The sequence below is a fragment of the Ptychodera flava genome, chromosome 12 (assembly GCF_041260155.1).
Source record: "Ptychodera flava strain L36383 chromosome 12, AS_Pfla_20210202, whole genome shotgun sequence".
NCBI lineage: Eukaryota > Metazoa > Hemichordata > Enteropneusta > Ptychoderidae > Ptychodera > Ptychodera flava.
In genome coordinates, this window is record NC_091939.1 from 30,490,199 (window position 1) to 30,562,287 (window position 72,089).

Below are 72,089 nucleotides of genomic sequence, written 5' to 3' on the forward strand. Positions count from 1 at the left end.
ACCTGGTCGGAGGGTAGTTTTGAGGACAATTTGAAGACGGCAAACAAGGAATTTTAAGAAAGGCGCCAATAGGCTCAATAACACAACACAAAGTTGCAGTTTTTCATTATTGCCACTTAGCCATAACCAAGAATGTATATAAGTCTTGTTGGAAATTTGAGTGCCAAAATATTATATTCCTTCCTTGTAACCTTGCTTATCACCCAAGGCCAGCTTTGACTGGAAAAGTTTTCAAACCTGGTGCAAATTTCACTACAGGAATGAACAAGTTGCTATGCTGAATGTGATAGTCTAGAAACTGAATGTTGTGTTTCGCTTTGTTATTATTTATTTTGGTTCCACTGTACAGCATGGGTGTTAATGCTCTCTCGGCTTTTATGTGTGGACAAACCATTGAAGTATTCATAATTCTCTACATAAATACAGGTCTTTACGTGCTCACAGAACATTCTTTCCTGTTTGCTTGAGTGGTTATCTATAATGTACCATTCAAACTTGTATATGTGTTTCCATCTTCAAAAATAAAGATACATAAAGAATACTGCAGGCTACATCACGTTGGACAAGTGAGACTATCAGAGAATAAAAACACTGTAGATATGCAAGCTGTGACAAAGTCAAATTCACAATAGTTGGTCCAAACAAACTTCAGTATTCAATCAAAGGCCTGCAGACATATTTCTGCACATCAGTGTCTTTTTATGTTATCAAAACATCAAGGGTTTATTTAAGCAATAAACCATATACCCAGTGACGGTATACTACAAGCTTTTGACCAGTTTGCAACATATATGCACGAGTGATTTCGAGTGCATATATGATCCGAACAGGTCAAGATCGGGCGGTATACCATTGCTGGGTGGTTCATTGCTATTACATCATAACAGTAATTATTGAAATTCTGGCATGGAATGTCAAAAAAGGAATTTTGCTCTAGCCAAGAGCTCATGCGTGCTGCCAGTTATGCTATATCGCAACTATTATAGGGCACTGCAGTTCTTTTCCTGTCTCGACCAATCAGATTGCTGTATTTGCGCTATCATTATACTGGTATGATATATTGTACATCAATTAACAGAAGAAATCATTGCACATACCAGTTATATTTTCCAATTGTCTGTTCTTTATTGACCAACAACACACAGAACACACATGAATATACAGAGTAAATGGTTTTACCATTATATAAAATATATCATCAATAACAATTCTTTACCATGCATGTTTTCAAAGTATGCAATATCAGAACCACCCAACCATCATAAACTGAGATGAAAACAAACAGGATGTACATACCTTTACTGTACTGGTATTATTGTTATATCAAACCAAAATATTCAAACCATATCAGTAAAATTCCCATGCCTTTATTTTACGGTTATGTTGATATCAGAATACCATGAACTTGCCAAATAGTTCACTGTAGGATATAGTCTGTGTTTTGCTTCTCACTTCTAAGACCACTTCACCCTTTACCACAATGGTTTGATCCAAAAATGTTGCAATCACTTGAGAGTGTGGACCTTTTTACAGGAAAATGGGGATGAACGGATGGATTTAAGACTATTCTAACTGATACTCGGATTTTCTGAGTTCACGTATTGTACACAAAAATTGAACAGCTGCATAGCTGTAAGGTTCAAAATTTACAATCATGTGAACAAATTTGACAGAAAGTGAGAGAGAGAGAGAGAGTGTGCAGCTGTTTTTGCTGGCCTGTAACGTATCTCACACTCTTCAAGGTGCACCATCTAGTACAGCAAATACTCAACAGCAAATATACATATTCTTTGTGTGTTTGGGATCAGATTTACATACAGGTATGAATTTTTTACCATCAGAACAATCTATCCAATGTTTTGTCCTACAGTAAACTGGAAATGACACTGCAACTATACGTGCTACTGGATCTACCATCAATGTTTATAGTGTACAGCCCCCAGCATTAAAATGCATCCATAACCTGTGAGGTTGTTGCCATGACACGTTTTGCGAACTCAGTGATGCATCTGTGTGACCTTTGACCCTAACATTCTTTCATGCATGTCAAATCAGCAAGGCAGGGCTCATACTTATAGAAAGAGCGTGGGCGCATACAAGCATGAATTTGCTGATCAGTACAGTCAATTGAGCATGGGCTTTACCGTGCAAACACGGATGAAGAAACTCATTACAGTAACAAACAAATTCAGCAGCTGAATCGACAAAAATTTCAGACTCGTCAAAAGAAAATGAAAATACAATGGTAACTTGTGGATAAATATAGAAGATGCTAACTCTATTCATTTAACAAAGCTCAGCCTCTCAGGGTAACAAACAATTCTACATTGCTATAACTATAACATTAACGATTAAGATGTTCAAACTTTTAAGGTCTTCAAACAATCAATCAATTCTTCAATATTTTACAAGTGGTATACATACACATATATATGTAATACACAGTATACCGGTAGTTATGTAATTTTGTTTTTCAACAAACACATCAATAGCTGCCTGTTGTGACTGAAGAATTTCAATACACGTGATGATATGATAGTGAATGAAATGGCTCTCCATGGATACTGTACTTGCATTTTCTTGATTCCAGTATTACATGGATGGTGATGGAAGCTAGATTTCACAGGTATACAATCACGTTGGACCATGGTGTGATGTACATAGAATGCAAATTTTTTACATTCAACATTTAGCATATCCCTATTGAATGATATGATATACATTTCACCTTCAGCTAAGGTTAGATGCATGGGTATCATGAAAATTCCAAGCACCCAGGCCTTGGCAGACTTACATTGAATTTTGTATTGCATTGATTCATCGCAACTCCATATTAATTTGCATTGATCCGATTATAAAAGAAATAAATTGGCAAGAAGAAACATTCCTTTCCATGACTAAGTATGTGCATATCAGCTGCATCCGGACTACTCTGACTACTTAAGAAAAAGTTGAACTTGTCATAACTTGGAGTGCTAAAGTTTGCCGCCATTTCTACTAACTGTTTTTACATTAGCCTCAAATTCTCTGTCCTCTTAAATGTTCTTCAAGAAACCTACCACAGACTTGACGTTACGTCATTCATACATTATGCTGTATTTTGCCCACTGTGCTATACTACACTGCACAAAGAAATTGATGATTAAAATGCAAGCAATTGTCTAACAAATGTTCACTTTGAACCTTGAGGATTAACCCTTTGAGTGCTAAAGTCAATTTTTATTGCCTTTTATAAAAAAAGAATTGCTGAAAATTTTTCAGTTGCAGACAATATTTTTTTCCAGATTTCCCCAAAATTTTGATCGAAAACTGTTGCCAATGAAAAGATACAACCATTTGGTCAAAAATTATAAAAATAATCGCCGAAAAATTCATAAAATTTGGTAAACTGTTGCACAAAAATTTTGGCGGGAAAAAATTGCAGCACTCAAAGGGTTAACACAGTCTGTTCTCTGTGTGGCATCAATGGGTTTAACAGTACTTATTCTATTGAAGTTCAGTTATAAAACTGACAACGTTAACTGAAATGAGCTCATAAACAAATGTAACAACTACAGCGCTATAACGTATCGCTATTAAGTTGAAATTTAACAGTCAATCTGTGTAACAGATTTACACTAACCTGTACACATGCACTTTGGCCATAATTGGATCAAAATAAGCACAAACCAGATCCGTTTGAATAATTACCAAATATTACATATCTGAACTAAACTAAACTAAATGTATATATGTTTTGTAAACATCAATCCCAGACAATATATTCCCTTTATAGCCATTTTTTGCTTATTTGTACCTGAATGTAAAAAAATATAGAAGTTTACAATGCCACTGGATCCAAAGCACTACAGGCACTGATCATGTAGACTCTGAAAAAGACATCAACTCAAAACATAATGCTGAAAAAATAATAGAATAAGTTCACAATCTCAAGGTTTTTCAACATTATTTAAAGCATAATGATATTGCTACATGATTTGTTACACAAACATTCTTTTGTTTATTGTACAAATATTGGACTTTAAGAATTGTTCATCTATCGTTTATGCATTCTCCATTACAGCCACTGAAAACTGTCAGTGTTCCTGTATCCGTCATTAATCTAATCCTCCACTAACTTCACATCACGGGTCACAAGATTTCCTCTGGCGTCCTGATCTAACTCTATGGCTTCAAAAAGGGACTTGAAATTACCGGCTCCAAACCCCTGTAAAGATATCAAATATGAAGTGACAATTATTACACATGAAAATAAGCCACTGGTGTGGGTGAATGTCCCGGGGAATGTACCAACTTCATTGTTACAGCTACATAGGTTAGACAGAACAGCCTGTTGACGTGAGCCACCCTTGTCTAAGTTTCAACAATGTGGCTTCTTTTGTTTTTATTCATTCATCTGTAGGTGGCGCTGTACTTCCTCCAAAATTGACATTTGTTTCCATTCACAAGTTTAGCAATACTGTGTAATTTTTTATAAATAAAATAGAGTATATTGAGAAGAATCGTCTCAATATTAAGTCTACTTCTGCCTGTTCTATAACAACTACACTTTATTCCCATCCACCGACTCTTTGCGGCTTGCTCATCTTGTGTGTTTTGTACAGGAAACTGCTACTACACATAACGACAGATTTGCACAAAACTATCTGAAGGAATGTTGACGAGAGCCTGATTCAAAGTAGAAAATTCATCTTACCTGGTGGTTATGCCTCTGGATCACTTCTAAAAATAGGGTTGGTCTATCTTGTGCTGGTTTGGTGAAGATTTGAAGTAAATAGCCCTTGTCGTCAAAATCAATCAAAATCTTCAATTTCTGCAACTGTGGAGAAATGGATTTGTTGAAATTTACAACAGATGAATAACAGTACAGATACTTTGATACACACACACACACACACACACACACACACACACACACACACACACACACACTGTGACGTGCAACAATAGTCCTTGTATCCATCTCAATTTCTCACAAAGTTAAACTGTTAATTGCTTTTGGTTTCATTTTATGAGTCTCAGAAAACTGTCTATCAACTTCACATCATTCTCACGACATCAGCTTTAGTCCTGGATACTACAAAATACATAGTTACATTATAATTAAAGTTTTTCCTGATGGTACTTACAGTATCCATGTCTTCTTCAACTTTAATAGGAGAATTTTTGAGCCGTTCTTTGAGATTGTCGTAATAGCTGTCGGGAATTACCAAGAACTGCATTCCGCGATCTCTCAGATTACTAACTGTTTCAATGATGTTACTTGTGTTCAGCGCAATATGCTGAACTCCAGCTCCGCCGTAATACTCAACATATTCCTATAAAAGTAAATACACATAGTCAGATGATGGTTCTACTCTTGAAAAGAAATGATGAGCGCTGTGATTCAGACTCGAGATCAACACCGAAGAGATCACATGATAGGGGTACAAACACACCCACTTGTACAAATGTGTATGGCAATATACCTGTATGTCTGTGGACGTTTGTGCAGGTGGTTTTGTTTGCACCATGGTCCATTCAAATTTTGGGTTGAACCCATGGATCTCTGAATTTGGTACAATGTCCAATTTATTATGATAAAGGTATATGTACCTATATGTAAAGCCAGCCTTAACGTTCCTTCATTTGAACAAAATAAACTCAACAACAAGCTTGCATGTTTGGATAAACACAAACCACAAATAAAAACAATTCTGGAATGAAAAAGATGTTCTTGAATATACATAATTATTAAAAATGTGTATACACGGTTAATAAATATGGTTACTGAATTTACAGCAAAGTTTAAGTGAATTGAAATTACATCTTTCAATTATAATGACACATTCTTATAGTCCAGCTGATGTTAACCCTTTGCACCCTGACCCCCAGGTACTCTATGACGTCATCGGACATTTATGTCTGAGCCGGGTTCAAAGGGTTAATATCATGTGACTTTAATAGCCATGCTAGTATATGATGTACCTGGATCTGACTCTTTCGTTTTCCAGGTGCTGGCTCATTGATGGGCATTTTGATGGTTTCCTCATAGTTTGTGACCACAATTGATCGAAGTGAACTGTATTCTGTGTGTATCATTGAATCATCAATGGACCAGAACCTGTGAAACATCAAGTTCTTCTCATACCTGGAAAGAAATGGGAGTCATTATAAGTCATTAAATAATGTCCGCTTGATGGGTCTTGTACGTGATGGCCCATATTGAGGAAATTGATAGTACAAATGTATTGACTGTCCATAAGGGTAAACAGCAAATGTTTGCTGGCCAATGGCCTGAGAGTCACTGCAGAACAGTCTGTTTGACTGATAGAAACCGACTGTTTTGGGGTTCCTCTCAGGCCTCAGGGAAAGCATACATTCAGGGAAAAATAAACCGACACAATACTTTAAAGTTAAGTGTAATAAAGTTAAACCCTTTGAGGGCAGTAAATATTTTAATATTTTATTTTTTATATTTTAGAGCAACATTTTACCAATTTTTATGATTTTTCTCTGTAATTTTTTCTGGCAATTTTGGACCAAATGGTCATAACTTTTCATTGGCTACAGTTTTTGATCAAAATTTTGGGGAACATCTGAAAAAATTGGCTTGGTTATAATATTTTATAAAGGCAACAAAAATCGACTTGGGCACTCAGATGGCTCATATAATCCATGCAAAAAAGTGAATAAAACATACCAATCAGCAACGTTTTCCATGGAGTCATCTGGCTGGTTGCCAACAACATGGTCTATGAACTTCAGATTGGTTTGTGGACTACATGTGTACATGTGAAAACAAAAACGAAATCAGAAAAGACGTTTAGAGACTGTCAGAATAGAAAAAAGCTGTCATTTACAGCTTGTTGGAATTGTTGCATCTGCAATAACAGCTAGTTTACACTGTACCGGGCCAATTAAATTTTGTCAAACTGTATTTTGAAAGCCAGGTAGAAGTGAACATTTCTGAGCTTAAGAAAGGATGTCAAGTGTAAGTAGACAATACTTCAAAATGACACTTGCGATGGTTTTTCATTTAGTTTACTCTGATTTGCAAAATTTCTGCAGACAGCATTTCTAGTCTTTTTTTTTTTTGAGGTGCAACTGTCATGTTAAATTCAATAAAACTGGAAAAATGTGTAAAACATAACCTAAAAATTCGAAAACAGATTAAATATGTGCTGCTCAGCCACACCACCTGGTCGGGTTGTATAAAAGATACGTTAGTTTGTATTTGGTTGGAATCTAGACATTGTTTGTTAACAGGTGAAAGAAAGTCATTTGATTTTGGGAAAAACGTTTTGAAGAGCAGAATCACGCAAACTGTGAATTGGAGTAGGATAGGCCACCCTGGATGGAGAGTGCTGATCCCCAACAATTCAATAAAAGCGGACTATTAAATCTACAGAGAAAAGCACACCATTATCACACTTTGTTGAAAACAAAATCCTGCAACAGAAAACTTACAGTATAGAAAGCAGAGGATCATGGCCAACGGATGGTTTGTAACCAGGCAAGAATATTCCTTTGTACTTGGAACGTTCCACAAACAAATGCGTAGTATCACCATACTGATTATTTGGGAGGAAAATATAATCCATGTGTTGTTAGAATATCACACTAGCATACAACTCTAGCTGTATAGATATTTACTGGCATCCAAGACAGTTACTGAATAAATGACTACCGCGCCATCATGTACAGAAACGAGTTCTGATACTGTATAAGCACATCAGTGTGGTACATTACGTTGTGATAACATCAACGTTTCCAAATACAATCACAAATGTGTAAAACTTGGCAATCAAGATAAGGAACACTGAATTTTTGCGTTGGAAAAAAGTTGAAGAGGAGTTACATACGATACGTTCTCGGCACATTTTGCTGTGTATAATTTTCAGCATGCACTTACTGTGGCAACCACTGCAAACTTCACTGTACCATTCTCATCAGATTCCTCCCACACATCCTTGACAACTCTAGCTTTTCTTTCCTTTGCCCTCTGTGTATAGACACATACATTATGCATAAATTGTCACCACCTGTTTTGATTTTGCTGCAAATACTCATTTTCACACTCCTAACTTTGGATTAATCCTTCCACACTGCATGCTACGTATACTGATGTTTGTGATATTTGACTGTCTTCAAGTTGCTTAAAGAAACTCCAACAATTCTGATATGAACATGTATATCTAGTCTAGAACTTAGATCCTGCAAAAAAATGCTCAAAACAGTTACCGTCCATTATGCAAAACATATCCTCCAGCACAAATACATATCAAAGTTCAAAGTTCACCTTTTTATAAAGAGCAACTATTATATTTGTCATTTGAAGAATGCAACTGAAATACAACTTCCAGAAATAAATCATTGAAAATCATTAAGTGCACCTAGCAAATTGGTTTGATCAGTCAAAGTCAGATTTCACAGTTACAACAAATAAAGATTTGAAGAGACTTGCCTCTACCAAAGCACCACAGTCTTCAACAGAAAATGCTACATCCTTGACACCATCGCCATGTATCACCAAGTGGTCACCCATTTCTAGAAAGAGGGTGATTTCAAAAACACTGTCAGAACAATATACCCAAAGTGTACCAGCATGTTGTAGTGAGTCACTCTTTACTGTGTTGCTTGTTGAAAGTTATTCTGACATAACGAATATCTACACTGCACAGTACGATAAATTACCTACAATTCAGTTTGATTTGTACATACGACACTAGAATATTACTTTTTCAGTTCTACCTGAAAGAAATAATATAAAATCTCTAGATAATTGATTAATCATATCTATTAAAAGAACATTTAGATATTTCAGTATGAATTTCAAAGAAACCGTTAAATTACCATAAAAGTAACATTCTGCAGGTACTACAAATGCCATACTTTTGGGTATCAAGGTATGACAAACTGAAGTGGTCATTCTCTGTGGAAAGTCAGCATGTAAATTTCTTTTTTCTATCTGTTTGGAAAAAAATCAGTATCTTTTTGTTTTATAAAACAGGCGAAACTAGTCTCTCTACTTTCTATCACATTATTCTGTATGGCTGAAGATACAACCAGTTGAAAATTTTACAAAAATGCTATCTTCTCTCTCAATCAAGCATACTTTTCTAAAACATTTAAAATGGGAATTGAGAAGAATGGTGCATTAAAAGTACGTTTTCAGAATTTAAAAAACTAGTCTGTGAATTTGTCTACACATGGGACATGTGGTAGACTTCACTGAGGAGTCTCTGTGTGTATAAATCATGGTGAATTATGGAAAATCTCCAGTACTGTGCACTGCACGACAAATACACTCATTGGAGAAGTTAAACTGGACTTAGTATGTTGATAGATCCCACCAATAATTTTATTTTTTGACCTCGTCTGTAAATTATAAAGTTCTTTCACTAGTTTGTTTTATTGAGATATTTGACTTTCTTTACCAGTTATATGCAAATTAGGTACCAGTATCTTTATGTCATATTATTAATACAAAGTTTCTTGGTGTCCACTTTTTATTTACCCCAAGTTTAGGTTATCATATAAATATGTATGGTAATATTGTATGGTTGTATTATTTTTCTGTATGATTTGCAATCTGTATGAATATCTTTGTTTCAGGTAATATACTTACCTCTGTTGTGTGGTGTCAGTGCAGACTGGAACACAAAAATGATCTGCAAAGAATATTTATAAACTTTGTAAAACACTTCAAAAAATGCCTGTACTTTCACTTACATGTCAGTTATTAACTTTTGATTATGCCCATAAATTTACTGTCTAGTCTCTGACGGCAACTGGAGAGGATTCAGATAAAGCTAGAGCCTTTTGCATTATTACCAGACATATACAAAAGATGCAACTTCATATACTTGATCCATGCTATCATCATTTTGTCTACTCTGTCAACTCTTAGTCACGGAGTCAGTGCATACTTTAGTAAAACAATTTCTGTTAGTGTAAATAATATTAAAGCAAGCTTCAGAAAAACTCAATAGCAAGCTTGCCACACAAATTTGTATTGAGATTAACTTAAATATTCGATAAAAATAACAGCCTTATTGAAAGATAATTTTGATTCAACGGTTTCATAGTTTTGATGTACGTACTATTCGATATCTGTTCTAATTTGTAAGTTGTAAAATTTGCATAAATCACTCAAATATTGACCATTTAAAGAATTCAAACTGACTGATTTATCATATGATACAGTCATAAGGATACATGACTGTGCTGACAAACTAAGATGTGTCATGCTTACATCTCCTTGTTTCACAGCATGTGACACCACTTTTCTGCTGCCAGTTTCCAGGCCTCTGTATGCAAATGGTTCAAAGCCCATCCTAGTACAGTAGAAGGATGCAGCCTGAAAGATACACATCAGGTAAGAATGTGAGAATTTGAAAAAGGCAAGATTTCAAAAGTTTGCAAAGTAAATATGCAATACTAAAATAATATAAGTCTTGATTTCTCAGCACATTTTCAACTTATGATTGTAGCTCCCCTGATTGGCATTATTGGCATAAAGTCTCTGATATGCTCTGTTTTGTGAAACTTCTCTGGTATATTCATGTATACTTCTCTTGTAATACATGCATTCACTGCTCTTGTACGTGTGCAATTCTATGGTACATAAATATAAACCACGTATTTTCATAGTTTAATTTGTAAACCTTATTAAAAGAGAGAGAAAAATATTTTGTTGCTGTCAAGAAGTATTGCCATATAATATTGCATATAGAGTGTTTCAAGTCTGCAAAAATTGATAAACATGCTCTTTTTTGAAATTTCATTAACAGTCAAATTGGCTTATTAGGTGAAATAAGAATGTGTAGCACTTAGTTTGTGCAACAAAATATCATGGGCTGTTATAGCCTACCAGTGCCCTCAGCCTAAAAAGATATTTTTTTTCACCTCTTATGATAATGAGTCAAAGCCATTCAGATAGCTAATTGGTCCTGTATGTTTGCTCACTGACATTTATATTGGTGCAGCTACGTCAATATGTTTCCTGAATGTAACGCTTTACAGACCCGCCCACCTCTGGCGTCATCTTGCATGAATAAATATGTGACGTAGTAATCCCTATGAATGATGTGAATGTAGTATATGTACTATGTATTGTATAGAGAGACACGGAGGCCATTGTTCACTAGTCTCAAGCATGAGGAGAGTAATACTTTATTCTGCACATGCGCACTACAATAATACGTCACTACATGAATATATTAGCATATATTACACTGCTTCCCCTTTTAAAGAAAAGTGTTACATGCCTGATTTCTACAAATAAACTACATTGCAAAATCTACAGATCTAATTTCACTACTGGTTTTCTAACTCTATTTGATCTTCTAACTGGTTCAGTAATTACACTTGGTTTACTGATGTCTCCTGACTTGGTGTACTTTGTCAGATTTACTGGTACCATTAACTATAACTGCAGTATTTCTTTAGGTTTTACTACATTGGTATTCAGTCGGATTTGCTCTAGGCATTTCTTTTACTGGCTGTGGACTGAAATCCCTTCAGTACACCTTTGATTCACTGGCCACTGGTACACTCATTTGTTTGAACTCTGGTTCACTTTCCTCATAGGTTTTCACCATATGATCTGCATGAACCATTTTAGTCATGGACCTAATTTTGACCATGTAATTTCTAGGTTCTTTGACTTCAATTACAGAGCCTAATAACCAATTATCCAGTTTTGACTCGGCTCTAGGATTTTTCACTCTTACAATATCACCAATTTCAAAATATCTCTCGTTTTCTATGATGATCAAACTGTTCTTTTTGTGCTTTTTGTTTCTTTTCTACTCGCTTTGTAAGACTGGGTTTTACCAATTGCAATCTAGTAGGAAACTGACGTTTGCACATTAACTCAGCTGGATTTACACCTGTTGTACTGTGAGGTGTAGTTCTCTATCTAAACAGAAATCTACCAATTCTACATTTCAGAGACAAAGACGCATCTCCTGCTAAGACCACAGGGGGTTGTCTACATGTCCGTCCCCAGGGGTGGGTAGGTGTTTCGTTGTATCGCTAATAAAGATATATTCTACCAACCTTTGGTGTTTCGGTCTTAACTTAGCACTGCCCTTGACAATCTTGCAAATACGTTTTATCAACATGCTGCGTCTATTATCTGATGAGTTTGGGTGCCTAATTAGCCAAAGTAATCAAGGGTAAATTACTAATCTGTGGACGCTCTCACCAGATTATCACCGGATTAAATTTGACAAAGTCAACAACGAACGCACCAGCAAGGTATAACTGAAGAAAGGGCTGAAACTCTCAAAAGCCGTGTCCAGAGGTGGTCCGTAAAACTAGTGGACACTTTATATTCATGTATTCAGAAACAAACAGAAGGCGAAACAAACTTGAATATTCATTTGTAAACGAACAGGTCGGAAAGGAGGACCTCCCAGGAATGCGTGGTATGTGTTGAACACACCTTGGTAACGTATCGGAGATGTGTTTATACTCTTCCTGCTGGCCCGGCAAAAACCACGTTGGTCGACTTGCCTAACACCGCATCGAACTGAATCAGACTTCACGGGTATATTGAAAAATTCCGTGTTAGTCGAGAACAAGAACAGAAAAGACTTTATTAACTCGACGTTCGAGCTCGCCTTCAACTTGTCCAGTTTATCAACTGCGTTCTTGCAATACGTACACTTTTGTATAGTCTTCTTTTTCAAATGACAAAAGACATGCTTTACATACGACCGATTGTGTGCTCTGCAGTACAAGTAGGTTGGTGACTACGTGCCTGCAGATTTTATACACCGCGGTATTTTGCTTTGAATTTTTCAATCGACCCCATGTGCTAAGTTAAAACACAAACAAGAAGGTTGAGTGTTCTCTCTGCAAATCAAGAAGCATTTCGAACACGAACGATTCCGATTCTTTACCTCAACATTACTAGCAACGAAGATCGAAAGTTATGCTCGGAAACATGCAGGACGGGAACATTAGTCAAAGCCGGATTTTGCACCGAAAACATGCAATGTACTGCATACTGCTTATGCTCCCTTGTGTCTGAGACTCCCGCCCTCTCGGCCATAAACGTCATTGAGCTGCCAAGAATATGATAGTGCAGTCGCGTGAATCTGTGTATATTTTGATACATTATTTTATCAATCCTTATACTCAACTACCTAACGCATCAAACAAGGGTCATGTCAGGTTCTTAGGACGTTCTCCAAAAGCCATATAAGCGATTAGTGTCGCGGAATGATTTTCACCAGGTTTGAGAACTAATAAATAACTGGTCGTCAGTGTGTCTTCGCATATATCAAATCGACAAGTGTATTAGTAACTTCACTGTAAACACGTTTTATAAGAAAGCTGACGTGCAGAGAGTGAAAAGACAGAAACAGCAACTGAGTCCGACGGAGGCGCAAAAAACAGTGCATTCGCATTTGTGTCCGATGTACAAATCTCTGTTATTCCATTCTATCAGTCGACGAAGCCTACGTCAAATTGTAGTGAACTCCGAGCAAAGTCCCACATAACATGTAAGGCGAGCCAGTGGCCATATCATGATGGATTGCATAAACTTCGAAGTCTAACATCCTTAACTGTAAAGCTGGGGTTTTTCATACAAAAAACACATTTTTGGTAAAGCGAATGTGCGAGGGAAAGACGGGGAAAGACACAGCGATCGCGCGACTGAGTCCGACAGCGGCGCAAGAAGTGTTTCCCCGACAGTCAGACATGTACACAGTGTGTACAGTATGCTATATCATGCATTTCTAAAGCGTGTCCAAACGTTGACATAAAAAGATATGTCCAAAAGGTTTTGATTAGGCCTATATATAGTTATTACATTGTTACGCAGGGTTTCACGCGGGTTAAAAACTGACATGGTGTCTAAAAAAATTCGTTTTATTCAGCAGACTGATTTATCGTCTTTGCTATATGGCCTAAACATCCCCGTTTTCGTTCGACAAGACCGTGACATCAATATCTCCCAAACGTATGGATCAACCTGGTTGAGTATTACTATGCTTCCAATGTGTCTTCGCAGCTTTCATCTCGTCTCGAAACGAATAAGCATATGAAAATACTTTGCCGACTAGTCAGTTTTATGTAACAAGCGGCGAGTTTCCCCCAAACGATGACCGGCTGCAGTCAAAAACACATAGATTGTCTTGTCCGTGTTTATAAACACCGATGAGCTTGACCCTCGATCCTAAAGCATGTTGGCTAATTTGTTTACCTCTATCGATCATGTGGGCTTAACTAAACATTTTTTAAGTCAAAGGTTTCTAGTTCCGGCTTCCGGTCTGACGGACCACATCGAGACACTGACTCCACCACTTCGATTAGTGTTCTATCGTTCAAAGAAGCAACCGACGAAGGCATAAATTGGCCTGTTCCCGTTTAAAACATGTCAGAAAACTGTTGACGTTCGAAAAATTAGGAAATGTTTATTGTAAAGTAGATTTCTGTGGACACGGCTTTGAGAGTTTCAGCCCTTTCTTCAGTTATACCTTGCTGGTGCGTACGTTGTTGACTCTGTCAAAGTTAATCCGGTGATAATCTGGTGACTGCGTCCACAGATTAGTAATTTACCTCGTTTACTTTGGCAAATTAGGCACTCAAACTCATCAGATAATAGACTAAATTACTACCCTTGCTTGCCTTGGCGAATTACACAATCAAACTGGTAAGATAATAGACGCAACACAGTGACGAAACTTCGCTAAAGATTGTCAAAGGACAAATACGAAAAAAGAAATCGCTACAAAACCAGCGCTAACATAAGGCAAAGACACCAAAGCTGCAAAGAAAGGTTGGTAATATAACTCTTTATTGGCAATACATATCATAGTAAAACATATTAAAATAAAATAAACCATAGCAAGAAGAACCCTGTCCTTAGACAAGACACCCCTACCCCTGGGGACTGACTTTGTTGCAATTCCCTATGGTTTCTAAGACTAGTTTAGTGAAGGCTTCTTTTACCAGCCTCACTGCTCTCTCAGCAGCGCCGTTAGATGCCGGGTGATATGGAGCTACTTTAATATGCTGAATGCCATTCTTTTCATAAACAATCCAAATTCATCAGATGTGAATTGTGGACCGTTGTCCGAAACTAACTGCTCAGGTAGACCATGCTCTGCAAAGATTAATCTCAGCTCATCAATAGTATGATCAGCTGTGATTCTCTTCATAGGTTTTACATCTACCCATTTAGAATGACAATCAACAAGAACTAAGAAATAGTATTTCTTATCTTCACAAAAATCAATGTGAACTCTTTGAAAAGGTTTCATTGGCCATACCCACGGATGTAAAGGTAATTTAGCTGGCATTTGTCTTACTCGCTGACAAACTGAACATGCTTTCACTTTACTCTCAATATCCGCATCAATATTTGGCCACCATACATGACTACGGGCAAGTGCTTTCATGGCACATACTCCAGGATGTTCCCAATGAAGCTCGTCTAACAACCTTTCACGAAACTTCTTTGGAATCACCACTCGAGTACCCCATAAAATACAACCTTGTTCCGTTGACAATTGATCTCTTCTACGATAAAATGGCTTAAATGCCTCAGACATATCTTTGAAATAACTGGGCCAACCATTCAATACAAGATCATACACTTTACTAAGAAGTGGATTAACTTTGGTTTCCTTAGCAATATCATCAGCTAAAACTGGGAAACTCTCATCTATTACGCTAACAGCAAATACACTGTCCTCAGCACCTTGTGTGCTTGGACTTGGTAGTCTTGACAACGCATCACAATTTGCGTGTGCTCGTGTGTTACGATACTCTATATCATAGTCATATGCCTGCAGAGTCAGTGCCCATCGTTGCATTCTTGCAGCTGCTATGGTAGGAATACCTGATTTTGGACCTAAGATTGCTAACAATGGCTTATGGTCCGTAACCAAAGTGAATTCCTCCCATACAGGAAATCATGGAATTTCTTAACTCCAAATATCAATGAAAGTGCTTCCCTCTCAATTTGGGCATAGTTACGTTCACTCGGGCTTAGAGTTCTAGAGGCATACGCTATTGGTCTTTCGTCACCATTTTCAAATACATGTGAGAGAACAGCTCCCACACCATAACTTGAAGCGTCACAATCTAACTTTATAGCTTCTTATTTGGATCATAGTGTACAAGTAAAGTTTCACTACTTAACTTTGCTTTACATTTTCATACGCTTTTTGACATTTTCAGACCGCTTCCAGTCAACTCCTTTCTTTAACAATTCATGGAGTGGCTGTAAAGTTGTGGCTAAATTCGGCAAAAACTGATGGTAATATTGTACCATACCTAGAAATGATCGCAACTGTGCGACATTCTTTGGGATTGGAGCCTGCTTAATTGCTTGCAATGACGATTCTACAGGTCTCAATCCTTCACCGCTGTATTCTAAACCCAGATATACAGTACTTGTTTTGACAAATTCACATTTCGACAAATTGACATGAAGATTGTTATCACTTAATCTTCTGAGGACTTCCTCTAAAATATCAAGATTCTCATGAACATTATTACCTCCAATGAGAATATCATCTTGTTTACATACACATTTCTCAATACCCTGTAAGATACAATCCATCTTACTTTGGAAAATCTTTGGTGCTGACTTCACACGATAAGGTAACTTAGTATAGGCATACAGGCCTTTGTGAGTATTGATGGTTAAGTACTTCCGACTTTCATCATCAACTGACAATTGTGCATACGCATGCGTCAAATCTAATCGTGAAAATACCTTTGACCCTGACAATTGAACATACAAATCTTGAGTAGTTGGCAGAGTACATTGCTCATCCTCAACTACCGGATTAATACTGACTTTATAGTCTCCGCATATTCTTACAGATTTATTCGATTTGGGAACGACAACAATAGGACTCGCCCATTCAGAGCGGTCTACTTTAACAATTACACCGTTTTCCTCTAACTTTTGTAACTCTGTTTCCACTGCTTCCCTGAGCGCATATGGAACTCTACGAGGTTTATGAAACACAGGCTTGGCGCCTTCTTTCACACGGATGTGAGCTTTGTGCCCACGCATACCATCGTAGCTATCAGAAAACACATTACTGTACTTACGTAAGACTGAATCAAGTTTGTCTTTCGTATTACCGGTCATACAATCACCGCTTTCTTTGTTAGCTTTTTCAGCTACACATGTAAAAATCTTACCCCAATTTAATTTCAACTTTTGCAACCAGTTTCGCCCAAGTAATGTTGGTTTACCAGGGTGATCTACTATTATCAGTGGCAAGTTGACACGCTGACTTTCATAGCTCACTTCGACCGAAATTTCTCCACTAACGGAAATTGTATCGCCAGTGTAGCTTTTCAATTTAATTCCCGACTGTCTCAAAGGAATTTTCCGGAAATTCTTTCATACTCTGACTTGACATGATACTGTAGTCAGCTGCCGTGTCTACTTGCATGGACACTGATTTACCATTAACATCCAGTTTTACATAATAACCAGATTTTTCTCCACTTACATTCATATTAATGGAGGACTCAACATGATACACATTACAATTGGAATCATCACTGTCGCTATCTGCTTCAGTGACAGCCTTTACTGATTTTGACTTACCAGACTTCGGCTTTTTACCACTTTTGTTTTCTTTGCCCTTGTTTCGACTTACAAAATTTCGCAAAATGACCACGTTTAGAACACTTATGACAATCAACATTTTGTGTGGGCAATCTTTAGCCAAATGATTATTTCCACACCTATAACACTGTATAGTCTTAGAAGAGTCACGTTTGCTTACTACTTTACTGATCGTCCCTTTACTTGAAGTGTCCTTCGCCATTTGATTCGACTGGTGCAGTCCCGCTTCCATCGATATCGCGATCTCGCACGCTTCGACGAAACCCAACTCTGAAATGTCTTTCATAGTCATGAAGTGCTGACGAATTTTCGAGTTGTACAGTCCCGTTACAAGTTTGTCCCGCAAAATTCTGCCTTGACAGCACGCCTTGTAGTTACAGTCCCGCAGCTTCTGCTTCAACGCGGTTATGTAGTCTTGCACCGATTCGCCTGGCTTCTGGTCTCGCTTCAGGAAATGGAAAGCTCCAGCAAGTTCCATCCGCGCTGGATCGTAGTACTTCTCCAAGCACGCCACGATCTCTGCTAGCGATTTGTCTGCTGGTTTTGCTGGCAGGAGTATATCCTCCAACTCCGAGAAAGCCGTTTGACCAATGCAATATAAAAGAGCATCTTTCTGGTCTTCCTCCTCCGTTATGCCGTTGACACGGTAAAACCTCTCCATCCTATTGTAGTAAGACTTGAAAGTACTTTTTGTCTTGTCGAAAGCTTCAGTCGTAGCACGTGTTATTCGGGCGTTGGTTCGGGCGTTTTCCATTATCGCTTGTTTACTTTATCGCTTAAGACAAAGGAATGTACTTGAAAACTTGAACTTCGGGTGACACAGTCTTAAATCTTCAGATTCGCTGAGATTTTCCCCGACTGCACTGCGTAGAACAACTGTTCAAAGTTCTTTGAGTTACTTTGAAGTTACTTCTCGCTACTGGATCGCTTCCACTGTTCCGATCCTCTGCCCCAAGTTCCGCTCGACGGCGTGGCACTCTTCCTCGCTAACTGCTTGATAGTCCGAATTGAATCTGCCGCTTTTTCTCCGTTCTCCGACCTCGATTTTGTTCGAAACAACTCACACGTTGCGCGAACAATGCACTTTGCACTCTAAGGTCACTGATGTTTTATCCTCGTCGCCACTTGTAGTATATGTACTATGTATTGTATAGAGAGACACGGAGGCCGTTGTTCACTAGTCTCAAGCATGAGGAGAGTAATACTTTATTCTGCACATGCGCACTACAATAATACGTCACTACATGAATATATTAGCATATATTACAGATGTGAATGGATCATTTGCCATAAATTGGCATGTATTTAGTCAATTTCAAATTTGCCCCATTGAATAAGACTTAAGTCATGCTAATTTTTTTCTCTAACGTATACCCACAGATTTGTAGATTAATGACATGTGAATCCACTTGTAATGTTCACAAAACATTCATGACAAACATTTCTTTACATTTCACCTGTTCATCCAAACTCCATATAAATAGGTCCACACTAACCGTTGATCATGCAAAGTTTTCGGCCAAGGGGAACCATATGGTGGCTAAAGGGTTGCTATTGATGATGTACAGGGTAGGCCGATACAATATAGTAACAGTTGTCTGGGATACTTCGATTTGCCCGCAGTCCTAAACAGATGGAAAATAATCCTTTTTTCTGTTTTTCTGATGAGAGAATGTCCGACTCTTCAGTATACTAGTATGAGGCATGATTAAATTTGTCAAAAATTCTTCTGTTTTCTTTGTAACAAAACACAGTAGTAATAAAGTAGAATGATTGATTGAAAAACACATTAACCTTTGACCCCATGTAAATAATTTATTGCTGAACTTTCAAGTGACCTATATTTGTTGCAAGTGTTTGTTTATTTATGTATTCATCCTGCAGTGCCACACAGTGACCAATTATAGACAAGAAAATGATCACAACAAAATAATACACTTTGGGTATAAAAACTGTAACCAATGGATAAAAACCTAATTAATTTTAACATCATCACAGAACAACAAGAACAAATGCATGTTTTTTTAAAAGTTATGAAACAGTCATTAAAAACAACACACACAAAAATGTTTTCAGTAAAATCATTACAAAGTCTGGAGTGCCAAATGGGAACATTTTCATAGCATCCACTCACAATTCACGTATACTCCTACAGACTCCTTCCCTCACCCCTCTGAAGTACCACTTAAGACAACCCATGTTCAGTATTAGTTGTCACCATAAACAAGCTACTTTATGTTTTTAAAATGCAACATATTATACAACAGGTAAATAAAGGGGACTATCTGTAAGTGCAGGAACTCTACTTATGGTGTAATTTGTCACCATGTTCCACTTTCTCATGGCTATAAAAGTCTAACACCAATCATTACCTGCCACAATTTGCATGCTGTCAAATGGTTCCACCAATCAAAGTGAATATACAGTGCTGGTACAAGTACAGTGTTAAGCATTATGATGTAATGACATTGATTTGATTTATACTGTTATGAGCTAACAGTCTGTTTACTGGATGGGACTACATTCCTCTACAGATTTAATGATTGGCTAAAATGCATGGTGATTGGTAGCTAGCTGATGGAGGAGGTATGATATCTATCTCAAAGGATGCTATTTCACTTGGCTATCAGTAGGATCTTTTTGTACACTTTGTAGTACAATCAACTTTCAAATTAAAAACAGATTAAGACAATTTATTGAACAATAAGATTTCCCTTGATAAAGAATATAGGTGTAACTCTTACAAGCCCATTATTCATGGACAGAATATTTGCAAAATTTGCTGTCCTTTTTTCAAAGGTGGATTCCACAGTTTTACATGGTCTTTCTAGTTTTCTATTGGCTTTCTTGAAGCCACATTTCTCTCTGCCTTGTAATACATGACACTACTGTTTGGGACCCTATTCTTTGACATGGGAAAATAATTTTCAATATTTTTGCTGAGGTTCAGGAATGAAAATTTGACACAAATGTTTTGACAAATACATTTGTAATAATCCAGCATATTCCACTCATGTTTAGTCTGGTTGGCAATGTATGGCAGCTAGATTTGAGATCAGAGAACCAGATAAAGCCAATCAGATTCACAACTATTCCATGTTTGAACTGATATACTGTTGGGAAATCCCATATTACAAAGATATGACTATCAAGCATGAACACTCTAATATCCATGCCACACACCTGGGGCAAAAGTCACTGTGTATCAGTGACTGAATTCAAGTTTGGTGAGCACGTCAAGACGTTTGTGGATGCATTCACTGGCATTGTTTGCAGTTGTAATTTGTATCACTTAACTTTAAGGAAAAAGTACTCTTGTAATATAAGCTAAGTACATAGTGTAATGTCAGACTGTGAATCTTAGAATTCACACATGTCAACCACATGACAAGAATGAATTTTGTTAATCTCACGATCAAGCATGGTTATATGTCTTAAAATGTGACCTGGTTACCTCATATTCTACACTGCAGAGTGCAGACTTCATGACCTACTTTCTGTACACACCCAAAGTCTACAAAAGACAACGTAGGAACGCTTAGCAAAGTATATACGCATCACAGAACAGTAGTGATTTCTGCTTTCATATTCAATTCAGTGGTAGCATTTTGGAGAAGTTAAAGTGTATTAAACTGCAGTTTCATGTAGAATTGAGGAATAAGTGTTGAAAGACTAAAAATACAAGGAAAACACTACACTGTAACATTTATTTTGATTGTACTGTGAAAATTCCAAATTTATTTCAAAGAAAAAGTCCTACTCTCATTGTCTATACGAAATATTATGATTTTAACTATTTGCCAGCTGGAAAAGAATTGTCTTTTAGCATCCTGGGCGAGTTGTTCTGATTGGTATTCATAAAGAGTACCAGTGCACTGATTTTGAACTATAAAATCTAGTGGATTATTTATTGATGATCAATACATGCCAAAAATTCATAACGGGAAAGCTCGATTAACTTAGGAATACCCGACTTCCCTAGAGGATCAATTTCACAGACCTGCCTTTCCTACAATGGCACTACAATGGCACCAGTTGGATTAGATAAACATAACAATGGAACATTCACACCTTGGGGATTAAAAGTCTTCTGTTTGTCATCCGAGTTGGTCAGGCAAGAACTCGGGTTTCAGGTACCATGCAAGTTAATGCAGCCTTCCCCTAATGTATCATCTCAGGGAATCCCACATTGTTAAAAAGACCAGTAAAAGATGATCATTGAGATTATTAAAGGATGATCATGAATCTTTGCTGAAGAACGATTACAGTATCTCAAGAATGTAAATATTAGTCCTGCCATACGATCATCAACATTTCATCCTTTGACATTTTAAGTGTCATGTCATGTCACTTTGATTTGGCTTCCCACTTGTTTGTATTCATATATGTTTTCACCATGTTTTAATCATTACAACTAGTGAAACACAATAATCATTGATGGTTGAACCTTGTCAATAAACTGCAAATTCTGTCAGCAATGAAGTATACAATTGAAAATCATACACTATTAGGTTTAGATAGAAGAGATTTTAAAGTGTGTCCCAAAATATCTAGATTTTGCAAAATAATACACTGGTTAAAACAAATTTAACCCAAGGATGTACTTATGAAAAATGTTTGACTAGACATATTCAATCCATAACGTTCAGTTTTTCCCAAATAATACCCATAAACTCAATATGTAAAGGTGTTCAAGTCACAAAGCTTCGTTTCCGTGAGTTGAATATTCATGTCTGAAATTATCAATATAATAGTTGACAATAAATTTTGCAAGTCAGAAGGACTTCAAATGTATGTGCCTATCCCCTCACAATGGCAGAATTTCTGACTCTTATGCACAATGGCCTTTGCCAACATCACGAGCCCATGTTTTGTTTTTGTCAAAGCTTAAGAACAACAGAACGACAAAGTCAGATTTAAAAAAAAATTTCTTAAGAATTTGTATTACATTCTTTGGTTAATATAAATATTTGTAGAAACTAAGACACTGATCCTTTTTAGCTGATACTTGGTCCACTCAATGTATGAAGATTTCCATTCCATTTGAATAACTCTTATCATGCGTTTCATATAAAATTTCACATTTGTCTGATAGATGGGATCACTTGCCTATTCAGAAAGCAAGTATCGTTCAGCATAAAAACTTCTAAATTTCAGAAAGCTAGTATTCTTCAATAAACCCATCTAAATTTTCAGAAAGCAAGCATTCTTCAGCAATTAAACCCTCACTCTAAGTTTTCAAAAAGCAAACGTTGCAATGAGGCATATTAAAATTCAAACATTATATACATCCGTATATGATTCTACTTTGGAAACATTTATATTAACACAAATTTTTAGCATCACCATTTATACCTACATTGTACTTTTGTATAACAGTTTTGATAATCTGGCAACTCAGTATCAAACCTTTGCACGCTATTTTACTGTCAGCACAGCAAGTATAATTGATATGCATTTTCATCAGGTATGACCAGACATCACATCTTGTCGTACTTGTACTAAAACATATTCAAGAAGATTTGGACTCGACTTTACAATGGATGAACTAGTATTACCATTTTCACACACCAAATACAATATCCTTCGGTTGATCAGCTGGGCTGTGACCAGAATGGTACAAGTTAATTGGAAAGAAACTGATATCAGTTTTCAGTGTATTAGGTGATACAGGCTGGATTTCGAACCAAGATGTCAAAGTATTGATTGAAGTCAGTCAATTTTTTGTTTGGCGGTAACCGGGTAAGGACACTGAATGTGCTGAAGGCATTGCGATGCACACTGCAGTTCTTTATGTACTCTCTTGTTATGTAACTTTATGGATTCTATGGGATTATACTCGGGAAGTTGTTTTTGCGACTGTTAAAGTAGAATTCAAGTGAGTCACTGTTTCATCATTGTTCATCACCCAACAAATGAAAGGTAGCATTTAATGTGCAAAATTCAATTAAAGCCAGAAAGCGTTAATGAAACTTGTTATTGAAGACCGATTCAAATTAAAGACACTTAATAAGAAATTTTAAACGCCAAACATTTTTGCCTAACCGGTTCAAGAACGTACCCGTGCACGACACACCATCGACACACCCCTGCATTTGACCAATCACACTTGCTTCCGAGACTCGGCTTGTGACATGGACGCTATCGCATTCGCTAGTAAAGATTTGTGAGAACAGAATTTGTTTCTTTTCGTTTGCGACAGTAGACCTGTTATTTGTTTGCTTCTTGTTATCGCTTATGAAATTAAATTTGAATTAAATAAACAGATACAATTATTAATATAGGATAAATTCATAGATATAGATAATGTTTTAACGAAAAGCGGGAAAATATCAACCGTATTAAAGCAAACGAAAAGTCGATCGACCTGCACGGCAAATGCATGACTTTTGGAGAAAATTTACCTTTCACGGACTATTCATGGCAATGAAATAAGAATAACATTTTCTACCGTGTTTATCCTGAGCTGCGCATTTTATTTGGCACCATGCCAGAGAATTGTATCCTCGTCGTCACAGTGCGTGTCATCACGGTAGTATCGGGGACGAAATGTGTCTTGAAGCCATATCCATTGATTGACATTGACACCGGACAACAAAAAACAAGCAAAATTGAGGTGTATTCCTTACCTGTTTGGCATTGCCGACCCAGAAAGTAACATGATCGAAGTTCAGAAATTTCCCCTTGTCAGGCTGTAGGAACAATATTGACAATTACAAATTTACCAAACACGCCGCAGAGATCGAACTTCCGCTAGTACATAATGCTATAATATTTTAGTTTTAGTCACTGTTGTTGATTATTTTTAACGTTCACTGCTAGTAACCATAACAGAAAATTATATTTTCTAACCGTTTAATCATGGTATTGTCTTATAAGCGCCCAATTTCTTTGGGGGGAAAAAAGGAAATTAGCAGGTCGGATCAGCACGTTTTTTAACATATCTACAAATATTGCGGGCGATTTAGCAGGTATACAACATTACTTACGTAAGTGAAAGTGATTTTATGAACACTAATTTAAATTACATTTTTTCTAAAGTTCAGAAAGAAGACACACAATGAAGGTAATGCGGCACAAAATTCAATCAAATCGTTTCCATCCAAGCATATTCTGGACATCCTGTTGTATTTAAAATGTTTACATTTTAGTTCACTCACCTTGGGTCCCTTATTTGTGTAAGTCGTCTGAAAAGAAAGTAAAATAAAGATAATGTAAATTTTTTTTCGGACGCGGCATAATTGGCAAAAATCCTACGTCTATATACAGATATACGGGCATTAAACTCACCATTTTGAAATATGCAACGTATTTCAAGAAAATGGAGCGCGGTCTACGTATTTAGGAGTCGTACCGCACGGCACGCTGCAATGTTGTCAAATGACATGCCGTCATTTCGCCGGTCAAAGATATAGTTATGCAAGAAAGGAAAGTACGCCGCACGTAACGAAATATTTCATTGGCTAAAAGTGTGGGCGCTGGCCGTGACTACGACCGTGCCTTACCGACATTAATCGAAATATAGGTTGACCGAATAAAGTCTTTTCCTCGGCGAAAAATATCCAAATAATAGTTCATAATACCATCAACTACTGCTTCAATCAATCAAAAAATGCTTGAAATATTTTCATGGCAAAAAAAATGAATAATTTCCATTGACTTACTAGCCAATCATAAGTTGCGTACTAAATGCAAGGGGACATCACCGAAAGTAGGGTAGCCTCAACCTCGAATGTTTATCTCTGTGCCGGTCACCTTTAACTTGTATATTCGTCTATTTACACAATTGTTTTAAAAAAAACACAACTTCAGTTTTGATATACATACGATTTGAGTGAACCATTATCATAAAGAAGCGTTTATAAGTTTCACTATTATGTTAGATGGGAACAAGGATGTTATTTTGGTCATGTGATATAGTCACTCGAGGACTGAACTTTATACAGCAATTCGTAGTTCGCAGTATGTTTGTTCGCAACGTACTGATTACTGGGGCAAACCGCGGGCTGGGATTAGAATTCGTTAAGCAGTTGGTAGTGCTTTCAGAACCTCCACTTAATTTGTTTGCGACTTGTAGAACCCCGGGGACAGGAAAGGCAAAGGTAAGAATCGTTTGTGTTTTATACATTCGCACTTTTCTCCAGTAATGCTGTGGTTCTCGAAGTATGCAGCACCGTCAACGATGGTAGCCCTACTTTACATATTCAAATTACTGTTTTACTCTGAGAACGTACGTTGACCGAATCTCCTTGACCCATTGCATATCATCATATCTTTTCTACGAAGCATTGGAGGCAGTGCAGTGATGACCGAACTGGTCAACTATCAAGCTCCCCAACCCAAGATGTCAGTCTATTAATTGGTCGCTGGCCTAGTTTTACTGTACACGCAGCACGTGGGCCATGCTAGCTGTACCGGTTTTAGCAACTTGTGGGAAAAAATATCGATTGGTTATTGAATTGACTTTGTGCTCATGATGCTCCTGCCTTACTGATTATTCGTAAACATTGTGGCCAAAGGCAGCTTTGTATTGTTGAGCTGTACAACAGAGACCCAAGGTTACTCAGAATAAAGAGCATTACGCAACAAATGAAAAAGTGAGGCACTTCGGGGGCACTTCATGCTCTCCCAGACAGACGTTTCTGTCATGATTGACGGTCCCTCTTTGCACAGGGTCCCATGGAGGTACCCATGACAAGTCTTACCTGTGTCGTATGTGTGCCTATTACTTTACCTTCACTATCTCAGTGTGCAGTATTTCAAAAACTAATCCATATCTGTTATTAATACCCTCCCTATAAATCCCCTTCTTTAATTTGCTCTCCTAGTCGCGGGGGGGGGGGGGGGGGGGGCTTATTGCCATGACTATAAATAACTCATTTATGGCCCATAAGGACATTTACTGCATTTGATCATAATTCCTTAACGAATACTTCCTGCGATACCCTGTGCTCTATGCACTCCTGAGGGCCCACATGTTGTGTTTACAATAGCTGAACAGCAACATGTCACTGGAGAAGGGGGGGGACTGATCAAGGGCTGAACCCCACAGAGCTCATCAGGTACTACTAATATTGCTTGATGTGCAATTTGTTGTCTGGCTCATAGATTTACATACGGTCCAGCGGTTTTTAGCTCGTTAATAGCCTGAATTTTTGATGTGATGCTGTTACCTGTACAGCACTGTCAATACATGCTTCATTCAAAGAGCATATATGCCAAAGTCCCCTAAAAATGAGTCCATGTTCAATGCTCACTTGTCTCCAATGTTATTTAAGTCTCAGACGCTCTATGACAAGGTTTCCAAGATTCACAGTCACTGTATTTATTGTACGATAGGTCAAGATTGACATCAACATCCTGCATACAGTGTATAGAGAGCTGTTAATCAGAAGGAATTTATGTGATTCTCTTTTAGGGGGAGAGCTTAAAGGGACAAAGTCGGCCATTTTTCATGAATTTTGTTCGATACAAGATACTACTTATATTGTTTGACACGTTAAAAGATACCGAATGAATTGGTGACCATGCATGTATTCGACCCCAGTTTTAGACACGATACAAACCATTGCGATGATGAATTAATGGTCATGACCATTAATTCATTTTCGCGATGGTTTCATTTAATTTTCAATATAAGTAGTATCTCTTATCAAACAAAATTCACGAAAAATGGGCTACTTTGTCCCTTTGATACTACCATGGAGGTAACTATTTTTTACCGCAGAGTCGTCTCCCAAAGGTCCCTGTTTCACTTCTTATGAAGTACATCATTGCCCATTGGTGATTCACTCATCCGTGCTATTGGCTTCTGCCTGGGTACGTGGGTCATGAGGAAAAACTGAGGCGTGTACCAAAGCAAAACCTCCAACTACAGCACTGCAGCTACCAAGCTTTGTGGTCTGCATTGTCCATGCTAACTCTTTTTTTGCGAGATGTATTATTTAGCCCTCTCACATTAACATTTGTGGTGCATTGCATAGACCCTAATGTGACCAACAATTGTGCTGGCTGTGTTGCTCGGATAATCAATTGGAGACCAAACCTCTGTAGCCGCTAAAAGAGTTCAAGATTTAAGGTGATACGATAAATCGATGAGAAGTAACCAAGAAAAATATAACGTCCACCTTTAAAAAAATAATATTGGCCAGTCAAAAATATACCTTCAAAAGTTCATATCTTTACTTTGCTAATTGCATTTAACTGATGTATGCCAAATCTAGGCGTAAATTGACTGTCAGACCCTTCTCCACATTCACCAGGATTATAGTGTCACTCAATCATCAGGTATAAAATGAAGAAAAGTCACTTTTGTTTTCTGTTGATCCATTACCTAAAGAAAGTACAATTTAATTTTAACAAAATTAATGAAACTTGTAATAAAATTAATAAAATTATAATAATGAGGGTCAGCTATTTTGGCAAAGATCTACAAAAGTGATGCTGAAAGACTGTCACTTTTCCATTCAAATACCATTTATTTCTCAATTTGAAAATTCCAGCTTACACCAACCAACCTTTTTCCTTCCCTGAGCATGTTGTAATGCAACTAAAATGTATCTTAATGGCTGCCCCTTTCCACTCTGACTTACATTTATACATTTTTTAATCAAATTAACTAAATCCCCTACACTATTATTGAAATCCTCAAGAAAAGTTGCCATTAGTGAATTTTGTTGATCACACACTAAAATACAGAAAATCAGCATTTTATAGGTGACCTTGAAACTCGACCTTGTCAGCTCCTATACAGCCCTGACACTCACACACGTATCTAGGTCAAATATGCATAGCTGTGTCATTAGATGTAGGACAAGTAGGACATCTATATAAAACTGTTAGAAGAGCAAAAATAAAGACACAACATTTAAGTTGTCTTGGTAATGATTGTTGTCATGGTGATTTCCCATGGTAGGGAATAATTGCCAGAGTTGTGCACATATATATATATATATATATATATATATATATATATATATATATATATATATATATATATGAATATACTGTAATTCTCTCCAATCGTGTTCAGTGAAATGGTATGATGGACATACAGGAGATAATATTGGCTCTGAAAAAATCACTCCCTTTATAAAAATTAAATTACGATAGTAATGAATTGACAGTATTTAACTAATAAGTAAAGCCCTCTCTCTCTCTGTGTCTCTCTCTCTATTTCTTTATGAAATCTAGGAATTGCAGGAACTGTCAGTGGCAAACCCAAGAGTTAAAGTATTGCAGCTTGGTATGTACACACATTGCTTTTGATGATTTTAAAACAATTGTTTATAAGTTGCAAGATGTGTCACTGAGAGTTCCACATACGGCATGTTCAGTGAAATTTTACACACGTAACATGTACATGTAGCGTTGAAGTCATGGTCAACACTGATTGACAAAGAATAATGATATACTGCTACGTCGTTTGATTATAACGTTCTATCATCGTTTAAATGAGAAGTGCCCAATCGTAAACTCTGTTGTAGAGTTCTTCTTCAGAATCCTTGTTTTTTTCATGCGATGAACATAATCAAATGAAGTCTTAAAAACTATTATGTAGTTGGTCCTGGTATAATGAAGCTGACCATGGATACTAGAGGTAATCGATACCAATACAACCAAACATTCATAAAGGCATTCGACCCTTAAAAATGGACTCATCATTAATTACACCATCAAAAGACTCAAATTTTGTTGTTCAAAATATCACTGTAGTTTCAAAAATATCACCATAGTGTCTTCAGTAATTTAAAATAAAACAAACATACAAAAGTCAAACAAAATTCCAAGTGGTCATATTGATATAAATAATATGGTGAGTTCAAATGTTTATTATAGTTCTAACCTGGATGAGAGTTGTCCACCACATAAAACGTTCAATCAAATGATTGCGTTGTATAATTCAAATGTTCACAGTACATGAGGGGTGAGCAAATTCATGTTGAAACTGAATAGTTCAAGGACCAAATATTAAAATATATGTAGGCTGTAAGTGGTCCTGGCAACTTTGATAAGTGTGATGTCTGCTGTCAGTGTTTCATTAACTTTTCCCGTTGGCCATGCCATTATAGTCTGTCTGACCACCAAGGACAAAACAAATGAGTTTTTGGGTGAAAAATTGGTGGTCCCAAGCCCTCAGATCATTTGATTTACTCATTGCCACACTACCTGCATGTACATGTATGTTCCCTTCACATGCAAGATATAAGACAAAATTTTGCTCATACATACATGTAGCTGGTTTATCTGAACAACCTCATAGAAATTTAAATTTCTTGTTTTCATGAAAATTTCAACCAGTCAGTGTTTACTAATCCAGTTACAGATGACCATTTAGTCAACCATCTGTTAGTGTTGATGCTATTTTGGCTGGTTGTGGATTTAGTCATGCAAAGCAGTCAGGCCAAAAAGAGAAATGTTTTTATTTGTCATCTGCACATGTCAATTAATCTGGTCTAGCCGTGTAGCCCTCTTTTCATGATCATTTGAAAGAATTCAATACAAAACCTTGATGAATTAATTGAGTGTTGTAGATGTTCATAGGAGAATAAAGACATATTTGTAACTATATAGTATGCTAGGTTTTATAATTCACTAAAGTGGGTCTACTTGAAAATGAATCGACAACAGTAGTCTATTGACATGAGCAGCAGTTCAAACAGTACTTAATTAGATTTTGGTTTAATGTATTCTTGATTTAGCCGATGATATTACCGGTATGTAAAATCTGCCTGTTAAAATATAGAACATGTAGATTTAAGAATTCTTATACAGCAACTGTTTGCAGGGATTCATATCCTGTGATAGAATTGTCCTAATTTGAGAGATATCCGTGGTAACAAAATTTCACTGTCATGTAAATCAAATATTCAAAGTTCAATAAATGCAAAGTGATCAAAGTAGTGTCATTCCCCTTCAATATTCAAGTAACAGTGATTAAAGAGATCAAGTACATCTTTGCTGACAATTTTATATAGATTATCATGACTCAATTGAAAGTTTCAATAATGATCAAGTTATTCAAAGGAATCATTGGATTGTTTGTAAACAAGATATTGCAATGTTGTTGATTACTTCAATAACAATATCCTGGCTTACATGTACATGAGAAATTGTCCTTGATGCGGATTCTGATAGGGAGTGAAAATATTGAAATCAGCTGACAAAACAAAAATTTGTAATGCTCACTAATAAAACTTGAAGAAAATGAAATCAAGAGCTGAAATATTTTGTTGAACAGTTAAAATTATACTCATAATATTGTCAAGCAAAATTGCCATAAAATTCACCTGTTGGCTTTGTCTATTCATAAGGCTTAGAATTTAAAACAATATTTCCACTTTTTCACAAAGATTCAGTAGTTTTTGTCGAGCAGTCAAATCACTGAATGATTTTTTCCAGTGTTTGTATTAAAGGTATACAGTCACCTGTAATCTAAATATACCCACCCATATATGGTCAAAGGGACGTGCCTTGGTATTCAAAATGCCCATGTGAGGGCGCTGTTTTTAAAAAGCGGCACCTGCTTAAAATCTGTGATTGGTTAGATTTTCTCTTTCCATGGTAACTGTGGCAAAATTGGAACAGGTGACAGTATACCTTTAAACAATATTGCTTCCCCTGCCCTTGTGCTGAAATTGAGAGAGAGAGAGAGAGAGAGAGAGAGAGAGAGAGAGTGTGAGAGAGAGAGTTTGTTTACACCATCTTCCATAATAGTGTATACAATATCACAGGATTTTTTTGCATTTCATGGTCAAACACACAAGCTGTTAGAATTTGAATATCTCACCATGATTGTGAACATGACTTTCTTTTGAGCACTATCAAAATACAGTGATCACAAAATGACTATTGTACCGTTTAGGTAAAAGCTAGAGTAAGTAAACAAAGTGGCCCACATTCGTGTGTGTTATTGTGCCTGTCAGTCCATGCGTATCTGAGGGTCAAAGGTCATGTAGAGTGAGTCTGTAAATCAAAGAGTATATTGATGAAATTTCTATGGTTAAAACAACAAACTTCTTGCATAAGTGACTTTTACAACATGTCAAAAAGAATATGTCAATGACCGTTCAGTACAGAGTCTGTACATGTATATCACATAGTGCTTATCAAGGTTAGGTTTCTCCCATTTCACTGTATAGGGATGCACACATCATGTGTATTCCTCTTGAAATCAAACAGAAAGTAGTGATTTGACTTTCAAAACATTAAAATGTAAGAAAATAGATGTCAGTTAATAGGCAAAGAATTGAAAATTGTGGATAAAGTAGATGTATAGTGTTTTGTCTAGAGAGGGGGATGGAGAATTGCCCCTCTGTTGACATGTTGGCACCCCTAGTAATTTGTAAAGGGGAAATCAGCCCCCATGAAATGGTTCCAGTCACACCTTAGAGACATGAACTGGTGAAATCCCTCCTAATTTTTCTGGTAAAGGGGAAAATCCCCCAGTTGATGCCGTTCTGGCTGAAACATTGGATGTACACACAAAGTATAATAATAATAATAATAATAATAATAATAATAATAATAATAATATTTTTTATTGCTTGCTTGTAAATATAGGATTTACATCACATTTGTGGCAATAAAAGTGTGATACAAAAATAAGTTAAAATTTTCTTTGATAAAGATAAAGTATTACAGTATTATAATAGTAGTAGCTAATAATAAATATAACTAGGTATTTCTTTGTTTATATAAAGTAAAAATATAATCTGCAAGTTGTTCATTTAAAGATAACTCTTGTTTTGTTAGTAGAGAAATAAGCTGATTTTCAGTATCGTCGTTTGGGAAATTGATTTTACTGAAAAAGTTCTTTCTTTGGACTTTGTATTTCTGACAGACTAATAAAAAGTGTGTCTCATCTTCAATACTGTTGGTGTTACACTGATTGCAGTATCTTTCAGTAATTGGGGTTTTTTGAACAGTGTGTCTCCCTTTTTCAATTGCTAGATCATGATTGCTAATGCAAAGTTTGGTGAGTAATTTTCTTTTCTCACCTTGTAACTGTGTTAAGTAGGGTTCTAATCTAAAATTACGTTTTATTTTGGCATACATTCTTAGTTTACTATTTTCATCAGTGATCAAATTTTTCCAAAAGACTTCATAATTGTTTGTAAAATTTGTTTTCATTAATCCAGTTATAACTTTGTGGTGTTTAAGTGATGGAGCTTTATCAAGGAGAAAGTCCATTCCATTGTCTTTAATTAAAGCACTTAAACAGTTAAACCAGGATCTATTGTTAGTGTTGTTTACCATTTGCTCCAGAAAAGCTTCTTTAGCAAGATTACAATGTGGCAGTTGTACGATATGAAGCCAGTGTTTAACAATATTAAGTTTGATCTCAAGTAGCATTACTCAACAGCGGCATTACAAGCTTGTCTATTACACTGTAAAATGTTCTTACAAAATTTGAGGTGAGTTCAATTGCTGATTTATCCCACTTCTTGTAATCCATGAAATCTTGTCCCCAAATCTCTGAGCCATACAGTAAAACAGGTTTACTAGTAATGAAAACATTGAATAGATGTAGGGAAAATTTTATCTTTTTGTTGTGCAATAAAACCCTTTTTAAACTATACAAAGATCTTGCTGCTTTATCAGCCAAATTTGTAATTGTGTCACTAAAACTACTAAGTAAATGTGAACTGCTGGAATTGGTAGTCTGTGAGTGACTCTTTAGAATTAGATGACAATAAAATGTCATGATCAACTGCATGATGTAATTTTTTGTCTCTTTCAGATGTCACCGATGAATCAAGCATTGTCAGAGCCGTAGAACATGTGAAGAAAGCTGTCGGAAACGATGGGCTTAATCTGCTCATCAACAACGCTGGCATTACGACCAAAGGAGTGACATATGATAGTGTACAGGCATCCAGTGCGATGAACGTCCTTGCCACCAACACTGTCGGCCCACTCCTTACAACCAAGGTCAGTCATTGGTCGCCTGCTAAAACATGATTTATTATTCTCACCTGTGACCCCATTCTCCCATAAACATACACCGCACATACGTCATCATAAATAGGATTTAATATGATAAGAACCAGTTGGTGCTGGCTAGCATTAACAGTCAACTACTACATGTGACTCTTTGCTTTATACAAACTTTCTCTCTCTACAGTGATTTAGCCCCCTTAGGATTATCTGTATAGGCAAACCCAAACAACGTGACAAGAAGTCACTTGATGTTCTGTTGTTACAAAAAGTCAATTAACATACTTTCATGTTATCGGTTTCCTGTATAAGTAAATGATTTGTAACGTTTTAATCTCTAGATCTAGTACTGGTGAGCTGATTGGTTCCTTAATATTAATCTTATCAAGGATTGCATAAATCAGCGGCGTTTTTGAAACTCTAGATTTCACAAATAGGGTTCTTAGGCCAAAAAAAATAATAGGTTTGTTTCTGGTCATTGACATGTGGCAAAAATGATGCGGCGACGCGATTTTTTTTTCAAATTTTTTTTTGTCTTTGGTGGAAACTGATACATTTTTCCATTTTTTCAATAGGGGCAAATGAAAAACAGGAAAAAAAAAGTTGATGCGCAGACTTTGAAATAATAAGCGCGATGACCAGAATCAAATCAATTTTTTTGGCCTTAAATAAATGTATCTGTAAACATGTAAATTTGGATTTTTAATAGTTCTGTAAATTGTATGCTAAAATGTCAGTGAAAACCATGAGTTCTGACAGCCTGGAATTAGTTCTGATAAAATTTTAAGTAAGACTAGAACGGAGTTCTCTAACTATTCTTATGTATTCATATTGAACAATTATGATGTAAGTAAGCATTAGGATATATACATAAGCAGCCATGCCATGGCGAGACTATTCCCCTTGTCTGATGGACCCAAATTTGTCATGTGAGGGCGCTCTATATTATCTCAATGTTCATCATGCAGATGATGTACATTTATACTACCATGAAGCAAGCAAACTCATCAGTCTAACCCTGTCACATACACATTTTCCCAATCAATCAATCAATTTATCAATTAGTCAATCAGTCAATCAAATTTATTTGTAATGCAATGAAATCAATAAGCAATTTTGTGGTAAGAGGCGTAGAAAGGTCAATGTCAATCAGTGTTTGGACTTCAAATCATGTGATATATTTCATTGTGTCTTCAATAGATATATGGTCATTTGTGTTAGCATTGCACACTGCAACTAAAGATAAAGTTTGTATAATTGTTGTACATTAGTAAACATATCATTTTATCAGAAGAGTACAACACATGCTCTCTTCAAACTACCTGACTGGTAACTCTTTGACTGTCAGTACCTGCGTACATTTGAGACTTGGCATTTTGTACTATCAGTGTGTTCTTGAAGCTAGAGTGCCACTCAGGGACATATATGACATGCCTCGATGTGAGTGCAAATCAGTGCATTGATTTGAATAGGAACATCCGGGATGTTAGCGGGCCGGTGAACGGTGTACTGACCGGTTTCCATGTTTATCCGTGCCAGTGAAGCCTTGGACATTTTTGATATCAAAGTAGACACTAGACGTAAAATATCCATGCGCGCACTGCTATTTTGACTTTCGTTAAAATCTGTTTGATGCTGGTCGATAACAGTAAAATTGTTTGAAATGCCCTGCTTGTAACTAAATGTCATATAGCATTAACTGTGTGAAGAGGCATGTAATAAAAATATTATTGCCTGAATATATGGGTTTATGTGCCCTCGCAGCAGGAGACAATTTGCCCTCCTGGCGTCGGGCAAAGCTAAACCCATGTATTCAGGCAATAATATATAATATTGGGACTCAAAATATATTTGTACAATATTCTTTTGGCCTACCCCACTTGTAGGGGCTCATTTTGAAGCTTATGAAGTAAAAAAAGTGTTCACCAGCTTAGTTTTCTCAAAAATCAAGAATTTTACTCCTCCATAGAGATAACACAGCGATGGCGGCCATTTTGAATTTCAAATACTTGTATAGGTAAATTTTGGGTGAGTTGTTTCTCTAGTGCCAAAATTTGCAATAGAAAAGTTAAAAGTTTGCTTGATGAAAGTTTTAGCAAAAGTTTAAGTCTTTCACTTTCAAGGCACAAACCACCTTAACTGTAGACTGTAAGATTTCATCATGTAAGTGTTATGGACCATATACATGTAGATGTATTCTATTTCTATCAATTATGTGTGTTCCTTTCTCTGTTCATTAGGCATTTTTACCATTGCTCAGGATGGCTTCGTCAAAAGATACCAGTCATGGCATGAGCTGTGGACGTGCTGCCATCATCAATATTTCGTCTACCCTTGGGTCTATTGAACTTGAAAAAGGAGGTGGACCTTTTGTCTACAACATGTCAAAGGTGAGTATCATGTCTTCCAACAGTTGTATGCCAAGACTTTGTTGGGGATTTTTAAAAATTGACCGTAGTGCAAGTCACTTGTTAGCTGTGTCCCACTGGGTTAGGAAATTTGTTAAAGTCTTTTAAGTTTTCACCTGCTTAGTTTTGTGACAATTGAGAAATTGTATTTTTCCCATAGAGATAAGACAGGGACAACAGCTATTTTGAATATTCAAATATCATCAAAGGCAGTCAAACATTGCTGGCCTTCTTTGCGATTTTCATTACACATTGTTCTTCCCATAACTATGCTTATAATGCTCTTTTCATGGTATCCAACTTTGTATGTTGGTCTATCAAATACATATATATGTAACTGTGAACAAAAAATTCAGTCTAGCGCAGAAATGACAAGTATGGGTGTTATAAATCTTGCCTCATCGAAAGCAAAATTGCTGATGATGTCCATGTTATCTCCACCGTAAAAATTGATCATAATTCCATGAAGCAATAACAAGTTTTCAGATTAATATTTTTACTGTCATTCTCCATTTGAGCATTCCAATTGTCATACATTAGAAAGCGAGGCAGATTCCTGGAATTCCAAGCCTATGAATAATTAATTTTCAGAAAATATGAAATCATCACCACTTGCTTCAGAATCGCTCTGTATATACCAGTGTGTGGTGTTTTCATTTTACGTTATTGCCATACAAATAAGCTTATTCAATATTATAGAACCTGAATGTTACACCATGTTGAAGAAGACATCTTCTTTTGTTTTTCCGCAGGCCGCATTGAACATGCTGACAAAGAGCATGAGTTGTGACCTCCGTAAAGACGACATCATGGTAGTCGCTCTGGATCCCACCTGGACAGTGACTGACCTAGGGGGTCCTAGGGCCCCACTAAGTGCTGAGAAAAGTGTTGAGGGAATGCTCAATGTAATGACAACATTGAATGAAACACACACAGGACAGTTCATAGACTATACAGGCAAAAACTTACCCTGGTGATGAAGGGAGGGATTGGCATCACCCATACTGGTGTTTACACTGTATTGCCAAATTTCTGTTATCCCACCTGTTCATTTACTTCACATAAACTGCCTAGCAAATCGTTACATACCCTTTGAACAGGTCAAACTTTGCACTAAAAGAACGTAAGGTCAACTTCCATTGCAGGTAAATCACATCAATTTCATGATTTGAAAGCAAACCCGACAGTGAGATTCTCGTGTGCGGTGGCTGCTACCCCTTTAACAGACATGGTTTGGCCCAAACCCTTTGTTATCAATGGTGATTGTGGACCTGTTTGCGGGGAATTGGAGGTGCACGGGTTAGCCCTTTCAGAACCAAACTATCGTAAATTCCAGTTGATTTGGACAAGAGTAGATAGATCCATAGACCCTGGGAAAAGAAGTGAAAAGACGTTAATAAGTGTCAGAACTTTCTTATTACACCAATATGCACATATTGAACAGCCATGAGATTTTTGTTGCCTGAGAGCTACCAGGAACAGTCAGTTTCACGGGGTTGTAGACTGAGAGAAAACAAACATGCTGTTACCCAAATATGACCAGTCACACCGACATCCAGTTTCCTTGAAATGTAGTCAATGAAATGAAAAGTGACCCATGCAGGACTCAAACTCACATCCCCCGAATACATTTTGGATGCTCTACCAACTGAGTTAATGGATCTAATTTTCTTGCAAAAAAAATCCAGAAGTTCTAAAGCTATCATCAGTCGTCAATAGTCATGAACAGGCAACCACTGCCCATCATCTTTAAGCATTCTGGAACGTATGCATGCATAGACGGCACTTTCAAACTTTCCCAGCCAACAGTTGTTTCAAACTGTTATCTGATCACGTTTTGGGGAGAGTTAACAGCTAACTCAATCTTTGCATGTGTTAGTTTGAAAAATGATGCATACCACTTCATCAAATCAACAAATCACAACAGAGAGTTAAGACCATGTGTGTTACAATGTTGACTATTGCATTTTTTGGGTTAATGTTTAAAATTGAAACTATGTATTAGAATATGTATGCCTATTTTATATTTGAAATTGGTATCAGTATTATGAAAGAAAAAATGTGCAATACAATGACAGAGTCTAGACTATTTTAATTTTGTTATCAATAAATTTTCAATGTAATTTATTTTTATATTTTTGAAATAAATTTTTGACTGGTTAACATATGAAGTTGACGTTCAGATGTTGTTGAAACTAGATTAGTTACAAAATTGAAGTTGGAAGTGTCATACTGCTGTTATCACGTACAAAATAGAATCTGTTGAGTAGACTGTTTTACAAGCATACCTAGACTTGCTCTAAGTCTGTGGGCACATAAGTATCAAAACATATGATAAATTGAAGGACTAAATATCAGCAGACCGACACGCTAATGGTAGGCTGTTGTATAGATCGTGGAGTGAACGCCTTGGCCAGCCAGTAACTCAGCTGCCAAGAAAAGCCAGGTGACTTTGGGCCAGTCTAAAGCATACCCTGAACAGGAGTACTGTCTAGAGAGCAAGATTTTTTGATGAGTGTATGAAAAATGATAACATGATGTAATTCCCAACTATCAACTACATTGTCATTTATGCAATTGTCATGATTGCAGCCAGTCTTCAGCAGTGATTGCACCTCATCCGCGATTCATTAGGATGTACGGTGGGATTTAGAACACCTGTGTTAACCTACAAAATTACACAGGTAAATATTGCCATTTTTATTCCTGAGAAAGTATTGTCATGAAGATGTTTGTTGTTGAGGATGACTACTTTATGACAAATACAGAGCAGAGATAATATCAATGTAAAGCAAAGTACAACAATGCTATTAGAGACTGAAGTGATGTTGGTATGAAGTGAAAACTGAATCTACTGCCTAATTACTAGTGTATGATGCAGAGTACAATTTCAATATGAATGGTGCCTGTCTGGTAAAGGGCGCCCTCAAGCAAATATCCTTCTATATCCTTTATTTTTTAGCTCAATATACAGGGTTTCTGAATTCGTGGTCATCCATGCATTGCTCCACTTACAGATCTATGAATTTACATAAAACCAACAGTGAAATGGAATAACAGAGCTGATAGTGATATACCAGTAATTACAAATTAAATTTTCAGAGGTTTCTCAATACAGTTCTCTCATAAATTGATTTGTTAAATTACGATTCAGGATGTCAAGTGACATTTCTTCTGCTGATAATTTCCCACAGTAGTACATCACCTTATAATGTTATCACGACACTCATTAATGCAGTGAAAGTGCCAAAGGGTAAACTATCATTTGGTGCTTATTTTCAGCTGGCCAACTGCCATCCTAAATACGAAATTGCAGTGTGAAATCGCACACAAGCCAGAAATCGTAATGAAAAGGCACCCTGATGAATCGATCTCCTTTAAGGTAGAACGCACCTCGGGGACAGACATTCGGACTCTCAAACTTTTACAATTCTATTCTGATATACCACATGTGGGGGTTCATTTTAAAGCTCTTGGTAAAAGAAAACTTTTTACCGTCTTAGTTTTTCGAAATTCGAAAATTTTTATTTTTTCCCATAGAGTTAACACAGGGATGGCGGCCATTTTGAATTTCTAATATCGGTAAATCTTCGGTAAATTGTTTCTCTAGTACCAAAATTTGCACGGTGACCCCCTATTTTTATTCTTGATTTTGAAAGAGAATGATTGAAAGATTCCTTGAGGAAAATTAGAGCAAAAGTTTAAGTCTTTCACTTTCGAGGTGCATACTACCTTAATCCTGATGTCAAAGAAAATGGTGCTTTGATTTTAGTTTTGTCAAGACATAAGTTTCTATTCGGAGATAAGATACCACTTAGAACAGTGCAGATATTACAGTTGTTTGGTGTTGTAGCTGGCATAATAGCATCAACTTTCATACCAATGTCAGTTATCTTTATTTTTGTTCGTTCAAATAAAATTCATTTCACTATAAACATGGAATGTCAAATCTGCCTAACTGTAAATATGTAAAAGAAACAAAAGTATGAAGGATCTATCTGAAGGGTAGCTACAACAGTTTTGGCGATGATTCCTGTCATCAGATCTCTGTGGAATATCTTCCAATTCAAACCATCCACTCTGTTGCATATGATTCTTGTTGAATTAAAGCTGCTGAGTAAAAAAGTGTTGTAATTGTCAGTGAGAGCAAGGTTCTCAGTCCACTTTCGGCCGATTCGCCCGACCTTTGACTTAATGCAATACTTGTCAGCCAATAACAGTACAGTAGTGTGACACTACTCTTTGTTTGGCCGTCGTTCTTTATGTCGAGGATGCAATAACTTTCTTCAGTGTTGCGTTTTCTGTCTTACTATTCCCCACTCTTTAACAGTCGTATTTGTCATATCATCCCACCCATCCATACCTCTGAATCAACAGGTGTCTGTGTAGCGCCCTCTATAGAATACTTTCAATTAGCTGCAAATTTCGATGGGAACGTGTGAGCACTCCCACCTTAGAGTGTACGCTGAAGATAAATAAATTGATATGAACCATAACGGCTGTTTTATAATAAAAAAAATGTTTGAACTGCCTCTTGATCCAGCATTGAATTGCGGCAATCTTTTAAAGCGACTTCCGAATCCAGTTGGCAACAAGACAATGAAGAGATTTTCATGTTCATTGAGGAGACAAAGTCACTGTTACAAGTTTTATGTCATCTTCTCAAATCAACAATACACTGAAATAATGCCGATGGCACAAGATATGAGTTAGTTATACTTAAGATCCTCCACTTAGCCATACAACCAGGTTTGCATTTTGGTAAAGCGAATTTTATGGTTGAAGACCACTCAAAAAAACTTGTAGAAAAATGTAGTGATGGATAGGTGCTCCGTAATAACGTTATGCAACCGTTGATATGTTTGCCCTTGAATGGATAAAAAATACCAAGTAATCTCTAATCCTCTTATAAAATTTCCCAGCGTAAAACCGATTAACCTTGGTCGTGCATTTGCATTATCCCTGTAAGATAACATCACCATAGAGAAACGAGGGATGCCTCTCTGTACTTGATATTGGAACGTGTTTCAAGGTCGGGTTCAAGGTAAACTTGTCTTATTTTCTTCTAATTATGTTATATAAGAGAGTCTTTGATCGAAACCTGGTTTTCATTTCATGGTGGAAAATAGATGAACGTCTTACAGGTTCTACTCCCACGGAACTTGCTGCGTTTTAATTTTGATGCTTTCGTCGATAGTCTGCTCATCTGACATTTTGTACGACAGCGCTGGATTTGTGTTGTTTGAATCTCATTTTAGAATATCAAAGCAAAGAAGCGTCGATCATTTCGCTTTTGAACTCTTTTATAAATCAATGTCTGCAAAGTAGACTGGCCCCCAGTTGCCTGGCTTTTCAAGTTCTCGGCAGCTGTGGGCCAAGGCGTACACCCCACCATCTACGCAGCAACCTCGTATAGTGCAACAGTCTGCCGAAGTTTAGTCCTTCAATTTATTCTGTTTTGATATCTAATCTGTCCACAGACTTGGAGCAAGTCCATCTGCAAGGCAGAACTGGAGGTCTGTCCTGTCGCTTGATCCCAATTATTGCGAACGTTCAAGATTCGCATTTTAGCGCCATCTAGCGACGAATACCATCACTAACAAGCCCAGTGCGAGAGAAACGATACGTAAATCATGATATGATAATGAAGAAAAAGAGTTCTCAAGAATTATAGTGATGATCATTAAATGATAGTAAATAGAATGACCATATTAAGTGCATTTTAATCTTGTTGAAAGGGGTTAGTGTTCCCACATTGTCGTATGTTGACACTTGTCAATGAGTTGATTTTAAAACGACAATTTTCAAACGTGAGAAGAGTATCATTTTTATCTCTAACAAAGCTTATGACGTCAATGTTTCCGACAGTCCCTGTATATGAAGATGCATGAATAGACAAGTACTTTATGAGTTTATAGCAGTCATTAATTCACTTCTCTTCATCGAAGACAAAGAGCTGTCAACATGACCGATCATTCAATTTGCCCCACAGAGGGCGCCTCAATCCAGTATTGATGTTCCCTATGTACCAGCGGAATTCAGCGATTCATCCAAGTCGGATCCGATGACATACACTCGGTTAATCATCCCATAGAACACCATTCTCTTATTTGCCAGAAAATTGACTAGAGGTGCTTCTGCGTGCAGTAGCCACCAACATTGCGAGAACGTTGGTCGCATACATTAACAGAGCAAGCGAAACACTAGAAGAGATATCATATAGCGAACTACATTTTTGAAAAATGAGCTTTTACGTAGGGCTGCTAGCAGCTGATAAAATATAGCACTACTGTTCCGAAGCAATGAAACGTGTACATATTGGGGAAAAGGCATCAAAAGCATTTTAGTGTGGAATATTTCAAATACTATAAAGAAACGATTTTCAATGCGATTTATTCTGGGTCATTGAAAAAATGAATACGCAGTTCCATAGAATAGCTACTGGCGCTAATCTGTAGTTTACTCTGTACGCGAGACATTTACGTCGAAGCTGCTAGAAAATATCGGTCACTATTGAAAATAACTGTACTATCAGTGTTTGCAACAGAAAGGCACCATTGTTTGAAAAAATACAAAATTAATGTATTAATTCCGTAAAATGGTTCAAAATCACATTTTCTTGAATCAAAACACCTTTTACGTGTCATCCAGTATATATGATATCCATATAGAGTAATGGAACCAAGCTGTTACCTTGTTCATAATGTCAATCGATATACGCATTTTAACATGTTCGCTCATTCAGCGACTGCCCCTATCATAAGGAATAACATACAACACGATTTTTTGGGACAGAGGGACCGTGTCCAATCATATAAAGTTGTGATTCAGTATTTTCATGGATGCAGATTCCAGAAAGACTGATCTATAACTACCAACAAAGCTCAGGACACAGACAGTTAAAACGGTAAGATCAGGTCATTAATTGTGTTAGGAGAAAAACAGTTTGATGATGTATCTTTCTCATCATCAAGCCAAAGAAGGGAAATGTATACCACGTTTTTTGTACCTTGATAATACGCGACGTTGACATCACAACGTGAGTCAATATTTCCTCCCTTGTCCTGACCTCAAAAATAACGTATAATAGGCCTAAATATAATGCGTTGCATTATAAATGCAAATCTATTCACATTGTGCTAAATTTGAAGAAATCCAAAGAAACTTTGAATTGATCAATTTAAAAATCATAAACGAAAAATTGAGATCATAAGGCATTTTTTTTATTTAGATCGCATTAAATTGATCATACACTAAGTGTTGAAAATGACAGCAAATAAATCAATGTAAAAGTTACTTTGAAGAACCGTTTATACTTATAGCATACTCTCCATTAGCTTTGTTCTATGTGTATAATGATTTGTATTCTTCCCAAATATCATGTCGAATGCCTAATATTGAACTTTTGATCAATTTGTAATTGATATTTTTATTAATTGGTTCACATGACAATTCACTTTAACATGACATCCGTTTCCAAGATGTATTAGCAAAGCGGGGACTATGTCATTTACAGTGACTTGTTGCAACATATCTTTGGGAGAAAACTAAGAAAGCACACTTGTTTCATAACACAGAAATATTGAAAAATTATCAAAGCATGTGCAGCTCCTGTCGATAGGCAGGGGGCAGAATATATCAATACTGGTAGGATTTCATGTACACATTGTACAGTTCTTAAAAAGTGAACTTCTTGACACCATCGTCTTTCTGCAAGTCAAAATTACCGCTGCATGTGACTATATTTTTCCTTTAAATAAAGGTAATGGGATCTTTAGAGCACAAAAATATCGAAAATGAAAGAAAAAACCACCCCTAAGTATCATATTTGTAGCAGACTCATGATGATAGACAAAGCTATTGAACTGATTATTTCATTCAAGGATATTGTTTTGGCCTGAAATGGTGATCCGTCTGTTCTGGTTGCTGCCTACTTTGGAGGAATTACTCTCCACGTGTAAAACTCGCATTTCTAAAATCACAGGTCATCATCACCTTCGATTCACGGCACTACTTGTTAATTCATATCAGTTCAGCTGGTTTTTTCTCAAACCCTTTTTAACTGTGTCTATATATCCCTATAAATCACCGAAATCGTTCATCTTGCTGAACACTCCATTCGGCAAGCTCCAATTTCATACGTTTAATTTAGGATGTTAGGTCGAAAGACAGTTCTCTAGAGGTCATAGGTCAAATCGATGTGATATCGGATTCTCTGTGGGTAAAACTGCTCGTCCTTTTTTACTACAGCACGGAGATATTGGCATTCAGGATGGCGTATGTCGAATGATATACTCAAGCCCCGGGACTCACACCCATTAATCTAACAAGCAACATTCACACCAGCGGGACGCTTGTTTCTCGTTGAGATTAAAAAGGCATGGTTGCTCACTCTAATTGTTGCAGTCTCTGAATCGTTGTCAGAGATCTCACCATAAGATCAACTCAGACTAATTCTGATATTTTCGTTAATTAAGAGTCATCTTCTCGCCACAATAACTCACCAATCAACTATCAGTGTATGCTGCGGTAAATAAAAATTGCTGAAATTAATTGTTTCATAAAAATCATCTACCGTGCCCAGAAACACTTTCAATAATACTGTCAAACCTTGTTAATTAGATTATTTGTTTCAAATAAACTCGGCAATGTTTAAAAGACAGTGACACATTCTATAAATAGTTACAACTGTCTTGCACACCGTCTGCTATATGTATCCCAAGGGCAACGTAAGTCTGATCTCATCTGGAAAGGACGCAAAAGTTTAATGTACCACGGTCGTAAATATGGCAAATTTTAAAGATTCAATTTGAAAATTTAACGATAAGAGTTATTTAATCCAAGTATATTAAATTAGGCGTCGCATAAAAAAATAACCGTTTGAAACTGATTAATCTTTCATTGTTTTACGGATCCCATTTCAAATCCCTCACATCTCTTCAAGTTTAATGCGCGGGAGAAGCGTAAGAGGTAACCATGGTGATAGTCTATTTCAAGAACACACATCAATCCGGATTAGAAACGAAAGTATCTGACTTGTTCAAGGGTTGCAATCACGAGGACACAGGTTGACATTCTGGGTCTTGACCTCTGCTGCGGGACCGTGGTCTTCTCATTAAACATTGACATCCTTGATGGGTGGACGTCATCGGTGACATATCCATGCAGCTTGATCATTGCCAATGACATGTGCACATATTCGCGGCAAACTTTCATTTTGGAGTCGTCATGACTGTTTTGAAGCTAACACAGGAGAATTATTAAGCCTAAAGTTAGGGAATGCTAGTAATTTTCCCGACTGTCCCGAAAGTTAGGTTGAATAAGAAAACTTCATCCGTTCATTAGTAATCATGACTGGTCATAAGCAGACACAGAAGACATTGCGACGATATATTCTACCTGACACCTTTATTCGTATCAGCGCATATCGGTGAGCCTTTGGGAATTTGATCTAGCAACAGTGTTCACATTTGGTGACGACAAGTGACAACCCCGAGGCGCGAAGACATTCGTAGAATATCTCATTTGAATTCACCTTGGTAACCAAGCTTGATTGAATAAATCAAATACACTGCGTTGCATTAGATGAATGTTCCGCGGCGTGACCAGCTAGACATTGCAGTGAATGCAAAAATAATTCAAAGTACTGGAAATATTTGATAGAAGTCACGATTTCTTCCTGATTGATGGTAAAGTACTTTCATTTTGATGCCGTCATAAATGCAATCATGAAATGGTACTGATCTGGTCTTATATTCGCGGTCATTATTAATCATTTTTTTAGAACTCGGCGTTGACACTGAGGCGAGACGGATAATAGTTTTAAACTCGGTAATTTTATCGACAATACTGATATTTTTACATGACAAGGCTGATGAACAATAATGTACATCATCCAAGCCTTAAAAAAAGCTATTAGATAAAATGACGGCAACTGAAGAAGTCAAGACCAGTGATGACGTCGGTTGCCATGGCAACTACTTGAACCTTACAAAACAACGCTGATCTGAAAACCGAGGTGGAATGACAGGGTTTGCGAAAAACGAGATGCATATAGTTTGTGAAACATGTCGACAGATGAGTGAAAAAGATATTAGAAGTCTTAAAACGGATTAATCTTCAGAAAGATATTATTTTCTTGATTCGTGTCTGACCTGAGACTTATTATGCTTTCCCAACTCTATTGGCTTGTGGGAAACTGAGAGCAAATCTCCATATGAAATACGTGATTTTGACGTAATCTGAATAATATGAACGAATGCAGGTACGATGCGGTATATTTCTCCTTTTCGGAATTAATGAAGTCCCTTTTATTACTTTGCGTCCATACATCTATCTTGCAACCGATAAGTCACACAAATTCTATGTATCAATATTGATGATTAGTAATAAAATTCAAACACCTTGCCGTTTGCTAGTCTATTTTTGTGGTTCTGTATACCTAACAACTGTGTACTTGTATACTCCACCTATCACAAAAATCGTATTATGTTCATTAACATTCCACCAATCACGTTCATCATCAACACATGGTGCTCACGCGATCATGAACTAACCTGGCGTTTTTCCACCTGATTTCTTGGCTTATAAGGGACGGACCATTAGACCTTGGGAGGTGGAGTGGTCATAATCAGATTGTAAATATTTTTTTTATAATTAATAAATTTTTGAATTTTTTTTCCAAGTAAGTCATGATGTTCTAATTTTTTATCAAAGTATATTGTCAGATTTTTTGCTTTTTTCTGATTTTTTTTTTGATTTTTTAAACTAGTCTGCAGATTTTCCCCCCTAACTTTTTGCTTTGAATTTTTTTTTTCTGTTTTTGACCACCCTCTACCAAGATCTAATGGTTCATCCCTAAGGAACCTAGAGTTGCTAGAATTTCAGTCTGCTCTTCCAGCCAGCACGGCAACAGAGTGATTGTCTATTCATCTGATACTTGCTTGACCGAAGCTATGTTTTCCAGTTACTGTAACAGCTTTTCCCTTACATTTCCTGTCACTTGACGAATTTATATACATGCAACAGTTATAAAGTTTGCACTTACTGTTTATATTATTTATTAAAGAGCTAGCACGGCTACAGACTATTTCATTGTATTTGTTGAAGACTGATTGTTGTACTATGCAGAATAAAGCTAACATTGGAGATAACATGTACATCGCCAATATTGCATTACAAGTTTCTTTGTGACGGCCAACCAACCGTGATATTTACACGAATCTACAAATCAAAGGGATGGTTAGAGAAGTTTAAAAATCAGGATGAAAAACCGACATGACTTCTAAAACAGATCATTTTGTACAAGTTGAAAGAACTTGATTAAACTTCTTAAAGGAGTTTTGAGGAGGTCAAATCACCTTCAATAGAAACCAGGGTAGAGATTCATGTTGCTTTTATAAAGAGGCACTCCCATTTGGTAACATTTTTAAAACACATTTTTTAATGCCAACGGTTGATATTTGACGTGACGACTGCGCGCGGATCGCGAGATATCGATAAAAACATGTCATTTCCCGAGCGTATTTTTTTACATCCCGAAGTTTTACGATCGTTTCTGATTACGACGCGAAACCCACCGAAGGTTTGTTGTTGTGCTGATTGACGATATTCTAGGGAGTCCATAATAAGTTCGAACGACGCAATTTTACCTCCCACTGCGAAGACTTTATATACAGCATTATGCCTTTACCACAGGTCAGTTTTGAAAACTTCTTCTTAGCTTTGTCGTTGTCATTATTCTAATCGGTTGTATCATATTTTCAACCAATACCACATAAACGTAAGTTTTTATGTATTAAATATTAGCCGCCTCCGATGACTACATTTTGTCGTCTGCCACACAGTACGTGTGGTTCGCCGCGCGCGTGGTATGCGTCTATGCATACCATGCGGTTGCCGCTATGTATCAACCGCACGTAACTGGGCTAGTCACCTATGCGAATTCTGGTGGAATCAGCAAAAATTGTTTTTCGTTTTATCACCAAGTCAGTAAGACTCAGCTTTCTCCCATGGGACATGACCGATCACTGAGGCAAGTGGTACTGTGGCGTACAGCAGCGTCAGTGTAGACTCGTACTCCATAGCTAGTTGAAAATGGCCCCAGTGCCGAATGTTCGATGTTCGGAAGCTGAATTTAGGTGGGCCACCGGAATTCAAACTTTTACTTTTTTGAAGACATGTTTTTATCGATATCTCACGATCCGCGAGCAGTCGCCACTTCAAATATCGACCGTTGGCACTAAAAAAATGTGTTTTAAAAATGTTACCAAATGGGAGTGCCGCTTTAATGTCACCGAGCGTTCAGCGTTCAGTGGACGACTTGCTTGAATCGGTACGAACGTCATCGTGAAAAATGAGAGCAGCTCTTGTAGGGAAACCGATCAATTGTATTAAGCTTGTAGCTTTATCAATTGGCTTGACGCTGAGGTAAAAGCTGAACTCAATCCGAGTGCCCCCTTGAATGTAGTACATCGGTGAGCGCAGAGACCGAAAACGTGGCTCAGTTCAGATTGATGACATGCGTATTTCAAGCTCTACTGAGCTAGAAATAATAAACTTTCAACAAGCTGTATCGTGCATTAGAATGTGTCTGGCTTTGAGGGTGGAATGAATTTTGAAATGGCTGTCACGATTGAAAGTCGTTTTGAATATAGTGTAAGCTTATATGGCTATGAAAAGTAAGTGTTACGCCCGCACCTGTGTATAGTCTCGCCATGCGCACCGTAATGTTTTTTCCAAAATAACTAACACGTAATGTACTAAATTGATGTTCCCATATATGTTGTGACACGATGCCATGCCTCCCCTGCACGAATAATGCTCGCTGAAATGTGGAAAAATATTCACGATCCGCGACATTTTGCCCCCACGATTTGCTTTCGCAGAATCGTAAATTTAACTAGTTGATATGTTTACCAATGTCTCTCGTCTTTTATGATTTATTGAGCGTTTCACTGAAAACGTTTATTATCTGCACCATTGTGACTTTACACGTTCCAGTTCAGTACATCAATACATCGCCTTGCAAGAGGGTTGGATAACTTTATCAGTCAGTGAATTCGGTTTTACATCGACTGAGTGAGTGTGGTGTTTACAGGTAGCAACTACCAGGATAGTCACGACTTCTGGCGATGAGTAACAGCGCACCGCTGCTGTTTGATGAAATCAACCAGAGGGTGATCATGTTCGGCACACCTCAGGATGCCCAACAAATCGAGCATCGCCGACACCTTTTTTTCCATTCGTCTGACGATTCACAGACATTTGATGGAATTAAGACCGATGGCGTATCATGTAACACAATGGCCCTACCATGCAGCCATTCAAAGTGACGATTACGACGACGATACGACGGCGGTGACGTCGAAGGCGATGCCGATAACGGCAGCACTCCGTGACCATTTATCGGAATGGCGGGTCGGAATACTTGTGTCAACGTTGACGACTAAAGCCGAAACATCATGGCTATTATATTTCTTGTCACTAATTTGCCATTTCATAATAATCATTTTTACAATAACAGTGTTCATTACATTTGCATCAAAGCATTTTCTAGTGGCCAAATTAAAGAAGCCACAAATAAAATATTTATGTCATCGTACTTATCGTTGAACATCATTTCTAAGTAATACACGATATATTCACATCTTTTACAAACACAAAGATTAAATGAATTAACTTACTAATCACTAATCAAAATGAAAAGTGCGATTCTTTAAAATAGACGTCACTTGTTAAAAGCAAGTCGCCTGAGCCCGTTAGCATTGACAATTCGTCCAATTACGGTTATCTACGTGCCGTATATATAAAATAGCCACTCGTGCGATCTTCCCCTGTTTCCATGACGACCAGAGATATTTCCGAGAAGGTTTCAAATAGAACGAGACATGCGGTCCATCAAGTGTGTGATTAAACATGACAATTTGTATGCCTCAGGCACCCTATAGAGTCGCAATGCGATATATTCTGTGCCGGGTTTTAAATTGGCAGCGATCTCACCGTTATCTGTACGGTTTCCTCTCAGACGGTTCATTTCCGACGTGAAGATTCTAACATTCTACCGTTGAGAGTTCCGTATCTTCTTTTACTTCAATATTTGGATTTGTGGTGAAATGATTCGGTGTTCCAATTACGGTCGTATGCGCCTCGCAACTGAAAAACTAAATCTTTTGCTCAAACTTGCCTCGAGGACTGTTCAACCATTCTCTTTGTAACTCTAGAAAAAAAATTGGGGTTTAAGGTGCAAATTTTGGTATCCAAGAACAGGAGGGATGAAGAAGCAAATCAACTCAAATTCAACAAGGTATGAAATTCAAAATGGCGGCCATCTTTGAGTTAAACCTAAGGAGGAAAAAGTTTTCGATTTTCACAAAATTAAGGCTGAGAAAACTTTTCTTACTCCATGAGCTTAAAAATGAGCCTCGCAAATGGTAGATAAAATAGAGAACTGTAAAAATCTGAGAGTCCGAATATCTGTCCCCGAGGCGCAGTCTACCTCGAGAGACTCAACACTAGATGATAAAATCCCGTGTATTCTAAAAGCCTGCAGATACATAGGAAATTAAGGTTCCGATATTTCAGATTGGACCTAAGACGATCCAGAACTTACGAAATGCTAAACTGCTCAGCAGAGTGATCTATGCCGCAATTCAACACTACCCCGAGGAGTTTTTACTTGTTTTGGGATCAAGAGAGAGCTACCCAAGTGTTATCTCTCGAGTAATTTGTAAAAAGATTGTCTGGGTAGGAAAAGAGCACTGAACACGTTGCTCGTACAAATACATGATAAATTTTCCACACTGGCTGACACAGACTCGCTCGCATTTTCACCTCAATTTGATCGAGTCAGTGTAAAGGGAAACATGTTTACCGTCAATACAATGCCATCCCATCCAAAGCATTTTTGAGAAAACCTTTTTGTAAAAAGTTAAGTTTTAAGGATGCAGGAAATATTTTTGAATGTCGGTAAATAAGTAACTCTGTATACCCTGAAAATTTTACCTTTCATATTATGTATTAAAGGAAGCAGGCAGACGTTGTTTGCAGTAGCCAATCGTTGATTTTGCTTCTTTGGCAGCGCGTAAAATACTCTTAAGCTGTCCAATGATACTGGCGTTCATGGGTAAACGTGGCTGACATATTCTTTTACCGAATTATGGATACTTGGAAATTTATGTAGCGACCGAGTACCTTTAAGATGACTCGACAAAGTTCACACTGCAAGTCAGACTTTATCGTACACGGCTCAGAGGGTCAGAAGAGGTTTCCTAAACAGCTCGGCGTGTCCTTCATCAATCATGCAACTCCTCTTTGCTATTTGAAGCTTTCTGCAAGTTTACTCGCTGGTATTGCGAAATATCCGTGCAGCTCTCTCAACTTTGATTCCCAAAGTTAGGCTTGTTAAAACTGAAACACCCGACGTTGTTTGATGTGGTACTTTCATAAATTACATTTGTAATTTTTTACTTTGTATCAATATAAAATCTTTCTCACATTTGATTTAATTTCCCTGGTCTTCCCATAATTTTTGCAAAACACACTCATCCCACAAATAAAAGACAGTTCCTTAAATTATATTATGGATAGCTGAATTAGTCATACGTTTACACGGCCGATGCTTGCGTACCGTACTCGAATTTCTTGATGGCCAGGTACCCGTGATTGACGAGTGACTTGAACTAGATGACGAACATTCCATACTCACCATTTATCAATAACCGTACTTTATGTTATGTCGACACTCAGCAGTACATTTAGAATTACTCACTGCCCTCTCACGTATGGCTCATTTTGGCGACTTTTTTACGAGAAATTTAGCAATAATAGGACCCACTAAATCTTATCACCGTGTACATGAAGGCGCATAGTGCCTTCTAAAACAGCCTTCGTATCATCTCACATAGAGAAAGTGAAAAATATTTAAAGCTCCATAAGCTGTATCTTTTTCAGAACTTTTGTTTTGTGGTTTCCCTACACTTTCTGCATTGAATCTCTAAACTGTAATTTAATGCCAAGTATTTAGCATATCAACCTATATGGGTATACTCTCCATTGTTATTGTTGAAAATTGTATTCAAGCCGGACTAGAATTCATTTGTTAAAATAAACAATGATCACCACACACATACAAGCCGTGTTGACAAAAAGAATACTCGAAATTTCAACATGACAAACGGATTAGGGTCAGACACGGTAGTTGATATACAGAAGCAGACTACTGCAAAACTTGCCACAAGTTACAGCTTATGTCCCTTTAAATATACAATTGCTGAATGGTGGCAACAGACACTTCTAAAAGTTAAAACACACAGAAAAACAAGGTTACCATAATATCGCAAACACGACGCCACAAAATAAACCCTGTTCATGTTATCCACTTTGCATGACAGGGTACTCAATTATACGTGGAAAACATTACAGCAATATGTCACTGAAAAATGGGAAAGATTAGCCTCAACAACGAGATATAATCAGATACTACAGTATCGTGCATGTCCATGCCACACGTATTACCTGTCGACAGATATTTCCAATGATCTATAAAGACCAACGTTGTTTGCCAAATGGGTCAACAGATGACCTTTACAACAGCTATTAAATGCTGTTATGGAATGTAACTAAGAGCCTGTAGGAGAGAGATATATACATGGATTTGATCTTATCGTATAAATAGATTTCCCACGTATGGTTTAAACAACCGATGTGCAATGGGCGTAAATCGAAAATTACTCGAGGACGCATTAACCCGTATCAGAAAAGGAATTATCTTCTGTTGGAAAAAAATTCAGTTATGCCATTTGGGACTGTTGTTTTACAATGTATTTGGGTCGACCGACTCACTAATATACGGAAGCTCACGTTCCTTGCGTCCTTGCCGCCAAGAAATGCAGCCTAGCAATGTTGACTGTGTGTCGATGTTATCCTGTACTGGTGGATATCGATCGAGTCCATATTGCAGCATTTTTACTTCGTATTTTGTTTGAGTGAAACATCGGAGAGATTTGCGCCTCGAAAGTGAAAGACTTAAACTTTTACTCAAACTTTCCTTAAGGATTCTTTCAACCATTCTCTTTCAAAATCAAGAACAAAAATCAGAATCATCGTGCAAATTTTGGTACTAGAGAAACAAATAACCCAAGATTTACCGAGATTTTAAATTCACAATGGCCGCGACCCCTGTGTTAACTCTTTGGAGAAAAAATAAAATTTCCGAATTTCGAAAAACCAAGCCGATGAGAAGTGTTCTTACACCAAGGGCTTTAAAATGAACCCCCGCAACTGGTATATCAGAAAAGAATTGTAAAAGTTTAAGAGTCCTGATATCTGTCCCCGAGACACATTCTACCTTAAGGAAGGCCATTAAACGGACGGACACGGCGAAACTATGACAGAAAATTACACAGAACGAAACAGTGAGATAGAAACATGCGGATCTGATGAACATAAGAGTGCTTTCCTAGAACATAGAGACATAATAGTGAATACAGAAATACAATTAACAGATTGCAATGATAGGATAGATTGGGAAAATGTCGTCTGCGCCCGCAGAGAACGACTGTTTCCAACAGATTTTGGGTTAAAGTACACGAAATGTCCATGTGGGCGAGGTACACTGAAAATATCCCCAAGTGTACCATTAATTAAAACATTAAAACTGTGAATTGGTCAGCTATACAATATGAGAAGTTTGATCACCAGTGGAAGTTTAACTGCATCTCTAATTTGCGCCGTCAATTACACCTGCGCTGTAACTATTGAAAACTCTGATTACTGTAAATCCTATTTTGGTACTTCAGTGAACCTTGTCTGGCCGTTTTAAAAGCTGTAATGTTTAATAGAGATGTTTACTCAAAGTGTGCGAAGGTAATTCCGACACTTGATGGCGTTTTTCGTGATTTAATAATGTTAACACGTGACCCCTTGATACTTCCCCCACTTTCGACAAAAACAAACTGAGTAACCTTAAGCCTATAGTTGCCAGGAAACGCAACATGCCCAGACGTCCGGATAAGTAATATGGTTGATGCACAGAGTAATATACACTGTCTATGATACTCTGTGGGTTGATGGGCTGACTGTGGAGTACACACACTTTCATTACGTTGTATAGCCATTGACATATGGATATTCGACGATATTCTGGCGAGGAACTCTGAATATTAAAAACTGAATATGCCAGACAGGTGGAATTTGATGCCAGCTGTATCCGTGATACTGATTTCACATTTCTTGTGAAGTCAACGAGAAACTCAAACTGACTAAAATCAGACTCATTACCACATTCACGGTTTTGCCAATCACGTCTGTCTTCTACACGAACACCGAGGACAGGGCAAAGAGGAAGAATAGGAAACCAATCTCTGTAAATCTGATTTGATTAAGACTGATAGACGCAACTCTTTAGACTTAGTATATAGGGACAATACACATGTAACTGTACGTCAATGCTCTTTAAATAGATATCTCTGTGAGTATCAATTGATTTTTTAATTCTGCTAGCTTTCGTTATTTCACAGTCCTTCCACGTAAGGGACAGATGTTGGGAATTATTACATTACAATGATATAAAGTATATACTAATATTCTACTTAAGGTAGTATGCGCCTCGAAAGTGAAAGACTTAAACTTATGCTCAAACTTTACTTAAGTAATATTTCAACCGTTGTCTTTCAAAAATCAAGAATAAAAATACGAATTACCAAAGATTTACAGATATTTCAAAATCAAAATGGCCGCCACCCCTGTGTTAACTCTATTTTCGAAAAATTAAGATGGTGAAAATTTTTCTTACACCAAAAGCTTTAAAATGAAACCCCGCAAGAGGTAGATCAAAAAAGAATTGTAAAAGTTTGAGAGTCTGAATATCTGTCCCCGAGGCGCGTTTCACCTTAATAGTGTTCATTTACAAAATCGCGTACCAATTAATGGGAACTCGCTGACGTAAAATCGTTGATCAATATGGAAAATTAATTAGCTTATTGGACATTAAATGTCTTGACAAAGTATCATTAACTTAAAACAAGTTAATATTAAATCATTATAATGAACTGTGCTACTTTCTAAGGTTTTCCAAGTCCCGAACCTGGACAGGTTGATTCGTCCAAATTATCAAACAGAGGGAAGAGTGTTACGTCTTCATTAAGAGTGTTTTACAATGTCTATTTGACAATAGTCTGGAGGGATTTCTGACTTAGCGAAGCAGACAATAAACATCCATTTGATGTCAAACACCTCTGCTTTGTTGACTATTGGCAGTATACTGTCTCACAGTTTATTTGCCTGGAAAATAAGACTCTAAACGGTGTTTGTTCGACGATCTCGATCTATAGCCAGGGAGATTTTCAGGAAATGCAAACAGATCAGACGGGGAGTATCGATTTCAGTAAAGCACTTAGCTACAGCTGCTGAGAGTGACCCAAGACATTACGGGACTTTCATCCAAAGACAACCACGATTTAACATCTCGCGCGGCAAAAAGTTCAAAGGACGAGACGTTAGCAGCGTCATGTATCTCCAGACATCAAGATCAAAAATGTGTATCTGCAGACATCAGAGTATCTTCAAAAAATGCGAATGTTGTAGGAGATATCTGTGGCAAAACACAGTCCCTATGGAGGGACTGTGGGCACAAGCAGCGTGTAACTGTTGACTGCGTTGCGGCAACAGCTCGTCGCCCTTTCTGTTTGCTTGGCGTCGATGAAAGGAAGTAAAGCTCGGGTTCAAGGCACGTGGCATTTGAAAGGTATCGAAGAAGAGCTGTACAGACTGTTTTAATGTACAAACGGTGTTTCTACCTCTGTGCTGCGAGAATACAACCTATTCGATAGTGTTCACTCATTGACACTCGAAATAAATCGAATGTCTATGGTTCACAAGATAATCTTAGCCTTGCTCAGAGTCTGGCTCCGGGAACCCTGAGAGGACTGACAAACAAATTCGAAGTAGTGTGCGTCTGTTTGTCCCAATAGAGCTGCACATGAAAAGTTAATGAACACAGGGTGACAGTGATGAACATCGGAAAAGTTTGCATTCAAAAGACAAAATACCAAAAACATATAAACAAACAAAAAAAGAAAATCCACCATTATCCAATATTTTGGTTTTTTTTCATAAGTTCTTCTTGCCAGGAAAACAAAAACGTAATTTTAACAATCACACAAATACTCTAAACAAGACTTACTAATGATTTAAGGTAGAACACGCACGGCGAGCACAGTAGATATTCGGATCTCAAATTTCTACAGCTCTTTTTGATTTACCACTAGAGGGGCTTATTTTAAAACTCTAGGCGAAAGAAAAATTTTCACCGTCTTAATTTTTCGAAAATCCAAAATTCAATTTTCCCCATAGAGTTAACACACAGATAACGGCCACTTTTAATTTCAAATATCACAACATTTTGGTAATTTGTTTCTCTAGTTCCCAACTTTGCACTTTGACCCCTGATTTTTATTGTTGATTTGATAAGAGAATGGTTGAAAGTTTCATTTAGGAATTGTAGAACAAAAGTTGAAGTCTTTCACCTTCTAGATGCACACTACCTTAACAACACTATGAAAGATTTGTCACTTTGCTCATCAGTCACTGTGCATACATGCGATCTAATAACTCTTTCAGGGGGGGGGGGGACAAACCTAATTTAAGTTATGAGTGATCATGATTGATGGAACGCCGCTCGTCTTCATGACAAGCAAATCGACTGGTTTTTTTTGATTTTTTTTTAAGAATTGAGAAAAAACTAATCACAAAGGTAATATCATTTCGAAAACATTGAAATGACTATTCCTGGAACCTTTGAATACATAACTGCCAAAGCAATCATACAGGCACATGACTCTAATTTTTTCTGTCGATTTTAGCATCTTCGCTCACAGAGGTTTGATGAATTCGGATAATACCGAATTCCCATGACAGTCATACTGTTCACAGATAACTCTGTCAAATATCGCCTCGTTGAACAACTCAGTTATTAGATGTGTAAAATTGAACAGCGTTTTCCCCACGAAACAGGATGTGATAGTGACGTCATCATCGATCTAGGTCTTCAGTATCGCATTTAATACTCATCATCAGCGTAACTGACCCCTGTAAATTCCAGTCGTTGGTTACAGCTGCTCTGCCAAACAACCAAAGCCCCTGAATGGTCTTGTTTTGCTTTGGAAACTTAAAAGCTCCGAATGAAACGTTCATCGTAATTATTTTTTTCGATGCATTATTCAATTCATATCGTATTTCACCCAGAACCTTCGCATCGCTGAGCATTATGAATATTTTATTGTTGCTTACGTCATCGGAAACGCAGACACGAATCTTCAATCAATGATAATCGTTGTGTCATTCCCATATCGATTCGATCCAAGCTAAAGGAGAAACCCCCCGGTAACAATATACATCAATAATATCCACCAAACAAATCATTAGTCTTTGATTAATTCACCATCCTCACATAGCGCAAAGCTAATATTTTAAAACCCTTTTGTCATCGAAACAGTACAGGAAAACAAATGCAATTAGAAATTAAAAAAAAAACAGCTTTCCACAGCGAATGTAAACTGTCGCTTGCAGTGTCTTCTTTGATCTTACTCTTAAAGAAAGCTTCCTAATGTTTCGTATTCAGCTTTGTCGGTACCTTGAAAGTAAATATTCGAGCAAGTCAAGTAGTTTGACCCAAAACGGTGTGAATTTTTATTACCACATAAAATGTTAATCGTTCCTCCTTTGCTTTTAATATTGTGTTACTCGAAACCAATGATTTTAAGTAAGGGCAACTGACATAAGGAAAGTTGCCTTTACAAATGTACAAATAAATAAATTAATAAATAAATATAAATTAATAAATAAATATTATTTCAATAATTAACAAAATTGTGAAATTTGCCATAATATGACATCATTATGAATATTTGTGCTCATTTTAAGCCCTTGTTTGACAACTTCAATATGTTGAATATTTTTAAGTTGATCAAATATTACTCCTGTATGTTGGTATTTCATCTAACCCAAAGAATAAACAATTTTCCCCATGATACAGAGCATTATTTTGACTTTCCCTCGCACGGTCATTCATCATAAGCAGTGCCCGATGGTAACCTTGGAGTCCCACCTACAAAACTTCGAATTACTCAACACAACCTGAAGTATACGGTAGTTGTGAAATATTGGAGTTCCCTATCTTCTTCACTATAGAGTCAAGGTGTTCTTTCGAATCAGACTTAAAGTCATATTTGTTAGCTGGCGAGATGACGTTCTTTTTTCTTGATTATTAGCTTACAAGTTTTCTCTGTTCCATCACGGTTAACATCTTTGATTTTGCTCTGTATGTATATGTTCTAAGTACGACTTTATTGACTTGACAAGTCCCAGGCTATTTCCACGGTCCTCGCAAACAAATACATTAATACGACAATAAATAAGTGTTTACCTGTTTTTGTCAGAATTTAAAATCCAGCAATTGAATTTTTTTTTCTGGTGAAATAAAATGTAATTTTCTTCATACAGTGATGTAGTTTCAAATGACATCTACCTTGTATTCTAAGTATGCCCCAGTCTCCGTTACCCAGACTGCACTGCGAGGCTCTCATCCGGCCGCCGTATGAAAGCCCCGCAGTGCAGTCTGGTTAACCGAGACAGAGTACGCCAACATTGAACAGGATCTCCTGGTGAATCATCTCTTTGCTTATTTGACCAAATCACGATTCTTTACCTGACCTTAACATATCAAAACAATTTTACTGGATGAGCCTGGAGTAAAAAAAAATGCTTCCTCTATTAAAAGCGCAAGTCAAGGATTTCCATCAAAAGTAAAATTGGCGATAATAGTCCAGAAATGAACCTGATTATATATTCATGGTTGAACCAAATAACAAAATATTTTTTCCTCGATACAAATACTCTATTCATCAAATTCGATTACAATTAAATCTGCCCAGAATATTTGAGTCACACAGCGATGTGAACCACCAATCAACATATTTGAGGAGACCGACACCAGTTTAGACTTTTAGATGTCCATTTCTGCGTAAACTTCATTATTAGACCAATCTGTAAAATTGTATAATAGGCGTGTAAATCTTGTAATAGTTGAATTATATTTCTTCCGACGACATGTAGGTCAACCCAAAGACTTCGATGGCATCGATCTGGCTTCTCTCTTCAAGTTGGAAGACAGATATTCGGAGTCTCAATTTTTTTGTCAATACTTTTCTGGTCTACAGCTTGGGACTACTTTTAAAGCTCTTGGAGTAAGAAAAAATTTCACCAACTTAATTTGTTTTTCGAAAATCGAAAATTTTATTTTCCCGTAGAGTTAATATAGGGATTGCGGCAATTTTGATTTCATAGATCTGGAAACATTGGGTTATTTGTTTCTGTAGTACCAAACTTTGATCTTTCACTATCGAGGTACATACATTTCGGAAGTGCAGTGTAGATTTCCCTAACGACACCCATCAGTGAATCTCAATGTCGTTACCGAGCACTTTCTTCAACAAGACTAGAGGCGGTTGGTGGCAAATAATGCAAATTAAAGGTTTAGACCCAATCAAAGACTAGAGTTGTTCACTGTTACGTATCAAGAGACATGTGCACTGCACGAGGGCAGGCAGGCAGGAAGACAGACTGACTGACATCTGCAGGGAACGTCTTGAAATCAAACATTTTGAAATCAAACATCTTGAAATCAAACAGAGATTTTCCTTTTTTTGTCTTCTGCCAATGTACACAAAATTTCGTGTAACTATTACATGACAAATAAAGAATGAATGAATGAGTGAATGAATGAGACACGTGTATACAGGTTGACCGATGACAGACAGGGTAGAGAATGCAGCACAGTATAGGAGAGAATCTGAGATGGAGCGAAAGGCAACTATACAGTAATTCTGTTACTTGGCATCACCACAGTGATTGTCTACATGAACATAAATGTGCCGCAATGCTATTTACCAAGAGCACAGACACCTGTGGTCTATTCCGCGCGGCGTCTACATATGCGCCCGTCTATGGGGCGTATATATATAGACGCAAAGGGGAATAGACCACAGGTGACTGTGGCAAGAGCTTTAATTCAAAATATCTTATTCAAAGCTACAATGAGACTATATATATGTTATATTTAAAAACAGGAACTGGACATAAATTACAGGGGGGGGGTGGGCCGGTGTTTTTCGAAAAACCGCTGCGTAAAAAATAGTGACCCTTCAAAAGTTCATGCACAAAAATTAGTGACCCTCCCCCTTATCCGTGCATGAAAATAAGTGACCCTCCCCTGTTACTCAATACCCCCCCAAAAAAACCCGCAATGTGTTAAAGACCCCCTTCTGACTTGCTATACTTTTAAGTCGCCCTCCCGAAAGGAAGGCAAAATGTGGCCGATATAACGCGTTGTCCAAAAAATATCAAATCATATGTGTGTTATTCATGTAAATGTACTTTGCTTGAAGTGGCAGGTAAAAAGTGCATGCCTGTACAAAAAATGTAATTTTTAGATTTTATCTATAATGTTGATTCACTATACATGTAGTCGACTATAAGAAAACTACGAACGTGTATTTTCCAGTATAAAACTAGCTGTATCTGTTCATATACAGATGTTTAATAACTGATATAGATATACTTGATTAGTATGGGTTGTTCACAAGTGCACATGTGAACAAGATATTTGATTTTGGAATTTCTGTCAAAATGTTGATCCACTATACATGGGAGTCTATGACAAAACTATACATGGGAGTCTATGACAAAACTGTCAAAAATTTTCAGAATTAAAAATTTGCACTATTTGTGCATATATGGACCCTGAATAATTGACATAATTGTGCTTGATTAGAAGAGGGTGGTAAAATGTGCATCTGTGTACAATAACTTTGTTTTTGGAATTTCGCATAAAATGTTGATCCACTATACATGGGAGTCTATGACAAAACTGTAAAAAAAAATTTTCAGAATTAAAAATATGCACTATTTGTGTATATATGACCCTGAATAATTGACATAATTGTGCTTGATTAGAAGAGGGTGGTAACACGTGCATCTGTGTACAATAACTTTGTTTTTGGAATTTCACATGAAATGTGGATCCATTATACATTGTAGTCTATGAAGAAACTATGAATAATTTTTTTAAATACAAAACTTGGCAAATCTGTGTAATTATGTATGCTTGATTATTGATATTTATGTTCTTGATTAGACTAGAGTGGTTACAAGTCCATGTGTGTGCAAGAAATTTGATTTTGGAATTTCACCGAAATGTTGATTCACTATACATGGCAGTCTATGGTGAAACCCTATGAATAATTTTTCCAATAACAAAATAGGTAATATTGTGCATTTATGTACACTCAATTATTGGTACTAATGTTCATGATTAGACTAGAGTGGTTTCAAGTCAATGGTTGTGCAAGAAATTTGATTTTGGCATATCACTTAAATGTCGATTACTATACATGGCAGTCTATGATGAAACTATGAATAATTTTTTTCCAATACAAAAATAGGAAAATCTGTGCATTTATGTACACTTGATTATTGGTATTAATGTTCATGATTAGACTAGAGTAGTTTCAAGTCAATGGGTGTGCAAGAAATTTGATTTTGGAATTTCACTGAAATGTCCATTCACTATACATGGCAGTCTATGATGAAACTATGAATAATTTTTTTCCAATACAAAACTTGGTAAACCTGTGCATTTATGTACACCTAATTATTAGTATTAATATTCATGATTAGACTAGAGTGGTTTCAAGTCCATGGTTGTGCAAGAAATTGATTTGGAAATTCACCAAAATGTTGATTCACTATACATTGTAGGCTATGAAGAAACTACAAATAACTCATAGGTTATCTGATCCTAAATTGTTATTCAAAAGTTGTTCGACCTGAAGCTTCAGTTGTTATTGATGACACTATGCACTATTCTGAACAGTTTGTATTCTGTCAATGTCCTCAAAAATTAAAAAATGTACATACAGCGACATGAACGTTTGACACCGACCTATACCCAATGTATTGTCAATGGGAGAATGATGTCAAATAAGTAATCTCCCAAATTGTTATTGAAAGAGTCATTATAGGGGACAGTTATGCACAATAGTGTTGAATAAGTAGAAATCATGACAACTTAAATCAATGTGGCTGCTTGGATCATCAATACATTGTTTATTATACCTGAAATTTGCGCCCGAAGGGCGCGCCGAAAATGGTAATGGCAGAAAGTGAAAGTGCCTGGAGGTATTTTTTCTCTTTTCAGTATTCCATAACGTGCACATGCAATTTCAGCTTTGATGCATGAAAAAAGGTGACCCTCCCCCATAGGCTTGCACAAAATTTTATGACCCTTCAAAAATGCTTGCGCGAAAAATGGCGACCCACCCCAAAAAACACCGGCCCCCCCCCCCCCTGTAATTTGTGTCCAGTCCCTTAAAACAGGAACCGTTACGACACTAGATGTATGTCCTTGTTAATAAACAAAGTTCATTTTAAGTGCCGTTTGTATCCATTATAAAAGAAGCGTGAGTTGTTAATTTTGTGTCTTCCTTTGACTTCTTCGCTAAGCCTTATTTCTTAATACGCATGTGCCAATATTAGCACATTGGAAGAATAGGACATTAACATGTTTGTTTGCGTTAAAATATATAGAAACAAAGCTGCGAATCAAGAAGGGCTTTCAGTGGAGTATTACTAAGCGAGGTGTGTATTGCATCGTTTCAAATGCCTAACGTAAATACTGAGTGTACAATGCGATAATCTTGGATTGTGAATTTAACCAATCAGAAAAGGTAAAGCAGGGCAGATTTTCACAACAACATACCGACGGACAAGTAGAGTTACATCCATGACAATATGGTATCGGATAATTTATACGATACATAAAAGAAATTGCAGAGTTTGTTTCAATCCCTTGGTATACCTATGACAAAATGACAGCACTAATGGTGTCAGATTTAGCTTTAATAAAGTCTAATTATGCGTAAAATCTTGTCCACTGCAATCAGCAATGCACCAACATGGTCTTAAATGTAATCGATTTAGCTATTTTCTGCATCATCGCCGATTAAGCCGTGAAAGAGGATGTACGTACAGAGGTCACCGACGGTGGTCTGGCTGTGATGAACCTTTGTCGGAATCGATTTCCCTCTGTGTACGAGACGCTACATTCGTAATAAAGTTATAGCATTTACGCTGATTAGCCTGTCGGCGAGGTGACAAGGGGGCTTGCATCGAATCTGTAAAATACACGTTTTTGCGTAGTTATTTAATTGCTTGGGCGAAACAGCGCGCAGAAGACTTTACCTCTCGGCTTTGAGGAAAATTGAATTGAATACCGACGTGCTTGGACTTAATTACTGCAATGCTAGGGAGTCAACGTTCCATGTATTCCAGGTGTTGTCTTGTAGCAGTTTAAATACGAAATTTTGTTATATAATAAAGCAAGAACGGGGTTAGGTTTATGGCCTTCGTCTTTTTTATTGAGAATGCTGTTTTTACGAATTAGGAATCAAAGGTACATAAGCTGTAACTTTAAAAGACCCTAATCAGTTTGTCATGCTGAAATTTCGAGTATTCTTTTTGTCAACACGGCTTGTATGTGAGTAGTGATCATTGTTTATTGTTTACAAATGAATTCTAGTCCGGACTTGAATACAATTTTCAACAGTAACAATGTAGATTATACTCATATAGGTTGTCATGATATAATACTTGGCATTAATTAAAGTTTAGGGATTCAATGCAGAAAGTGTAGGGAAACCACAAAACAAAAGTTCTGAAAACATAGTCAAAAGATACAGCTTATGGAGCTTTAATAGTGCAAAATTTCTTCTTATAAAGGATACAGCGTTATACCCAAATCAAACTCTATCCTGGCATATGAAAACATATATAAGTATTTTAATATCCACAAAATTAAGTATTCATTATTTTTCTGTCAATTCATTGTTCCCTCGCTGTCTGTCTGTCTGTCTGTCTGTCTGTCTGTCTGTCTGTCTGTCTGTCTGTCTGTCTGTCTGTCTGTCTGTCTCCGCCTTCGTCTCTGACTCAGACTGCCTTTCAGTTATATTTTGTCCAATTATTTGTCTATTCGTTCGTCTGCCCTTTCGCCTGTCAGTGTGTCAGTGTGATCACCACCATTGTCCGTATCTGTCTGCTTAATTTTATATCTGTCTGTTTATTTGAGTATGCCTTTCTCTCTTCCTCCACCCATCCATCTCTCTGTCTGTCAACCTCTGTTTCTCCCTGTCTCGGGATCTCCCAATGAATTCCAAAGATGTGCATATAAATAATCACCAGGAAATATTTTACATTGGTATTTTTCCCTATGGGACATAACCGGCAGCCGACGGGGTATTCGACATATTTTTCTATCGGCGCTGCGGGTATCTTTAGCTTCAGCGTCATGTATTTTTGCCAAAATACTCTCCTTTGAGTGCCCAGCACATAATTACATCGTTGAGTGACAACTAAAAATAAGTATGGGGAACGTGTCCTGGTAGATCAAACAGCGAAACCATTTGGGAATTTTCATTTCGATTGAGGAGTTAAAACTACCGTTGTACATTCTGTCAATGTTTGATATGCACTGTGTAAATTGGCGATACAGAAACGGTGTAAGAAATCATTGAGAACTGTCGCCGAGCAACCAACGAATGAAAAAAGCTAGGACTATATTGAGTTTTCTGCGTCGGGATTTGTATTTCTTGAAATCGACAAAATCCCCTAGTACATTTATATTGAAATGTACACACTTTGGTGACGACACAAACGCGGAATGGGTCGCCCTCGGTGTTGACGCCATTTGCAAGCTGTGTAAAGCAACACAGGAATGACGCCATGCTTTGGCGGCGGTTATCACATTAATTCTCCAGTCTTTCAGGCATATACTGCAATAAACGCAATAAATAAAAGTAATAATGTTCCTGGTGTTATTTTATGTATCACTTTGACGTCTTGGCTGTAAATGTTTGTGCCTGAGGTTCAGGTTAACAAACATGGGCTCCTACTAAAGATGGCAAACACAACACTTATTCTATTAAGGTGGCAATCTCATTGCTAAATACACAGACCGTGCAAAATTTTACCCTCGTTGACTCGAATCCCAGAATAAAACTGTTCTGCATCTCCGAGGCACTGTGCGTCATTGCAATGATGTTCGGCTAGCTCAGTTCTCGCTATGCATGAATAACTTGCCGAGTGTTAAAACTAGAATCTGGAATTCATACGGTTTTTATCAACTCCATTGATTTGAATGAGAGAATCAGTGTGTTCTGACAAGTGTTTATAAATTCGGTGGCTTCCACATCAATCTAGTATGCATTTACTGGAGGAGAACCTCCCTCCCATCATGCGGTGATTTCGAGTAACAACACACTGACGACAAATACACGTTTGAATATACCAAAGATAGGGCTTACACTATCATTTCAACGTAAACGCTTACAGTATCAGTTTTATAGGTGAATGTTTTAAAACGACTGGTTTTATTCGAGTTCTTTAAACAGAACAGTTTCCTCTTCTGGCGTGTTTTGATGTTGTTCGCTCTCATTTACTTTCTTGTTGGTTATTTATTTCCAGATGACGCTCATATCAAAAAACTCGTCAATGATGATTATTTGTAGAATTTCAAAACCAATCCAATACAGCACAACACAACACAACACTATACAACTCGGCACAACACAACACAGCACAGCACAACACAGCACAACACAGTACAACACAACACAATACAACACAACACAGTACAACACAACACAATACAATACAACACAACACAACACAACACAACACAACACAACACAGCACAACACTATACAACACAATACAACACAACACAGCACAACACAACACAGCACAGCAAAACACAACACAGCACAACACAACACAACACAACACAGCACGACACAACACAACACAGCACAACACAACACAACACAGCACAGCACAGCACAGCACAGCACAGCACAACACAACACAACACAACACAACACAACACAACACAACACAACGCAACCATCTCAACACAACACAACAGAGCAAAACAAAGGTATCATAAACTCCCACACGCGTGTTCAGAACTTCGTTCATCGTCTTCTGTGGCAAATCGACAGAAGTTATTTTGTACGACAGCGGGATCTTTATCAATATTTATAACCTTTATCGTGACAGTGAAATTTCAACATCGGGGCCACCACATACATGGTGCAAAGCAGCTTACAAATGTTCGTGGGACAGTGGGATGCCCGCTTTCAGAGCCGAATTAAATACATGAAGGACATGATTTGAATCCCACAGATATCATCAATCCAGGCTGGCCGCGTTCTGTTCTCTAAATACATTGATGTTAAAGCCTTGAACTCCTGGTCAATTGAAAGTCCCACGAACGGGCATTTTACTTCAGAATGAAGTGAAGTCAATCAATTGAATTGCCTATTATTTAAAGCTTATTGTTAATATTTACGGTGTGTATGCAGTAGTTGAATCTACACTCGTGTGCTTTGCTAGCATTTCCACCGCTGGGCGATCAATGAGTAGCATTTTTCGTTCTCTTTTCGTACGCGGAAACATTTTTGAATCTAATGATGCTCAGATATTGAAAGACAAAGCTTCTTAGTTATGTCAAGCAATTAAAAAACGTAACCAAGTGTTCAGCAAGACAAATACTTATAAACATTTCTTATTTTCAAGTTTATTTGATCCAATGCCATATTATATGTAAGAGTATGCATACATCGCCGATAGAGTTCAAGGTCGACAGGTTAAACCCAGGTCGGCTGGAGTAACGGAAGCTGTGAGTCTTTTTCACAGTGACAATGCGACATCGTCACAGACAATCTGTTCCTACATTCAGGTGATGACTAATATCAACAAGGTGTAAACGATTCTGTTGACAGTATCGATGCTCTGCAAGCTGTTGAATCAATCGTCTATCAAAATTACTTTTCAAAGGGATTCTAACGGTCTACGCCCACCCTCTGTAGGCCTACGTAGTACCGATTGGTCATTTGTTTCAACGTCGTTGTATGAATGAAACTGACATCAATACAGTCGCTTCGTCAAATGCTGGATCTACTGAGAATGTTCGTGCTGATGACGTGTACAAAGTGTCAGAACAGTCAGAACCTCGTATTTCAAAGCAAATCAGGAACTAATCCCGATGATAAATTAATACGCTCCAACCATTCAACACGTCCCCTACGCACGTGTACGGAAGCGTGTTTTGGATTCACTGGAAACTCAGCGCGATGGTAAATCATTTAGGGCATGTATTGGAAGGTGCAAATATACTGTTCGTGCAGTGTACATGTACACTGCATATTTATATACTGTTTTATTCATGATCGCTAGACCACATGATATACATGTCATTCTTTGACCTGACCTGACCTAACATAATGACAAAATATACAGACACAAAATTTACGTTTCATTCTTGTATATTTTCTGTAACAGACTCGTCAATTTGTGCATTTACATGAGCTATATGACACACACACGATTTGTTTGCGGTATACATGGCTATAGATTGTAGACAGACATCTATCCATCCATCCATACATACATACATACATACATACATACATACATACATACATACATACATACATACATACATACATACATACATACATACATACATACATACATACATACATACATACATACATACATACATACATACATACATACATACATACATACATACATACATACATACATACATACATACATACATACATACAAACATCCACCCCTCCATGCATACATACATACATACATACATACATACATACATACATACATACATACATACATACGTAGTATGATTGCAGAGAATATAATAAATTATCGGGGATTGCTCTGCAAGACTGCTCATTAAATTACATTATTTGCAAGATTTTCAGGTTTTAACAGATTTGATGATATAGAAAAATATTTAATTGGATTTTGAACGCAGAAATTATTGACAATAATCTTCCCTTTTATGGGTAACCCTTTTATTTGCTGCGTTTTGCTTTTTGTGTTTGTTTTTGTTTCCCCTTTAAATATTGTCTACGGTTTGATGAAAATCGTAGCCCACAAATCAGTGCACTATCTCACCCCTGCAATCATATCAAAATGATTCCATCTAATCTTGCATCTGCATTGACAAGTTGGCCAAGTGCAAGGGTATTACGCATTCATTACGGTGTGTAACGACTAGAAAGCATATGACTGCAATTCAACGTATGTTGTTCTACAACTGTTGCGATGCACTCAACTCGTTCAATCATTTAATGTCTGTGATGTAAAACAAGCGAATCTAACCGCCTCTTAAATCCAAAAACTCGGCAGATGCAATCGATAATCGACATACGACGCAGTGAAAATTTATCCAGACACGGGGGGCATTTATTAGATAAATTCCCAATAATAAAATTTTTAACGAATGTTTACAGAAATTTTCTAAATTTGATTTTTGCAAAGCTCAAGCACGTTATACTCCTACACACAAATCCACCGAGACTCATTTGTATTCAGTGTGCAATCATTAAAGAGGACAAAGTGAAACATGACAGTTTCACAGTCCAATCGATCGGAACACCTGCCATGACAGCACCATCAAGTCTGTTCAGAACTTTACAAACGTTGTAGCTCATTATTGATAGCTTAGCGCAAGCCCCGAAGGCGCGATAGTTATGTCTCGTGAGATATTACAGAAATTCTCAGAACAAAGCATTGAGCGACCTACAGCTATCAGAATCTACGAGGAACCATTATGGAGACTGCGCGTTTAAAATGGCGACGGCGAGGTTAGAAATGTAATAGGGAGGGGCACAATGAGACATTGACCTTGTATCAATTTTGGGGAGGGACACATGGAAAAATTGAGTGATTGAAAGAGTATCGTAGGATAAGGTCAGGGTTGTCATTAGACATATGGCTGCCTTCATCGCTAACATAGAATGATTCGGATAAAAATACCAGCAGCGTTGGATTTTCCAACTGCCACGTATGGAAGATAACATTTCTTGTGAAATCAGCAATAGCTATCAGCGACAAGTGCGAGTTTCCATGGTGATCAATGTAGTTTCACGAGTCCCTGGAGTAAAGAAACAGAATTAACTTCAAAATGCCAAGTTTAATATTTATTTGTACCGTTTATTGAGTACTGACATTTTTTTTCAAGAAACGAAAAACATATACGTAATGCACATACTCTCTGAATATTTCAATAATCAACTGCAAATGGTCGACGCACGCACCGCTCCTCAGTTCCATGACCGCTGATAGGATGGTGACATTTCCATCTATTGCTAAAAGTATTAAAGTACCTAGGAAAATAATCTTGCTTTATGACTGGCGGTGATTGCGCCGTTTAAGATGGATAATAGAACAGTCACGATACTCTGATGTATGTCAAATCCAATCCTAATTCTTTAAGTTCAGTATATATATATGTATATATATATATATATATATATATATATATATATATATATATATATATATATATATATATATATATACTTTAGTAAACGTATATATATATACTTTAGTAAACGTATATATATATATATATATATATATATATCTATATATCTATATATATATATATATATCGTCTGATGATCGCCACAGAGAACACATGTAGCGTGAAACTCTGAGTAACGCCTAAGTCCTGTTTTCTACTTGTGTTCGATGCTAAGCGTTATAGATAATAACACAAATTACTTCAAGTACAAAATAATAATAACTGAAGTTTCTTGCATTCTGCAATCTTCAGACAGAAGACTCTCTTCTGTCTGAAGATTGCAGGATGCATGAAACTTAAGGAACATATATTTAATATTACCTTGTACTTGAATTTGTGTTATTTTACGTATATATATATATATATATATATATATATATATATATATATATATATATATATATATATATATATATATATATCTGAAAGTACAGCTGAACTTTGTGCATAAAAAAGAGGAACATGACTTTTTGAGGAAGTAGCTGGATATCGTATGAAAACAAACAAATCTTGAATTGAATGTGAACAAAGAAACAACATTCTATGGTGTGCAAATATAGATAGCAGGCTCACACCTGTCATTCATTGCGATATTGTTTGACGTATTTCACCCTCAGAGAAGTACAAAAATATGACGGGAGTGAAATGCACATTCGTTTTGCGACATATTTGAATTCTATTTAGAAAAAAAATATAATCACATTGCACACTAACTTCGAAATATGAAAAACGTGCTTACTTTAGAAACCATTCATTTGTATCTATACCCTGACCATTGAATTGGTAATTTAAATCCAAATATTATCTGTCTTTATACAACCATGACACAAGAATGTACTGTCGCTGCGGTATTATTTACACTTTTCTAAGCTGCTGAGTTGTTTTATCAGTTGTGGAGATCATCAAAAATTGATCTCCAATGAATAATTTAAAAAGTACAGTCACTGCTCATAAGTGTAAATGCATTTTTCCACCTACAGACAATTTTACGAGATTACGGATTACGGTCATTAACCCGATCCTGGCGTATGTCCATGAATATCACACGCATGCAAGACTAGTGTTAAAAAATGGGCATGTTCAACAACCCTCGGACACACAGGCATTTAGTTGGAGTCATAAAAAATTTACACAGAAAGGTGCAGCGACCGCAGCAATACAAGTAATAGCCATTGTCTTTCTTCGGTATTGGGTGCATACTGAAAGTGTTACGCGGTAGCCAAGGGTTGAAGGGTCGCTGGTTGCTAAGAATAGTGCGCTTTTGAAGGCAACGCCCATAACGCGAAATCAGACGTTATGATAGCTGTTGGACTATTGTCTGCCCTTATGAATCTTTGTACAGTAAACCATCTGAGTTCAGCTAGGCCGGCTGTTTTTATGAATACAGACAAACACAAAAGAATACAAGGCTAAAAGTGTACAGGATAAATATACAATGGACATGTCAATTATTAATATTGCTAAACAGCTGTAGTTTGTCAACTGTAACATCTAACTATTGAAACGCCAGAGACTGCCTGTTTCTTTGTTTGCCTTGGACACTATGAAATGCAGGTCACGGATCGGACATCGGTACACCAATAAGGCTAACGCAATACTATTTATCAAAAACACACGGCCCCATCGTGCCAATTCGTGCAGACAAAGCGAGGGACGTATACACATTTCGAGAAATCCCCCCTCAAGAGGCCTTCTTAAGAAAATTTCTTCAATATATTGAGGCTAATTCTGCTCCATGGGTGTAAAGATCAAACATAGGGATCAAAGATATAGCCTAATATCTAATATAAAATGAAGAAATACCTCTAAATATTACGCATGGGCTTAAGGTACTATGCGCCTCGAAAGTGAAAGACTTAAACTTTTGCTCAAACTTTCCTCAATTAAACCTTCAACCACCTTCTTTCCAAATCAAGAATAAAAATCAGGGTCCGTCGTGCAAAGTGTTTTAATAGAGAAAAAAATTACCTAACGCTGACCGATATTTGAAATTCAAAATGGCTGCCATCCTTGTGTTAACTTTTTGGAAAAATGAAAATTTTCGATTTTCGTAAAACTATAAGAAGTAAATATTTTTCTTATTCTAAGAGCTTTCAAATGAGCCCCCACAAGTTGTAGATCAGAAAAGAACTGTAAAAATGAATGTCTAAATATCTACCCCCGCGGCGCAAGTCTACCTTTCAAGGGACAATAGCTGTAACTTTCCATTATTTTTGCTCTCAAAAATAGTATGTTGTATTTTCTTCTTCTTCTTTTCACTGAAGAATGTTGGAATACAAATATTTGGCTTGGCTAAGTCCAATGTATTGTTTAAAATAAAAAGTAATGTTTGTTGACAAATGCATTCTAGTGAGGACTGATATACAGTCGTCAACGAATCGGATGAGTCTGGGCATAATCTATGTACAGGCTGAGTAGACAAGGCGTACACTAAGCCTTTTGACGGGATGTTGGAAGTGGAACACAAATTCAACTTCATACACAGAACAAAAGAACAAAAATAATGGCAAGATATCAAAAAAAAAAGCCATTGGAGATCGATATTATACAGTACAGTGATAACAATATGACGTGTCATGACATATACTTCGTACAGATGCAGCAAATATTGACGTCATATTTCATTGCC

General features: G+C 37.0%; 3 protein-coding genes across 3 annotated transcripts in view; 1 reads left to right on the forward strand and 2 right to left on the reverse strand.

The window, feature by feature from the left end:
* Positions 1-1,100: 1,100 nt before the first annotated feature.
* Positions 1,101-25,016, reverse strand: LOC139145601 (4-hydroxyphenylpyruvate dioxygenase-like). Its single transcript, XM_070716862.1, has 13 exons — positions 24,890-25,016; positions 24,760-24,786; positions 24,229-24,291; positions 10,238-10,342; positions 9,611-9,653; positions 8,447-8,529; positions 7,895-7,984; positions 7,450-7,553; positions 6,683-6,760; positions 5,968-6,130; positions 5,130-5,318; positions 4,697-4,819; positions 1,101-4,207 (listed from the first exon to the last, which is right to left on the reverse strand). The coding sequence occupies exons 1-13, from the start codon at positions 24,890-24,892 to the stop codon at positions 4,103-4,105; spliced, it is 1,176 nt and encodes a 391-aa protein (XP_070572963.1). The 5' UTR covers positions 24,893-25,016; the 3' UTR covers positions 1,101-4,102.
* Positions 25,017-25,504: 488 nt separating this feature from the next.
* Positions 25,505-38,117, forward strand: LOC139145602 (C-signal-like). Its single transcript, XM_070716863.1, has 5 exons — positions 25,505-25,701; positions 28,793-28,844; positions 33,342-33,532; positions 35,779-35,928; positions 36,699-38,117. The coding sequence occupies exons 1-5, from the start codon at positions 25,564-25,566 to the stop codon at positions 36,921-36,923; spliced, it is 756 nt and encodes a 251-aa protein (XP_070572964.1). The 5' UTR covers positions 25,505-25,563; the 3' UTR covers positions 36,924-38,117.
* A 30,949-nt stretch (positions 38,118-69,066) lies between these two features.
* LOC139145603 (uncharacterized) overlaps positions 69,067-72,089 on the reverse strand; it is a 5,426-nt gene continuing 2,403 nt past the window's right edge. The window contains exon 1 of the mRNA XM_070716864.1: positions 69,067-72,089. This exon is cut by the window's right edge and continues 2,403 nt beyond it. The gene's annotated coding sequence lies outside the window, so the exon portion shown is untranslated.

Excerpts from the sequence above, each read along its gene's own strand:
- LOC139145601 (XM_070716862.1), bottom strand. Across the intron at positions 7,985-8,446 it reads ACTGTGGTGCTTTGGTAGAG|AGGGCAAAGGAAAGAAAAGC; the intron begins GCAAGTCTCTTC and ends GTCTATACACAG. Across the intron at positions 6,761-7,449 it reads GATCCTCTGCTTTCTATACT|TCCACAAACCAATCTGAAGT; the intron begins GTAAGTTTTCTG and ends GTACACATGTAG.
- LOC139145602 (XM_070716863.1), top strand. The coding sequence starts at position 25,564 with ATGTTTGTTCGCAACGTACTGATTACTGGGGCAAACCGCGGGCTGGGA. Across the intron at positions 28,845-33,341 it reads AGTTAAAGTATTGCAGCTTG|ATGTCACCGATGAATCAAGC; the intron begins GTATGTACACAC and ends TGTCTCTTTCAG. Across the intron at positions 35,929-36,698 it reads TTGTCTACAACATGTCAAAG|GCCGCATTGAACATGCTGAC; the intron begins GTGAGTATCATG and ends GTTTTTCCGCAG.